At 38.3% G+C, this 72089-nt stretch overlaps 3 protein-coding genes across 6 annotated transcripts in view; all 3 read right to left on the bottom strand.

Moving 5' to 3' along the window:
* SPAG6 (sperm associated antigen 6) overlaps positions 1–15549 on the bottom strand; it is a 59140-nt gene extending 43591 nt beyond the window's left edge. Inside the window, exons 1-3 of the mRNA XM_015811565.1 lie at positions 15315–15549; positions 13038–13133; positions 59–225 (exon numbers count right to left, since the gene is read on the bottom strand). Of these exons, the coding sequence (XP_015667051.1) occupies positions 59–225; positions 13038–13133; positions 15315–15339 (288 nt within the window). The 5' untranslated portion in view covers positions 15340–15549. The remainder of the gene's footprint in view (positions 1–58; positions 226–13037; positions 13134–15314) is intronic.
* Positions 15550–38218: 22669 nt separating this feature from the next.
* On the bottom strand, positions 38219–49361 carry BMI1 (BMI1 proto-oncogene, polycomb ring finger). 4 transcript variants are annotated; one of them, XM_015811562.1, is made up of 10 exons: positions 49343–49361; positions 43023–43156; positions 42669–42765; positions 42012–42067; positions 41873–41923; positions 41508–41616; positions 41375–41420; positions 40842–40940; positions 40420–40500; positions 38219–40312 (listed from the first exon to the last, which is right to left on the bottom strand). In XM_015811562.1, the coding sequence occupies exons 2-10, from the start codon at positions 43132–43134 to the stop codon at positions 39980–39982; spliced, it is 984 nt and encodes a 327-aa protein (XP_015667048.1). In that variant the 5' UTR covers positions 43135–43156; positions 49343–49361; the 3' UTR covers positions 38219–39979. The 4 variants fall into 4 exon arrangements, with proteins under 4 accessions (XP_015667048.1, XP_015667046.1, XP_015667045.1 ...); XM_015811560.1 differs by lacking the exon at positions 49343–49361 and adding an exon at positions 48984–49045; XM_015811559.1 differs by lacking the exon at positions 49343–49361 and adding an exon at positions 48931–48973.
* Positions 49362–52934: 3573 nt separating this feature from the next.
* Positions 52935–57816, bottom strand: COMMD3 (COMM domain containing 3). Its single transcript, XM_015811563.1, has 8 exons — positions 56820–57816; positions 55128–55239; positions 54981–55044; positions 54848–54882; positions 54567–54627; positions 54422–54478; positions 54264–54323; positions 52935–53309 (listed from the first exon to the last, which is right to left on the bottom strand). Exons 1-8 carry the CDS (start codon positions 56956–56958, stop codon positions 53250–53252), a joined length of 588 nt encoding a protein of 195 aa, XP_015667049.1. The 5' UTR covers positions 56959–57816; the 3' UTR covers positions 52935–53249.
* Positions 57817–72089: the final 14273 nt, after the last annotated feature.

Here is a 72089-nt window from a genome sequence, read left to right as displayed (position 1 = left end):
ACAGAAGATTTAATTCTGACAGAGAAAGAAAATACTTAACACTGTGTTTATGCCTTACATTTTGTTCAGCCAGTGAATACACAAGCTGGGGAAGAATATCGCCTTTAACTACAGCTTCTGCCAGATCATCGTTGTAATTGGCAAGTCTCCCAAGGGCCAAAGCAGCTGTCTGCTGAATATTTGGAACCACGTCCAATAGCAGTGGCCTCAGCAGAGCCATTACACCTGAATAATAAGGAAAAAACCCCACAGAATAATTAGAGGAAGAAGAAAAATGTTATTTTTGAAATACAAAACATAACAATCTTAAAATTAAGAAAATCTGAAAGTTATATATTATCCATAACACAATTTATGATTAGTGGATTTTACATCTCCAAGATAGTACTGGGACACTAAAATATCCCTAGGTCTATAAGATGCCAAATCTAAATATAAAAACAGCAATCAAGTAAAAAGAACAAAATCGTCCAAGGGTGCAAAGCAGGTTTGAATTCAAAGCTTTAGAAAAACAGAAGTCTCCACATACTTTTTAAAGCTGCCCTATTCCAAATTCCAGAAGATACTTCCTTGGAACAGGGACTCTCAGTGATGGATAAGCACGGATTTCTAGCCCCCATGGTTCTGAAAGACCTTTGGGGCATCAGTGCTATTTCTTGGAAACCAAAGAGAGAAGTGGCCCAACTTCCTGAAATTATGGATTTATTGCATTGTAAAATCATTTTACTGTCTTCTGGGTTATTAAAGATGTGGGAAGGAAAATGATAATAACAATGACAGACACAATTTTTATACTTTTAAAAGTATCAGTTAAACATACATGCATTGACTTTATGTTTAGCTTGTTGTCTGATCTTACAATAAAACGGCATCTTCCTATTACCCTATAACAAAACTTCATATTTTTATGTTTATTCATACAAAGAGCATAGGATCAAAAGGAAACAGTTTCAATAGAAACAGTCAATCCTATTCCAATATAGTTTTTCTTAATGGTTTTCACCCTAAATATTTTTGCCACTATTAATTATAAGCATCATTTTCTTTAAAATGGGGACAGTGGTTTATTAGTCCCAGAAAGATTATATCTAATTATAATTTATACCTGTAGACTACACCAATGTATACTATTATTGCTGCTTCCTTTCATTAAACCTGGTTTAAACACTCTAAGAAATATGGGGAAAACATACAAAAATATATATGCAACTGTATTTTGCCTGCATAAAGATCATATTTTTGGATTCTCTTGCACAAACTTAAAGTACTTTGACATATGATTTATTTTTTAGCACTGAATACACACAGCCCTGAACAAACAATTAAAAATAAACATAGCCTATGCCAAGTTCTTCCAAGCTGATGAAACTTTTAGCCATTTTAAGCCAATAAAAATGCTTTTTGAATGCAAACATACAGGGTATACTGCTTTCAATCTTTCAATGGTCAGTGATTCATTTCTAAAAAGAAATGAGCTAAATCTAATCACTTCCTATGAATCACATTCTGGGCAACAGTAACTAACTAGTCATTCTCCAGCCCCTTAGCTACTAACTCAAAATGGCTCTCTCATGTTATTAACTATTATTATGTTATTAGAGTAATATTACTCTACTGCCTATCATATACACATACTTTAGCAATATATAAAAATAGACTTGATAGATGCATCCATGAAACATATTCAATAACCATAATTAAAAGCAATCATAAATCACTAAATATCAAGAAAAAAAAACCTTTCCAATATGCAGCCCTGTTATAAAAGTCAGGCATATGTTTTATTTGGGAATGTTTTTCAGAAAGAAAATACCTTCTTTTGGGTTAATGTCAGAGGAAAACAACCAGTGCTTTTTTTGTCGTAGAACTCACCGGAGTTCTGGCACCTTTTTTTGACAGATTTTCCAAGTTTTAAAAGTAACTTTTGAAAATTTGATGTTTGGTCCACAAGGACTTGAATCACCTTGTTGAGTGTACATGTCAGCAGCAAAATCATTAAAATGGTGCATGCGGGCTGCTTGTGTGTCAAGTCCAATGCATGCGTACTTCGTCCAGCTGCTTGGCTTGGGGCACTGCTCGGCTTGTGATTGGTCATGTGGTCGCGCGCTGAGTGCTTACTGTGAGTGACGACCATTATGTTTTGTTACACAACTGACATGTGTGGGTGTGTGGACCGTGATTGACTATGTGCGAAAGGTAAATAAAAGATTAACAAGATGGGAGTTCCGGCACCTTTTTTCTTACAAAAAAAGCACTGAAAACAACTATGTTGATTTGCAGGAGATTCAGGAAAAAGAATATACTTCCATAACATATGTGAAATTCACTAGTTTGCTATTTCTTAAAGAATTAAACACTTGGAGGTGAGAGCTATCAAACTCAATAGCCATAAAAGCTAAGTAAGACTGTTTTATTTACCAAAGCAAATTCTTTTTTTAATACTAGATGCTGAGAACCATCACTCCTTTATCCGCAGTTTGTAAATATCTGATAGGTGTCTTACCTATCAGAAACAAAACAGTGATATGCTTCAATTTTGCATCCTACGCATCAAGTAACATGAGACTTTTGTATTGCAAGTACAGCCCTAGATCACTGAAATCCCCATTGTCTAATTAACTACACATAATTTATGGTCATGAATGCATTTTAAAACTATGATTATAATCATCTGATTAGTCATTTCGTATCCCTCCCACTGATGACTTCTGAAAACCCTCTTATAATATTCCATGCTCACTAGTGTGTCTCAGATGCTTTGTAAAAGTTGTTAGATTTCCACACGAAGGACATATCTGCTATTTGGGCTTGTCCAACTTCACATTCCTTAAATTATTGCTCATATGATACCCCATTTGACCCTGGTATTATTATAAATTGCAGCAACAAATTTGACTCATGTCACAGAAGGCAACATGATGTACAAGCATTGGAGATGGGATATGCATACACAATTCTAATATTTTTACAAGCATTGGAGATGGGATATGCATACACAGTTCTAATATTTTTACAAGCATTGGAGATGGGATATGCATATACAATTGAATTCTAATATTTTTTACTTCCTTTTATTAAGAATAAGTGCCAATTTGGTATAATGGTTAAAGTACTGGCTTAGAAACCAGGAGACTGTGAGTTCAAGTCCCACCTTAGGTATAAGCCTATGTTTATATGATACATCCACCCCTAATCAAATGTGTTTTTTATTCAATTAAACATTAGCATTTACTTTTCTTTTTTTATATTTAATTGTTTTTATGATTGTTTGCCACCCAGAATCACTGGTTTGAGATGGGCAGCTATACAAATTGAATGAATGAATGAATGAATCCTATTTTCTGTCATTCCATGATATTCCAAATTATACACACAGTACGATAAGTCACAAACAAAACAAGCATTGCTAAAAACTTAATACATTATGCAAACACATTCTTAGACTGCTAGTTGTAGATATTCTATACTTTAAAAATTAAAAACTCAAATCATAAAACTTCAATATAACTTATTTATTTAGTAACAGAAGCAGTATATAAACTGATTATTTCATATTCATATTCATTATTTTCAAGGAGTACTGCAAAGTACAAAAGTCTAAACACAAAGGACATATTGGGGCTCTTTTGTATTTATGATTACTGAAATGTCTATCACATAATATACAATTCTCAAAAGGATTGAAAACTTGTTCCAAATTTTCTATTGGTCTTATCTGCATATGCTTAATAACTTTAAAAACCTTCCTTAGGTGTATGTTTTAAAGAAATTTAAGAGGTAAAACTTCCTTGTTACTAAAATGATAAAACTCTATTTTATTCCTAAAGATTAGAGCTGCTACCTGTAGTGCTTTACCAATCCTTTTTAATTGCAATTATAGAAACTCTGAAGTTAGTGATTTTGATCCTTACATTTTTCTCTGAATCTTACGGAACAAAAAAAAAAAGAATGAAAAATTGCTTCTTCCTTCAGATCCCAATGATGCCCTTGATCGTCTAATTTTATTTTCTACCAAATAAGTAAGTCTACCATTTGTTTTTATAGCGGATAATACAATACTGCATTTGAGAACAATGTTATAGCAAGGACAAAACTTACCAAATTACTCTACATTTGATAGCTCAAAAACTAGGTTTAGGGCCATCTACAGTAGGAGGGGAAAAAAACTTCAATCTTGATTATAGATTACACTCAGTGTAATTTATGTAACCATAATATAAGACTATACTACAACTGCCTGGGCTCACACTCAGAACAAGCCATGAGAGTGACACAACAATCTGTCAAAAATAAATAAAATGACTAATAGCTTAGCTTCATGTGAAAAACCAATATTTGTCTTTTGGGGTTGTTTTTTTTTTTTGTCATAGCTCTGCTCCAGGGTTTGAGAAAGAACTAATCTTGGGCTTACAAGTCACAATTAGTTTGAGTTGAAATGAAGCAGCATAAAAGAGGGAGCAAAAGTAATATCTAGAGAGGGCATTAAAAAGAGAGTAAGCCTCTCCATCCCAACTACATCCATCAGACTCAATCTTCAGTAATCTTATACCATCACGGTTCTAATGTACAATCCCTCTGATACTGTGGTTTCTACAGTTGGAGAATTCTGAAATCTCTCAGCAACTAAAAGGCTATACAAAGCCTATTGTGTTAGGTTCTAAGACAAATTAATTATTGTTTTAATTAACAATTAATTAACAAATGCAAGCAAGAATATACCACCTGAATCATATTAGCAAAACAAAGGTGAGTAGTTCACAAGGAATTCTTAACCTGTTCCCAAAAGTATTTTATCCAAAGTCTGGCCACCAGCTGTCCATAATCATACATACTGAGAGCAAACCACCAGGGCTGAACTATCACAAAAAATACAGACATTCTTATGAGTCAAAGGTTAAAAAACAGTAAATGCAACAACAGACTTAATACATAAATCATAGCCAGGCAAAAATAAAAAATGTGATAGATAAATTCCCTGCTAAAATCTCAAAAATGCTTTCATCTATCGTATGAAAGAGCTTCCCCTGCCTGCCCACATCTTTCCTCCACCCATATATAGAGCTTAGGTATGAATTCAGAGCCCAGCAGCTACATCCTTAAGATGGAAGGAAAGCATATTAACATGGGGTGGAGGATGTTGTTTTTTATTGTTTGTATATTGGTTTTTTTTATTTTTATAAGCTTCCAAGAGTCACTGACAGTGACAGAGAGGCCATGTAAATTTTCTTAAATAAATATGGCTGTGAGGAAGAATTTTCTGCCTCACAGAAATGAGATGGCAGGTAAGCATACATCATTGAAAAAGGAAACCCGCAAACCTAAATTCACCTCAACAAGGAGACTGGCAGTGCTGTTCCCACACAAAAGGTAACCTGTGGTAATGTCAAGGTGGGAATTGGTGGCATAATTTATCCTCTCTCCTGGTTTGGAAAATCAAACACTAGTCTCCGTGCCATGAGCATGGGAGTGGGGCTGGGGAATTCCATGCATTTTCTGCCTCTGCATCCGCAAGCCCACATACGCTCCAGGTAGTCAGCTGGAACATGTTCTGAGTTTGTTTTATGACAGTTCAGAGGCAACATTTATTTACTTGCCACAAAGATATCAATCAATCAGTCTCCTGAAAGACTGATAGGTGAATATTCCTTTTACATAAATAGCCTGTATTTGAAAAAGCTGCAACACTGAAAGCCCACACAAAGTTGCCTTCAGTTCTTTCTTGTCTTTGCTTTGGTACTGAGTTGTTTTAACAGCTTTATGGCTGACTTGGCCTGGCTCATCCCTATACAGATAGTTCTCATTTAAAACTGCCTCATTTAATGACCATTTGCAGTTATATTGGTGATGAAAAACTTTACAACCAATCTGTACATTCATGACCTTCACAGGCCTGTAAAGCAAAGGAAAGTTGAAGTTAGATCATAAACATAGTCGCAATTTCACTTAGTGACCTCTCCCCTTGATGGCAAAGTTGCTAGTCCAATTGTGGTCACTAAACAAGAACTCTGTATACTTTAGCCATCCACCCTGCGCTCTCTGAATTCCTGCACCATGAGCCTGATGGTTTCTTAGAGGAGACTCCCCCCATAAGCTGATGCCAATCTACCCAGGCTTTTTGTACCATCTAGTCTGACCTTAATGGCACTGCAACAGAGGGCCACTCATGATCAGTCTTTATTTCCATTGCCCCAAAATTATGTTCTGCTCTCTTCTAGTCAGTTTTGGTGCTTTGCTCTGAGCCAATCTAGAACCTTTTATAACAAGTTATTTTGTGTGATGCTATGCATTGTCAGGCAGAAAGATTCAGAACCAAACATTAAACAACAACAACAACAACAACAACAACAACAACAATAATAATAATAATAATAATAATAATAATAATAATAATAATAATAATAATAATAATGAAGTTGGAAGGGTCATCTAGTCCAACCCCCTGCTCAGGCAGGAAATCCTATACTATTTCAGACAAATGGCTGTCCAGTCTCTTCTTAAAAACATCCAATGTTGGAACATTCACCGCTTCTGGAGACAGGTTGTTCCACTGGTTAATTGTTCTAACTATCAGGAAGTTTCTCCTTAGTTCTAGGTTGCTTCTCTCCTTGATTAGTTTCCATCAGTTGCTTCTTGTCCTGCCTCCAGGCGCTTTGGAGAATAGCTTGATCCCTCTTCTTTGTGGCAGCCCCTGAGATATTGGAACACTGCTATCATGTCCCCCCTTGTCCTTCTCTTCATTAAACTAGACATGCCCAATTCCAGCAACCTTTCCTCTTTTAGCCTTCAGTCCTCTAATCATCTTTGTTTCTCTTTTCTGTACTCAACATCTTTTTTACATCGTGGTGACCAAAACTAGATGCAGTATTCCAAGTGTGGCCTTACCAAGGCACTGTAAAGTGGTATTGATACTTTACGTGATCTTGATTCTATCCCTCTGTTAATACAGCCTAGCACTGTGTTGGCCTTTTTGGCAGCTGCAACACACTGCTGGCTCATATTTAAGTGATTGTCCACTAGGACTCTGAGATCCCTCTCACAGTTACTGCTATTGAGCAAGGTATCACCTATACTATACCTGTACATTTGGTTTTTCTTGCCTAAATGTAGAACCTTTCTTTTTCACCATTGAATTTCATTTTGTTAGATAGTGCCCAGTGTTCAAGTCTGTCCAGATCTTCCTGTATCTTAAGCTTATGAAGTGTTGGCTATTGCTGCCAGCTTGGTGTCGTCTGCAAATTTGATGAGTTCCCCATCTATCCCCTCGTCCAAATCGTTGATGAAGATGTTGAAGAGCACAGGGCCTAGAACAGAGCCCTGGGGCACCCTACTACACACTTCCCTCCATGTAGATGCGGTTCCATTGAGGACCACACGCTGAGTACGGCCGGTCAGCCAGCTACAAATCCATCTGGTGGTGATGCTGTCTAACCCACATTTTTCTATCTTATCAAGTAGTAGATTGTGATCTACTTTATCAAATGCCTTACTGAAGTCCAAGTAAATTATATCCACAGCATTCCTCTGGTCCACTAATTTTGTCACCTGGTCAAAGAATGCAATAAGATTTATCTGGCATGATCTGTTTTTGATAAACTCATGATGGCTTTTAGTAATAACTTTGTTTGCCTCTAGGTGTTCACTGATTCGTTCCTTGATTATCTTTTCCAGAATCTTCCCAGGTATTGAGGTCAGGCTGATATGTCTGTAATTTCCTGGATCCATTTTTTTTTCCATTTTTGAAGATAAGAACTACATCAGCTCTTTTCCAGTCCTCTGGTAGTTCCCCAGTGCTCCAGGATCTTTGAAAAATGTAGTTCAGTGGTTCTGAGATCACATCTGCCAATTCCTTGAGAACCTTGGGGTGTAATCCATCTGGTCCTGGTGATTTGAAGTCATCTAGGCTGGACAGGTGCTCACTTACCATTGTCTTGCCTATCTTATCTTGTGTTTTCTATTCTGTTTTTTATGGCACTATTTTTGATATGTTGGGCTGTTTTTTCCCATTACAAATTTTTCCAATTACGAAGATTTATTGCATAAGCCTAAACTAGAAATCTAGTTAACTATCAGTCAGCACTAAATTGGCGCTAGATAAGAGTCAATGGAATTCAAAGGAGGCTGGCTTTGGCGCATTTGTACACACATAACTATTCTGGTCAGAAGCCTCTTTAGACTCCTATTCCAGAATCTGCATTTTCTTCACCTACAGGTACTCAAGCATCCAAAATTGCAATTCTTCAATCTTGAATCAGGGGCTGAAAGTCATTATTGCAATGGTTTTTAAACTCTCCAGCCATAAGTATGAGAAGTTTAAAAAATTATGTGATTTCCAGCCCCAGAAGAAGATAACTGCCACAATGGAAGTTATCACTTATACATAATGAAAGAGGGCCATCATCTCAATACTATAGAGCATTTTTTTTAGTACCAGAGTGTGGAAGACTTCAATTCCATAGTTAATAGCCAGTGTCCAAAAATACAGGTAGTCTTCGACTTTCAACGACAACTAAGCCCCAAATTTCCATTACTAAGCAAGAGAGTTATTAAGAGAGTTGTGCTCAATTTTGCAACTTTTTTTTACCACAGTTGTTAAGCAAATCATTATAGTTGTTCAGTGAATCATGTGGTCATTAAGTGAATATGGCTTTTCCCACTTACTTTGCTTGTTGGGAGCCAGCTGGGATGATTACAAATGGTGATTACATGACCCTAGAACACTGCAACTGTCATAAATACATGCCAGTTGCCAAGCATCAGTATTTTGATCACATGACCATGGGAATGATGCAACATAAGTGTAAAATGGTCATAAGTCACTTTTTTCAGTTCTGTTATAACTTTGAATGATCATTAAATGAGTAGTTATAAGTTGAGGACTACCTGTAGACTGTACCATTGAGATCTGTAATCTATCTGGGAAGAATTGTACAAATGGCCATAGAGACATAGGGCCTAGCAGCCAGATGAAAAGCAGAAGTCTGCAACAGATGTGCTTTACCAAGTCTACCCAGCAGATCAGTCACTTTCAAGGCTTGTCCTCCTAGAATAGATGGGAGGGTTATACGCTGAAATACTACAGAAAATGCTATTCATGCTGTAATAATTTAGACTGATTTCAGACAGCCTCAATAGCAAACTGGCACCAAGAGGAGGCTATATTGTAATTTTATGTTCTCCATAGCCAATGGGGCATCTTCTTTCAAAGCAGATCACACGGATGAACCAGAGAAAGAATAAATGTGAAGGCATTTTGATGAGTTTTTAAACTAAATTATTTCTCTGCTTTTGGATGTGGTCATTCTCCCATAACAAGACCTTTTGCTCTGCAGTTTGCATGTCTATCTTTATCAGCTGTATTGCATTAAGGAGTTTAGCAAGCCTGATTTCCTTTACTCCAGTAGTTTACTTTACTCCACAGTTGAAACCATACTGCTTAATTTTTTCTAGTGCTCCAAATGAAAGAAACTGAAATACATTTTATTTCATTTTCTTCATTTTGCTACAGGAAAGAAACGAAGGCATCGTAATGTCTTAAAGACTAACCAATTTATTATAGCTTCAGATTCCTTACACTACATTAAATACATGAAGCATTAACATAAAACAGGAAACTTATCTACTGTACTGTATACATATGGAATATTTGTGTGAGAATACAGTAAAGACAATAGTAAAAGTAAAAATCATAAGAAAGTGAACTTTAGGAGGGAAAACAAAGATAAATATCTATAGATAGTGGCCATTCACAAAGTAAACTTGCCAAAAATAGTTTATTATTGTTACTTATCTATCAGCTATAGCAAGAAGACTGGACTAAAAAAGAGGGGTGGAAAATAATAATCTGGAAAATGGAAGCTTAATCCTAAATGAGAGATCTTTGCATTAGTTGTTATTAACTGCAAAATTGCAGTGTTCTTCATATGTGCAATGATAGCGAATAACTTGTGATTGTATCTCCAAAAATGATTTTAGTACTATATCGGTTGGAATAATATGAATGCAGTGATACATCCAGATATGGAAATGGAATGATATGCTAAACTCATCACAAACATATTTTATGCTCTTGTACTGGTTATTAATCCTCAGCACACTGTTCCTAGAACGTTTAACATTTGGAATTTAGTATGAATTGTTACATAAGTTAAATGGCCACAACCCCATCTGTAAAGACCAAAACAAGTGTAACATTTCTCCATTTATAAAATACAAATACATACAGTATACACAGGGGGGAAAATACCCAAACTCAAACACTGCAGTGAGGACTACATATATTCAATAGATATGGAAATCTAGCTAATGGACTGTTAGGGAGGGACAACAGAAAGTCAGATGGGAAGGTATTAAAGAAAAGACTGTACAGGAGGCCATGGCTGGCAGAATAGAAGCCAAAATAAGAGTATTTCATATTATAATATTTTGTTTGAGTTCTAAAACATGTCCTGGAAAATATGTAGTTTAGATTAACAGTAGGAATTATGTTGCCATGCAAACACTCTTATTATGATGCATAGAGCCATAAAACATCAAAGTTTTTATGCAACTTTTTCTGCTTACAAGTCTGGCTCCTGATTTTTAAAATGAATCTAGATTATATGAAGTATAAACATAGGCATCTGCAGCTCATCACAATGATGCAGAATGCATTGTGACATTGCATTTAAATCTGAAAGGAGTAGAGCTTTCATCTCAGTACCTCTCATGGAGATCTTTGAATATACAGTAAGTGCTTGTAGCATTTAATGATTAAATTATCGAGATCAACAATGATAACTTTTGCAATTTATTGAAGCTTGTTACTGAAGCTTGTTTCATGACAAAAAAATTCTACCTATAGCATTGAAAGGATTTATTGAATTCTTCACATACTTTCAACATACAGGACCTACGTGACTTCATCCAAAACAATGAAAAATCTGTATATACAATGGATCATTGGAATTCTTTATTCCAGTTCAGTATAAATTTCAAAAAAAAAAAAAGTATAAAATTCCTGATCAGTTACTATGGTTTGTGGAGCGATGGGAACTATCTAGATAACAGATTTGTGGTGATTCAACTCATATATTGGATATTAGATAACAGATTTGTGGTGATTCAACTCATATATTGGATATTAGATAACAGATTTGTGGTGATTCAACTATATATGATGTCAATGAAAATTGATACTTTTTAATAGAAGCAGTAAAAGGATTAATATTCCTAAGTAAATGTCTATACCAATACCACTGTATCACAAGAACACAAGAATATACAGTACTAAATTTTATAAATAAAGTTTATAGTGCTCTGGGTTGTATCCAGAATGATTGAAATCCTTCACCATTTACCTAAGAGTTTATTACATTGAAATCAGAAGGCTTCACATTTGTATAAATATGAAGAGTATTAGAACTTGATCAAACAGAAATCAACATGAAAGTGTACCTATAAAGATCCAATTGCTTTTAATGCAAGTCATATGCAATTTAGTCTGGATCTAATTTTAAGGCAAATTCTGTTAATATGAACAAGTATTTTTCCCCACTCCATGATACTTTCTGATAAAAGAGAAATGTTGCTGCTTTAGTTATTTTACATTCTTCTTATATTGTTTATAAAAGTAAGTTGTCCATGCCTTGTTTCTGTAACTGTAATATTTTAGCCGTTACATCTTGCTGCTAGGCCTATATTTCTGGCTAAACATTAAATGCATAGGAGCTACTTCAGGATAAGCTTGAAATGAAATTCCATATTAAAGAACCTTTGTAATTAGTGTAAGTGATTTCTTTCTAAAAATAAATAAAATAGTGATAGTGTACAACACTACCAAAAATACTGAAGAACAAATCATTAGGCCAATCTTGTATGCAATCTTATTAAAATTAACTCGGGGTTTTTTTTTAAGAACATCCTGCTATACTATTCTCCTTCTCCTTAACATTTCCATATTCAGACTCTTTTTTTATTCTCTTAAGGAACAGGGCTTGATAAAATGAAATTATTCTTCAATAGTTCTTTAGCAGAGTTGATATGTGGTACAAGACTTCAGTTTCTAGGTCTGATCACTAAGTCTGATCTACTAGAAGGGATACAAAAATAATAAGAAAAGAAAATCAAAGTCCAAGTTTGTTTTCTCAATATCACAATGTATCTATTTGTTAATTATAACAAAACATGTTGTTCCTGAATTCAATGAGAATTATTTTTTCATGTGTCAATACTTACAGGATTACCACCTAATCTTGCATATCCTCACTAGTACTTACCCCTTTAATACCTTCATGACTGAAATTGAGAATAGCAATATTAAAATAAATCATCCATAGATTTTTCATAAATTTTAAAAACAGAGTATAGGACTTACATCTAACATGTATAATTAAATATAGTAACTTAATAATATTTTCTTTTAATCTTCACAACTTTGAAGATTATTTTTTTAATAATTATATTGTGCTCTTGATAGAATCCCTAAACAAATATGGTGTTAGGTGTTTCAAGTTGATGCATCATTTCTGGGGCTAATAATTTTGCTACAGTTTTAATATTTTTTTATATTTAAATATTTCATTGATAAAATATACCAACTAGAAATTATGTAAAGTACAACCAAAAATATAACATTGCTAATCTAATAAAAATATACAAAATAGCAATAAAGTAATTGTCATTTAAAGAAACTAGAGATATGCCCAAAATACTAATATAGAATTAGCTTAACCTTTAACATATTAAATCTAACCAGATTATATTTCTGCACTTTCCAATGTCGGTTAGAAATCTGAGCACTGGACAGTGAATTGCTGCTCACTTCTATTCTGTCTTTCATTGTCTAAATTGAACCATACTATATTTAACAATTTACAGTATTTGCATAGTTTTAGAAAGCAAATAAACAAAAGAACTTTAATATATAAATATATTTTTTTATTTTTAGCATTTTGCTATCATATAAATATATATAAGATACAGGATTCAAAAGTACTAAGCAGCTTGTAATGGAATTAAAGAAAAACCCCATTTTGATAGTCTTGTTTCTGTTTGTTTACCTGCATTCTGGAGAGTCTCTATATTTTGGGGCCTAGTAGCAAGTTCTGCAACTGTCTGGACAAATTGTGTTCGAGCTCTTTGATATTGCTCAAAGACTGCAAAGAAGAAAGTAAATAGAGTAAGTACATTTCAGTAACACTGTTCCATACAAACAACTTTGGAACAAAAAAGACATATTATGTGTCTCCCTTTATTATGATATATGCATGAAAAAGAATAACAAATTCCAGAATAACAAATTCCAGAATATTAAATGTTGCCTAAAAAGGGGAGTAACACCTTAAAACTGAAAAATAAATGATAGCATGGGGTGGGCAATAAGAAACAAGATATAGTATTTACTTTATAAAATTAAGTATTTCTTCTTTAAAATAATAAGCTCCAGTAATGGAAGTCAAGGAGCACAGTAAAAATGGGACTGAGATTAAATATAATGAAGATCACATTAGTGGCAACACGAACAACAGCCACTTAGAACTAGATAAGTTAAGATAACCTTTATTGTCATGTTTTTATTGTGGGCACAATGGCACACATCAAAAATGAAATTTAGTTGCCCGCTCTCAAAGTGAAACACATACATGACATACACTTAAACATACTATGAACAACATATGTATAGGCCCATACCCCTACATATACATAGCAAATAAATATTAAATACTGTCCATCTTGAATATATAACAGAAGGAGGAAGCTTGAGAGTTCACAAGGTTAATGCTGTATGGAATGAAACTATGGCTGAATAGTTGACAATGAATTATTGAATAGCTTCTACCTTTTAGGACCTGTCAACAGTAAAGAAATCAGCAAACAAGAAATAACACTGCAGACTTGATAAAATTGCTTTGGAACTCTTGGAAAAGATATTCAGCTGCCGGAATATGTCAAAACCTACAAAGAACAAAACCATGCAGGCAATAGTTTTCCTTGAAATTCTGAACCAGAATTTTTATTAAGTTTTCATTAAGGCCCATATGACCATATTCCAATCATATCCCGGACCCATAATGCTAAGAAAGATGGAAGGAAAGAGAACAACCAGCAGCAAAGTGGACAGACTCAATTACAATAAGTGTGTGCACTATTGGAAGATCTATACTATCAGGTTTGAATGCAGAATGCAGAATAATAGAGTTGGAAGGAACCTTGGAGGTCTTTTGTCCAACCCCCTGCTCAAGCAAGAGACCCTATACCATTTTGGTCTAGTCTTTTCTTAAAAGCCTCCAATGATGAAGAGCCTACAACTTCTAAAGGCAAGCTGTTTCACTGGTTAATTGTTCTCATTGATAGGAAGTTTCTCCTTTGTTCTAGGCTGTTTCTCTCCTTGCTTAGTTTCCATCCATTGTTTCTTGTCTTGCCTTCCATAGTTTTGAAAAATAGGTTGAACCCCTCTTCTTTGTGGCAGTCCCTCAAATATTGGAACACTGCTTATCAGAGATAATCCTGGAGAAGGCCTAAGTATACAGTGGCTAGGAATCAATGATGGCATATAATAAATATATGTAAACATGTTGGGCTGCTGATTTGATCTCTGAGCTTGGCGATTTGGCTGCAAACGTTTCATCTCCATTCCGGAGGGGGGGGACCTTGAATTGTGCTCATCTGTCAGAGCACTAGCCTATAAATAGCTTTTTGTGTGATGTAACTGCTAACAATTTTTGTGTGATGTAACAATTAAAAGTGCACTGAAGATACACACCCCCCCAAAATGGAGATGAAATGTTTGCAGGCAAATCCCAAGCTCGGAGATCAAACCAACAGCCCAACTACCAAACCAAATTACTAATAGTCAAACACATCTCAATGTAAACATGTGTCCATACATATATAAATAAATATTATATCATATATCATGTCATATATCATATTCTATTTAAAACCTTTGGGTGATGACCATATCATCTAGAAAAAGGGGCCTTAGAGGCCTTTATCATTTGAGAGCAAATTATGATTTTTAATGTGCTAGGAGTGGAAGGCTGGACCCAAAGAATCAATCCATCAACAGTGTAAGATGATTGGAAGATTATAATATTGAGTGTAGTTTAATAAAATCAAATTTAGCTTTTTGTCTTCCTGATCTCTTTGAGGACAACCATCCAGGACACAATCTGGCATGGAAACAAATGGTGCACCTCCGAAGTATCTTGCTCGCATACGCGCGCAAACACACACACACAAACACACCACAAACTTTTCAGGGTACTATAACTCACTCGCTTTAAAAAAAACCGAAATAAGGGAGTCCAGCCCACAAACGCTCCGTATTTAAATACCTTGCAGGACCTGCCTCTGACTCATCCTTCTTGCTGAGAGTTCCCTCAAGTACGGTTTGGGGTGCCGACTTTCGCTGTGGTTTCAAGACCTTTCGCCGCGCTGTTTCTCTACGCCTCTTCCCTCCTGAGATGTGGGCAGCGCCCCCAGGCCAAACTTCAAGAAGGCTCCTGCAGTTAGCAGCACTCTCCTTGTCCTCGGGAGCCTTTTCAGTTTGGGTTGCGGTGTGTATCCTTCTCCTTGGTAACCAAACGGAAGCAGGCGCCATCAAAGGGGCGGGAGAGAGGCTGCGGCCTGCGCCTCATTGTGACATCGCGCCATCGCGCAGGGGTTCTGTCCGTCGGCTGCGCCTGGGGACCGGCCCCGTCCGAGAGATGCGCGCGGATGACGGAGACTTGATGCAACGGCAGTGGCCGCCCCGAATCCTCCGGGGCTGGTTGGAGGCGCCGCGCGCACGCCTTGCTTGCCGCGCTCCCTTCTTAAGACAAAGCTCAAGTAATTCTGCTCCTTCAACGTTAATCCAGCTTCTTTCGGGGTAAGCTTTATGCTGCTTAAGTAACCAACTGGAAAGTCTCCATTCCACTCAAAAGTGCGTCAAGCAATCCTCTGGTTGTGGACTCGACAATGAAGTACCTCTGAGTTCCAAGTGACTCCACTTCTTGCAAAGCAGACGTTTTAAAGGAGCAATATCTTGCTGAGTCTTAGGCCAAATAATTCTTCCACGTTTGATGAAAAATAGCGGTTTGCATAATCTGACCGATGTCTTCGCTTACATTAAAACGACTACGGTTCCCAAGTCCAAGAGCAACTGTGCTTGACCTGCGTTACTTCTAATAGAAACGGCTTGCACTCTATAATTGCTTTCAGTTCCGCTGATATTTAACTTTCCTTAAATTTTTAATTGTCAAGTTTCATGCAGTAGAAATGTGCTTTTGTTCCTTAGGCTTATACCTTCCCTTTCTTCCAGCAGCTGAAAGAGTTAACATGCTACTCCTAAAAGGTCACTTGGGCTGAGAGTGACTGGCCCCAAATCACCCACTCCTATTCAACATTTCTGCCACTATACTATGCTAGCTTAGCATGACCCACTCTCCTTGCACTTAGCTTTGATAAGCTATTATTCTACAAAGTAGCAGGAAAATAAAGTGATTCTCTATCCCCCTCCTTCTTCCTCCCAATAAGAAATCCTTAATTCTCAGCAGCCCTTCTAGTGCTTAGTGAATAATAATCAAGAGTTGAATAGCATCTTTTGATCAGATTTTGGTTACCACAAGCTAACACATCTCTCTTCCTACAATCTTAGTAAAGGAAGGTCAGACATCTCCCCCTATTTGTAGCATATATGGATATAATACAAATATATTTTGAATAGACGTAAATAGGCACTTGGATTCTTTTTCCAGTGCCAGACTCTAGAAAGGGAGATTTCTCAAACTCTCACTTTCTCACCAGGTTGCCTTTGAAGCCAATAAACCCTAATAATGAAATTTCCTTTTTGCTTTTAGCCAGTAACTGAAATCCCATAGGTTAGTTTTTCTTCTGGTTTAGTCTAAACAAAAACAAAAGTTTCTTTTTACATTGTGCACTAACAACAGTGTGTATATTTTGCAAATTCTCTTGGGTCCTTACCATACCAAATCAGGAATCAACCAAGAACCTCATTGCAGGTTTCAGAATTCCTGGTGTTGAGACAACATGCTCAGTGGCCATAACCTTCCCATGTAATGTGAACTTATTTCCAGCAATCAAGTGAGCTGTTCTCTAACTGGATTGGATCTGTGGGGTTCTTAACTCAAGACTCACAAGGCTGGGAAAATTGGTTAAGCAGGATTAGAATCCAACTCTTCAGGAAAGAATAGAAGAGGGTAGTCTAAAATTTAAATTCCCCTCATTCTAAATTCCTCATCCTGAAGCTAATGAAAGTCTTCAGGTTTTATCTGCAGCTCTGGGGGTTTTAATTCACATTCCTAGCATATGCCAGTTATAGGAAAGGAAAGCAAGACACCAGGTCAGAATACTCAGACAAATTAATATTTTTAAAACATCTGATCAAAAACTGCTTTTCCCCCATCCGTCTATTATCTCCCAGTTACTTGCAATACTGGTAAGGGTATTTTTCTTAGGGAAAAATCTAAAATTGTGACTGAATTTAGTTGGTGAACAGCAACCATAGAAAAAGAGTCCCACTGAGGGTGATTTGTCATGTTTGGGACTTAATTTCTGTAACAAGATTACCATAAGTCATGCCATGCATTTTTTTTATCACAAGCAGAGGTCACATCATGTACATGATGCCACTTCCAAAAGGATTTGGCCAAGCAGCTGAAAAAAAAGGTCTCACAGGCAGGTTAAACAGGAAGCAATTCAAGGCTAGAACAAGCCTGTCTAAACTAAGAATCAATCATTAAATTTATGAATACTTGTTATCTGCTTCATAGACATCATTCCATTCAAACTAATAGATGCCTCTCAGAATGTTCAAATGATGCTAACATACTCCATCTGAAGATGGATTAACTATGGAGATAGTTGCACCTCCTCCACTTTGTTATTTGCTTATTCAAATTGTTCATTATAATTGTGTGTCATACTTGCATTGTGGATGTAATGTACATAAGGATCCCACTCCTTTTTTAATCCTTTATACCACCAGTCTCTGAACACTCTGGTGAGAACCATTGGGAGAAAATGGACTTGATCCTCAGTGTCTCTGGAAAAAGTCCAACATTTTAACCATTTCACTATGTCAGTTCTTCCTTCTAATTATAAAAATAATATAGGGATGAATTGAATAAGACTCTCTTATCTAGCTCATCTGGATTGTGGATTTATAATCCAATGTATCTGGAAGTTTGGAAGGTATTCTAATCTGACATCAGACACTTTATAGGACTTCAGAGCTGGGGATTTTTATCAGTCCCAGCTGAAGGAAACAATAAATCCAGAGCTGTCTCTTGCCAGGTAAATCACCAGCATATTTCACTCTTAAGTAGTCCATGGGCTAATAGGTTTTCACTAAATTAAAATCCAATTGTGGGAGATCCTATGGTTGGAAGTAAGACCCATTTTGCCCACAGGAAAAGAAAAAAAACCCTGGGTTCTTCTTTTTCCTTATGACAGGCACACAAAAATCTAGTTAGCATTTCACATGTACATTAACCCTTCTTCAATGTATTGAAATTAAAATAATGGGCCAACCTATATTTTCATCCCCACTGAATGTACAAAAATGAAAGGGATACTGATTGGGTTCACATGGCCAGCCCCAGAGCATCTTGGTTTCCTCAACATTACAAAAACCACGCTGACTGAATGCACAAGCTAAGTAAAATCAACTATCTTATGGCTCAGTGCAATTTGCAAACCCAGCCCAGAACAACTACTACACATCCTATTTTCCATCCTTCTATATGGAACACCAAGGAGTCCCTTTTCTCCTCCATCTCCTGGTACTGGTACCAACTTCTTTTGCTCCTTAAAAATATATATATATTGTGTTGCGTCTTTGCTACAGAATTGTAATTCGCCAGACTAATACTTTCCTGGAAATATTTCCAGGAAAAGGAGGACAAAGTGGAAAGTTCTTTCCTCATTAAGGATGCCAATCCTATACCGATTTAACCAGATATAAGGCCTGCAACCCACCGGTACCCGGAGGGTCAGGCAAGGCTTTGTATGTGCGTAAAACTCAAGTTTGCGCAGTAACACAACTGCAGCTCTAAATCAACACACTTGACTTTCCCCGGCTTTGAACCTGCGGCCGTGGAATTGCCTGTTCCAAGTCGGCCACCAGACTTTACAAGCCACGATATCCGAGCACCTGTAATTTTCTGCCAAGCGGCCGATAAAAGTCAAAACCGCCCACTTAACATCGGGACGGCCTATAGCACGGCAAGCAAAGTTTTCAGGAGGCTGGGGCTTTATGGGGAAGCAGCGAAAAAAAGCGGTGGGCGACGTAGCCGCAGCTTCTGGTGTCGCGTGGAGGATCCGGCCTCCATGCGATCGCTGAGGCTCAGGGCCTGAGAAAGAAGGAAAGAACCTCCAAAGACCAAAGCATCATCCGACCACCGTGCAGCCTGCTCGTGTGCACATCTACTTGGCAGAAATTCCAGTTCGGGGTTCCCTGGATAAGTCTGCCTAGGATTTCAGGGGTAGCAATAAAAGTACCCAATTTGGTGCATGGTGCTGAGTTCCAGCCATGCGCCGCGGACGCTCTCTGCTACTTAAGAGGCCAGAGAAAAGCGCCGTTCCCCGCCGCCCTCGACTCGAAACAGCCTTAGAAAGAAGAACTTGAGGCAAACAGAACAAAATAACTTTTGCAGCTGTCTCCTCCAAGCCTTTTTCTTTCTGTGGCTAAGCGAATCAACAATGACGCAGGGTAGTAACAAATTTAAAGGCCCGCAGCCGCAAGACTAGTGTACAACGTCACGCCGCATTCTCTGTGACGGAGATTGCGCATGCGCAGCTTTGTGGTTGACTTCTCTTCCCTCAGAATACGGCGCTTCGCGGCTAGGTCCCGAGCGCCTGCGAACTTAAAATGTTTTTAGTTATTTTTAAGCTATGCCAAAGGACGAAGTGTCTCCGATTTCTTTTTGTGTGTGTTGCTCTTTTTTCGGTTGCAGTTGAAAAGGCGTGTCCATTTGCGCCCACAACCGCTTAGACTGGGTTAAGATACTGGACTATGTTGTAGTTTGCTTAATAAACTACCAGCGACTGATTTCACTTTTCGCATGCATGCACCCACCCACATCTCCATTACGCCACTTTGCACGTTACTGTATTTCTTTTCTGAGAGAGCAGCTTTATGCAGAACACTAAAACAGAATAAGAAATCATAAGCTGAAGAAATTAAAGGCATAAAAAAGAAAATTAAATATCTCACTATTGCAATAAATTGTAAAACACAGATTGTGAATCAAATATTCATACAATAGGCTTGACCAAAACATAATAAGCTGCTTAGGGGAATGTTTGAACTCCACTATGTAATCAAATACTATAGAATATTTTTTCTTCTGCACAGAAAGGCATTTCTCGACATAACAAGTACCAAAGTATTGATAGAAAACTGTTTTTCAGTTAATCTGGTTGGAAATATTCTTACGTCTGAGTAATATCTCTGATTTCTAAGTAATAGCTCCAGCTGAGAACAGTCTATGCCCAATTTAGCATCAGTTACAAGTAGAAAGATTCCATAAAGACATATTTACAGCATGCTCCCCAGTGATCAATTATTCCAATAAGGTCACATGCTATTGTTTGAGAACTACTGTAAAGTGGAGGTGTCTTGTCTGCATGGCCCCAATGGATGTAGCCAAGTTAATCTCCAAGTTAATGTGTTCTGAGCTGTGAGAAGTTCATTAATCTTAAATCCAAGATCTTCTCAAGTGCTCTAGCAGGTGCAATCTTAACTTGTTGGCCATGCCTTATTTTTCCCAGAGGACTATTCAAAACTACACTTAAATCTATGCTAAGATTGTTCATTGGAGATAACTATGTGTGGAACCCAACCTCCTAGTAATCACCATGAAGCCCCTTCCTCACTTTCACTTTGCATCACCACCCAACCTCCCTCAAAACTCTGGTGCTCCCCTGCAATTATACAATTGGTCTTGTCTTATCCTAAGGCCAGAATTTGAATAATCTAATGCAGATCCTCTCTGTTTTGGCAAATAGGTCATTTTTTTCCTGCTTAAGCCACTTGTTTCTAGGTGTCTAACTAGATGCAGGGAGTGAGTAGAAGTCTGGCAAGCCCTTGGCTGACTAGGCATTCTTGCCCTCATGAGAGGAAGGAAAATATTTCTAGGCCTTGGGGTGACATTCTTAAAGAGAAGTTGTTGTTTGGGTAGCAAAATACTATGGAAGTTAGATACAAATAATTCTTATCTTCATTATTTCCATAAATTGAAGGTAAGCCCCTTTACATATGTAGAAAAAGTTGGATATTGCATTAAACAACTGGCAACAAAAGGCTGTTAATTCTGATGTATTTGGAAAAAAATACTATTTATTGATAGAATGAAACATTTTCCTAGCATAGATATGCTGAAAGCAAGATATCTATGCAACTGTCTTGAGAGACTTTGAAAATATTCTCTTTAAAATAAGTTGCAGTGTACTTTTTCAGATAATGTCCACACTGAAAATAATTAAATTCACAAGTGCAGACATACAGATAATCATCCTTATGCACATTACAATTATCCTGATCACAAATGGAAGTAAAATAACTGTAATCAATTGGAGATCCTTCAAAGTAATGAAAATTGTTTCAATGGTGAGTTCAAATTTGTAATTCAAATTTGACTAAATTTAATAATTCACTTCTCAGTCTTGTCTAGAAGAAATATAGTTTTGTCCTTATTTGTTCTGGAACATTAGAACTCTCTGGTAGATTCACAATAGATTACATTCTATGATTATTTTGCATTCACATGTCTTCTAACATCAAAACTGTAAGCTCTGATTTTTTTAAAAAAACAAAAGTTTATACCTGCTTGAGTATAAATTATGGAAGAAATTTTATTTTTACTTTTTAAACATTTCTAACATCAGTATAAAAAAGATGTAATTTCTGCATCCAGGCCATGATCTGTTAGTTGCAAATAAAATGTTCTACGTTTTCAATTATACTTGTAAAGAGTACTTAGGAAGAGAGTTGTGCATTAGCATGCTTGGTCACTCTCATGAGATTCTTGTGGAGCCAAAGAGGGCAGTGATCCCTGGCAAATGTTTCACTTTCAAACAGAGAGGCACTCCTCCCTTCCCCCCCCCTCCCAAAAGAAAGGAAATGGCCAGAATGAGTCTCACAAGGGAAAAAATGGCCACTGCTGCAGAAAAAATATTCACTATGCTTTTCATTTGGCAACTAATACTATCCTGAAAATGAATGGAATTTGATGTGAGTGGACAAGAAAGCAATGGCAGTAAGTTCACCTGTTATTCTTTCTCTGAACTCTGAAATTATATACATTGATGTAATAGCAAAAAGTATTATTACATAAAGAATTTTTTTTCATATGTAAAACTAGATTGTCAGATATAAGGCTGAATCATAGCTTTCTCTTGGACATACTGTGTTTCTATTTGCAGGGAAGTTTTTACATACACACAGAACACGAAACACAATTGAACCTCATTCTCACACAGGTGAGTTGACTCATCCCAGGAAAAAAGCTATGCCACTTGCTAGCCTAATTGCATTCTTTGTTCTAAAAATATAGTACTAAAACTATGACTGGGGAGCAGGCTTACTTTTTTCATTTAAAGTTTATTTTTCAGATTTAATCATAACTGGGTTCCTTAGAAGTAATTTGCTTGCCTAAATACATAAAAAGAAGACAGATTTAATTTATAGAATGAAATGTTTCAAGATTTGGATACCTGTTAGGTAAACAAAATGAACAGTGTTTGGAAGTTCATGGTTGTTAGGTATGAAGAAAGACAATTTCTCAACATTCACTCTGTATTTTCTTAATAGCTACAATGATGGTAGTACTTCATTTTCTATTTATTTACTCAGAAATTTGGCTAAGATATCAGGCTGGAAACCAAGAAACCATGAGTTCTAACCCCACCTTAGGCACAAGGCCAGCTGGACCAGTAACTTTCTCTCAGAAGGAGCCAATAACAAACCACTTCTGAAATCTTGTCAAAAAAAACCTGAAGGAATTTGTCCAGATAACCAATGGAAGTCAAAGGGGGCACAAAAAGAGTCCATTTAACATCAGTATGCTATTTACATCTACTGTAGAGAGATAAAATATGAAGCTCCCTATTAACTAAGGTTTTATTTGGTGAATTAAAATTTAATCTAATGAGGAACAGCCATTAACTATAATGGGAATATAATATGCTTTGATTTGACCTGGTTTGCAGACCAGAAGCCTGTCTCCTCAGTTGAACTCTAGCAGCTTAGGATCTGATTTTGAAACAGAAGTTGGACTGTTTGGTAATGGCAAAGATAAAAATAAAACTGAAAAATATTCTTCCACCTGAAGGACATTAATTCCAGATATTCTCTTTGTGGAAAAGATCAGGATTAAAAAGTGTGACCAGCACAACCATGACTAATAATCCTATCTGGAATCCATAATTTAAAATGTCAGAAGGAAATCAGGAGTTTAAGTAAGATTTTTTTTCCCAAATGGATAAAAAAAAAATCCAAGAGAAGTCATGTAGTAGGAGGATTCCAAAATCTATATTAAGGAAAAATTTATTGGGCCTACAGAAGTTTATAAAGTTAGTGCAAGTTTTCCAGTTCTTAAGAACTCTTCATGAGGCAAGAATGTAAAATTTGGGGGTCGGAAAGGGAGACAAGAAAATTATGGTTCTTGTTGAGGATATATCGATGTCCTATTTTAGCCTAATGGCAAGTGATTAACCCCAGTACTATCAGGATTAGCACTCCCGGAATAAAGGCATAAAGAGATGTGAAGCTGGATCAGGAACTTCTTTCCTAGGCTTTGAGTTTATTCAATCTCCCTGAACTTTCCTTCCAAATCCGTAGTCTTAATTGGGTTTTCGCCTCGCTGTTTTAAGAAATACGCCGACGGTCAATTGGTTTTCGAACCTGGCGGGAAGCCATCACTTTCGGCAGGGCGGATGAACAGGCAGAGGCTCCCCCTCTGTTTAGGTCAGTGGCTGAATCTGGTTTCAATCTGGGATACCGCTTCGGTTCGGCAGTTGTTGAGTTGCAGGGGAAGGATTAAGCACCACAATCTTGGCCCGGGAGCCGCCTTCCTGCCGGCTACTTTCGGTTTCTGGCTTGATCAACCGCTTCTCCTCGGTTTTGACGAAAGCAATGCGATCGCTGCCAGATGCACGAATCCAATCGCTACCACTAATTGAAAATCAAAATACTGAATCAAAACCACATTTAAATACGAAATTCTGTTTCCTGGCGCAGGTGATGAGTGGGGAGAAGCCGGTGAATTAGAGTGAATTATTTAAGTTTCCTTCTCTCCCGCTCCATTTAAAAGGTGAGCGGAGCAGTTTTGTAGCTTACCGTGTTGCGTGAACCCGGTTGTTTCGGTTGGTAATCCGTAGTTTGAAGTTTATTCTCTTGAGCGGACTGAACCAATGACGGCTAATTCAATAAAAACAAGATTAGGTAAGGATGCCTTAATGTGTTATATGCTCAGAGCCGCTTATTTACATCAAACTTATCTGTGGGTGTCAAGCTTCCTGTATTTGTAGCTATAACATGTTAAATTTATAAATCCAGAGAGACTCCCAGACATGGTCCATCTTGGTATGGTATCTGAATTCTAGCCAAGACTCTGTACAAACCTTTGGGAAACACAGGAATCCTTTGGGTGGACTAAAGCATTTCAGCGTCTGCCAAGGGTTAGACGGTTCTCTTTGTCACAGGCTAGAGCAGGGGTAGGCAACCTCGGCTCTTTTATGACTCATGGACTTCAACTCCCAGAATTCCTGAGTCAGCATAGCTGACTCAGGAATTCTGGGAGTTGAAGTCCATGAGTCATAAAAGAGCCGAGGTTGCCTACCCCTGCGCTAGAGAGATGCGGCTATGGTGTCCCTACATCGTACCGAAAGGCAGTGGGTAGAATCGGATCCGGAGAGTTCAGCTTCTAGTTTGCGCCCTCCTGGGCCAGTCTTAAGCCTGTTTTTCTCCGAAAGAAGTCCCACGCGTTTGGCGTGGCAGCATGGGGAGAAGAACCATGTGCCAAGGGTTGTCCCCAGACCTCTCCGAAAGAAAGGAAGGGCCCCTTTCTTCTTTGCTTCAGCTGCAGTTTTGAAACAGCCAAAAAACCTCAAGTTTGGAAGTTCGCATAACTTTTCCGCAAGCAGTCTCAGTCAGGAGCAGCTGTCCGGTGAGATGAGGCAGACATACGTTTTCTCCACTACCACCTTTTTTTTTTTATTATTATTATTATTTTAATTTGTATACCGCCCTTCTCCCATAGGACTCAGGGCGGTTCACAGCATATTAAAAACAAATAATATACACAAAATACAAAAAATACAAAATACAAAAATACAAAAATACAAAAAATAAACCCCGATAAAAGCCGAATTAAAACCAAATATTACCAGCTGTGTTTCCGATTAAAATACNATCTCGGGGGGTAGTTCATTCCAGAGGGTGGGGGCACCCACAGAGAAGGCCCTCCCCCTGGGGGTCGCCAGCCTACATTGCTTGGCCGACGGCACCCTGAGGAGGCCCGCTCTGTGGGAGCGTACCGGTCTATGGGAGGGAATCTGTGGCAGAAGGCGGTCTCGGAGGTAGCCAGGTCCGATGCCATGGATCGCTTTAATTGGAACTTGAACTTGTTTTTCTGCTGCCCATCCTTCCTTCCTTACATAAACTGTTGAAGCGCTACACTCCCAGATCTGTCCCATGTCCTAAAATGAAGTGGGAGAGAAAGTGAATTAGCTAGAATCTAGACCATCTGAAGCAGATCCATCTAGTTTGGATCCACCTCACTTGGATTGCTTGATAAACCCAAATCTCTCAACTAGTTGAACCAGCATCTTTACGTTTCAGTGCATTGGCATCCAAATCTCATTCCAATGCTAGGAAAAATAGGCTTTGAGAAAAATATGTCTGCCTATCTCACACCAAGTCCGATTCAAAGCAAACACCTGCTTACCAAATAAAGTTTAAATGTTAGGCGGGGAGGGGGTGTTTAGGGACATAGCCACAACCCCAGTCCCTGGCAATAAAAGTTAAGGAGACAAAAATCACTTAGATGGAGGAAATAAATATTGGCTTCAAGCCTATTGTATTTTAATTTAAGTTTAGCACTTAAAAGAATGAGCTCCCATTTTATTTCCAGCCTTACCTCTTCCACAAGAGGCATAGAAGTCTTGGAAGGAAGTGAGATAAGGGTGAATATATATGAGAATCCAGCATTACCTCCAAGCAAGCTAGGTTCCAGGAGCAGATATCTGGCTGCTGTCCAATAGGGAGATCTGACCAAGGAATCAACCCTACCAGAATGCTAAAACTATCCTTATTGAAAGTGAATATAATCTTGCAAGGCTAATTGGGCTGTTTCTTCTCTTTCTTTTTATAGCTTTTTTAATTATCTAAACTAATAAACAAAAATACACAAAATTATTAAAGGTGAAAAAGGGAAGAAGCAAAAACATACACAAGAAATATTTAGATATATATCAATAAACTGAAGCATACTTTATTACAGTTCTCCTCCATTTTATACTCCTGGAAATCAGGATGTTATCTCCTTGAAATGCTTCCAAATGTCACTTTGTTCCTCTGGGCTTAAAAAAAAAATAAATCTATTCCTTTTGTCTAGGTAAAGTCCTCGCATTTTTCTATCAAGCTCATCTTCCTTACTCTGACCAGTGGTTGAAGTATTTCCATTTCCTTGTGTTTGAAAGCTAAAAAGAATTGGCAGGACCTGGAAAGAATAGAGCTGATCTTGCTGAACATTTCTGCATCATTATGTCTTTGATATCCCACTCATTTTTACCATATATCCTTGGAGATGATTTTGACTGCAGAATTTATTCATCCATTTTATATTTCTTTAAATCCATCAGACAAATAATATTATGTTTTTTTCTCCAAGAGCATGAGACAGCCCATTGCACTTTTTTCCTATTTTTCCTATCATCACCGCAATTCTGTGGACTAGATAGGACTGAGAAGAGAGAGCCACTGTCTCAAAGTCACCAAGGCAGCTTTTATGGCTAAGAGTGAATTGAACTTGCATGTCCCTCGCATAGTACAAACACCTTCATTAGTACAACACACTGGCTTCAGTTTAATTTGGGGAGTGACTTCTCCCCACTGTTTTTCCCATTTGCATCTTATTGTGTGAATCCAGCTAATTGGGTTTGTGATTGTACAAGTATCTCCTGACAACCTCTAGTTTAATGTCACTGTCTCCATGATATTCCCTTCATCTCTTCTCCAACCTATGAGGGAAGCAGCCTTAAGTCATACTTAGCCACTCTAGTACAAAAGCAGAGTTTTTTCTCCTTGGTCCAACACTATCCAAAGACAGAATATAAAATCTGTTAGGTTTAGCTACTATTGGAGATAAGACTGCAAATGCAATGGCTGGGAAGAGTATCAGGAAAAGGGTCCTCAGAAGAGAGCACCAGTTTCCTGCTAATGTATCTTGGAACTTACTCTGAAGACCTTTGTTGGGTGCCAAGCAGTCTACCTGGGAAATGAAAAAGGCCCATCATTTTTTTTTACAAACAAGAATAGGGTGTTCTCAGAGTATGGGTTGGTGAAAACAGTACTATTAACAATTAACAATTAACCAATGGAACAACCTGCTCCAACAGACTTTCAAAAATTCTTCTCTGACCTGTCGGTAAACAGACTTTACCACATCCCAAGGACGGACTCGTCCCCCAACCTGAGCTACTGGAGGTTCCAGGGAAGGTTGAAATAATAATAATAATAATAATAATAATAATAATAATAATAATAATAATAATAATAATAATAATAATAATAATAATAATAATAAATTATTATTAAACCATGGCTTGTATCTTAGTGCAACCTCTAAAACCATCCATTACAGCTGGTCAGGCAAGCAAGGTTTAGCAGGTATTCTCAACTCTGTTATATTCATGCAGTCCCATGAAGATGGGACTCCTGAAGATAATTAAATATTTGTTTCATATGGACTGCAACTTCAGAATTTCCAGGCTCCTGTATGCAAATCTAGTTGAACTAAGCTGCAGAGTAGATTCCTAAGGGATGTGACCACACTGGAATTAAAGCCTGTTCAAGACAAAACAAGGGTCTCCATTTCCCCTGAACTAAAATTTCCTTCCAGGCATATCATTTACCTGATCAGAGGTGGAGGGACTGAGAAAATTGCTGGATGCTAAAATCTTGTATTAGAATCCAGCCCAGATTAATTCCCCAATCAACTCTGCCAAATAAATACAAGGGAATCAAAGCTGTGAAAATGGATGGGGCCGGGCCATGAACTCTGCCACTTGAGGGAATAAGCAGGCTTGGCCCAGTTCACACTGTTCACACTGCCTAGACACCTAGGAAGGTGGAGCGCACCCGGACTTTCAAGCCTGCCTTTCAGCAAAGTAGGTAACACTTTCCCAGGAGCTTCCAAAGTTTAATCAATTCAAGAGGCAGAGAATCTAAGCAGTAAAATTCCGCGAAAACCAATCACTGCAGTTAAGGTGAAACTTTGGGGCCAAAGGGGCGCTCAGTCTATCCTGAGAGAGGTAAGTGAGGGACTGCAGGAGCAGTTACAGCCTGCCTCAATTCCTGGTCTGTATGGGCATAAGAGGGTTAATAGAAACTCATTAGCGCTCCAACCAGTCTCCCTTCCATTTCTTTCTGGAAATTAGAAAAAAAACAAGGTAGGATGTAGCTAGACTGAATGAGTTCTCAGTTATGGATTGCGCTGGATTACTCTCACTCTGAGTAATATGCATGCTCTCCTTTTCCAACACGTATAAATTCCCTGGTTGCAACTCTCTTCACATGTCCTTCAAAACAGACTGGGAGTCTATGTTCAGTGGAGTCTAGTAGAGATTATGAACATCAACCTGAATATAGTCCAATCTCAGCATCTTTATTCAAAAGTAAATATCACCATACCACCATTATCTCTGAGGGTTACTTCTTAGGGCTGACTCTTAGAATTTCAGTCTAATGTTTCAGGTCAGGGAATGGTGCAATAGACTTCAGGTTATCAATCGCAAGAGAAAACATTAATATTAAATAATGCGAAGAGTTTTTTTAAACCTGGAGACTCGCGGGTGATGGGGTGGAGAGGCGCCTTTATAAGTGTTACATAGATACCATCTTTAATTTCCTTTTCAGTGAGGCCATTGATTGAGTCGCTGTGGACTCTTCCAACCACATAGATAGCCCTTCTTGAATTTGTTCCTGAGCGGAAATTGATGCCAAAAGGCTGCGAGTTTTGAACACTGGAAGGAAGCCCCTGGGTCCCCTCTCCAAGTCCGTTTTCGGGCCGTGCTCTTGTTGGACACCAGGACTCTGCGCTCCCTCTAAAAGGGAGGGCTCTCCTGACCTGCGCACCTTCCTTATCAGTCGGACTTCACTTTGCATTTTGCAACGCAGTTGGAAGACATTCCCTAAAACTGAATTTTCTACAAATCTTACATTTCCCTGAGAGGCTCCTCGTGGCAGGGAAGCAGGAAAACCCTCCCCGACACACACATGTGTTTCCCTCCCCTGAGACCCCCTGCTTTCTTTGAAGTGAAGTACCTTCTTTCTCCTTTCTTTTTAAAAAAATCTAGCAAGAGATTTAAAGTTGGCATCCAGAAGTGCACTTAATCGTCCGGGGATCTATTTCTTCCACAGGGGCTGAAGGAGAAGCTGCCAATAGAAGCTGCTCGCTGGCCTTTTGGCATGGCGAGAGAGAGGGGAATCCTGGGGGCTGTCATCCACTGAGCGGAGAAATGGCAAATTGTCTGCAGAGTAGGTAGACAATCCTCATCGTAGACAGCTGGAGGTATCCTGCTCCTGATACTTGGAGAGCGGGCGGTGGACTTCGACCCACAAACCCAGCCACAAGTGAGCCCGCACTTGGTCAAACACCTCCTCGTCCTCCTGTCGATTAACCAAAGTCAGGCTCGCTCGCCCTTCCTTAGCTGGGGGGGGGGGGGAAAGGGGAGGTGTGTATCCATTGCGTTACCTCACACACCTGCTTTCCCCTCCTCGAAAAATTCGCTTTCTGGCTTGCGGGAGATGGGGGGGAGAGAGAAAAGCCTTGGTACCGGAGGGAAGGAATCCAGGACCTGCATGCCGCCGCTCAGCCTCTGTTGATCCTGGCAACCGAATAGTCAGCACCCACGCCGGCGAGAGCCCGAGAGGGCGGAGCTCTCGGCGTGGTCTGGTATCCCTCTCGGGCCTGGCGGGGAGCCAAGCGGTGGCTCTCCTGCATCAGAAGCGCTCGGCGGAGAGACAATGGCAGCCAAGATGGCAGAAAGTCGAAGGAGGGAAGAAGCGCCGGGCGCCGTGGCTTCTTTAGCCTCTGCAGCTTCGCTATGGGAGCAAATTGGCCGCCACAAAAGAGCCCGTACTGGCTGACTGTAATAGGGAATTAGAATTCGTATCTGAATCGGGGACGGTGGAGGTTGGCTTGGATCGCATCGTGGATCTGCCCTCCCTTCTGTTTTCTGTTTACCAACAGCTGCGGCAGAAGCTGCGAGAAGGCGATATTGAACTGTTAGTTTGATAGGCACTCTTTAAGACGACCCACCCTTTGGGCACTTATCGAGACATACCAGATATACTACTGATATGTTGTTTGTTGTTACTGATGATGTTTAAATCTCATTTACAATGTCTTTTTTTTTGACACCCATCTTCTTTCTCTCTTGCACACATCAGCAGGCGTGGAATCCGACTGTATTAACGCTTTGTGATAATTTTGCCCGTACTTATAATATTTTGTAGATCATAAGCAATTGGTCATTTTAAGAATTACATTTTTAACAGGCGATTTTTGCATTTACTTTTTTCCTCTTCCCTACCCGTCTCCTTTTCCTTGTGTGTCAGGAGTTTTGGAACGTAAAGTGAAGGGTTTACAGCTCCCTAAGAGCCTGGTGGATCCAAGTAGGCTTTAAGTAGATATAAGAATCAGCAGAACAACACTCTAGTCAACATTGAGAATCTGGAAATAGAACCTGAAATTTCGGTTTCGTTTACATTGTATTTTACATGCTTGAAGTCAGCCTCCCATACTTAGCCTTATCCACCAACCCACAGTATGAATATATGGATCATAAGGGGCCTATAAATGTGCTGAGTTACTTCAATTTTTGTACAACATTTTTCTTTAAGTGTACTTAAGTTGGTGTGGATTTATACCATCAAACTAGTGCTAGACTAGAGGATTACTGCTAAAATATAACAAAGGGATTTATAAATAAGATGGATTTATTCTAGATGTTATGAATAATCAATGCATGAAGATAAAAATCGTAGAAAAAGAAAGGGAGAGATGCTATTTTTGACCATTTCTAAATTCAGAAGTAAGACCTGCTGGGTCCAATGGAATTACTCTTCAAAAATTCTGCAGAGGATTGCATGCCCCAATCCTTATTTCAGCCTGACCAAGGAATTTATCCTGGGAAATTCTCTAGTACCTGGGCCTGGCTGCAGCTTCAAAGCAAAACCATCCCAGCAGAATTAAAAAGGTCTTCTCTTAGCGAAAGTCTGAAACTTGACAGAAAAGGGAAAAAAAGTCCTCCCTGTATTCTGAGATTAGGAACTGTATCTAAAGCTGGTTGCAGTCCTTTATACCCCAATCTGCCTTTTCCCCAGCATATGCTTTTCTCTCCCACCCAACACATTTTATCCTCAAAGCAGTTCTATAAGGTAATGAAAAACTATGCAAAGGCATTAGTTGAACCTCAATTTATTAATAAAACATAACTGGGTTCCTGAAATAGATAAATTATAAATCATTATGAACAAATCATAGTAGCTTAGATCACAATCTTGATTTCACCAAACTGGCTAAGCCAAACTCTACAAGTCCAGATTATGTTTGAATCAATACCCAGTGAATAGACCTCATCATTATCTGTGAATAATTTGAATTGAAATTGTTTATTCATCGTTCCTGTCAGGATCATCCTCACACTAGTTTATGAGGTAGTTTAAGCCTCTCAGTCTGCGGTCTGCGTGGTTCCACATCAATCCTTTAAAATGTCCTCCTAAGCAGGACTTGAGTCAACATCCCTGTCTTCTATTCACCAGAAAGTCCTGGATCCATGTACCACAAAGATGGATTTAGCTGAATATTCATAGGACTCGGGAACACTGTGACACAGTCCTCAACTTTTTTTTTAATCCCTTGCAAGTTCATTCAAGGCTTGCTCCTAAGATCCCTGTGCCCCCAAGTACTGCAGAAATGCAAAAGAAATGCAACAGGATTTTCCATCTGCCTGAAGAATTAGCCACATAAATCTCTGCCTGCTTTTCTATCCAAGCTTAGGGGGATACTTTCTACAGGTCTTGAGCCCCAGAATCGGCAGCCAACACCATCACTTTGAAGGCTTGGTGTCAAGGAAATTAGAATGGCTTATATACAAATATGTGGGGAAGAGAATCCAGCATTTGGCTGGATTGTAAACCTCTAAGTAGGAGTCGGTCCATAAAGCCACAGAAATGTTCACTCACACTCCTCCCCTTCCCTTCCAAGGAGGGAGCGAGTTTCCTCTCCTAGACTTCTAAACATCAATAGTTGGAAAAAGAAACCACGTTTCATATACTAACCAGTATTCCAGAATTCTATCTTGAAAACAAGTCTTTAAGGGATTTCGAATACGGTTAGTTGCTGGAGAAAAAGAGGGGTACCCTTTCTCTTCCCTATAGAAAAGAATATTTGTAGCTCCTTGAAATGAGAGGTCACAGACAATCAAGGATCCCTCATTTATCTTCTCTTTCCTTAGCGAATATATAAACTTCATGTTTTGCTTCAGAGCTGCGTCCTTGAGTTTTATTCTGTAGATAAGAGTGCAAATGAAAAAAGCCTCGCTTCTATGATGTGGTAGAATTTATTATTTTAATTCCATTGCATTTAAAAGTCATTAACTCGAGAGACAAAGGGTGGGAATTATAATTGAAAGTAGTGATCCATCGAACACATGGAGAACAAAACCCTCCCAATTTCATTTAAGTTTGTTGTAATTGAAGTGTAATTGAAGAATTGCGCATCCAAATTTTCACCCAGCTCTAAAATTTAGCGATGTAAGATAAGGATTCTCATTTTCAAATTTACTGAGTCAATGGGGGATTAAAAAAAAACATTAAGTTATACGGCCTGCAATCAGCATCCTTTAGAAAGGGGACGCGGGGAAACAATAATCAATGCGGTGCAAAAGGGCACTTCTAATTGCCGGATTAAAGGCATAAAGGACTAAAGTCAACTTCCAGGGTAAGAAAAACCACATTTCTCTTAGTTTCGAAAGGCGCCTCCTTTGGTCCCCAAACATAAATGGCGTTCCCCAACCTGAGGAGCTTCAGTGAGGGAGGGAGGGACCCAGCTCCCCGAAGGCTCAGCCCCCAGGATCACAAGGGCCCGCAGCTTTGAATGCAGTGCGGCGAGATGTGCCCCGTTGCACAGCAAATTGGCTGGACTTATGGCCGGAAGGGCAAGCAGTACCGCCCGCCGAAATAGTTTCCAAGGGAGATTTAGGGCACTATGCCACCAAGTATTCAGATGCAACCCATTCAGGTCGAAGAGACTAATTTCGACAATCGTGAATTTTTATCTTTTGCGGTTCCTTCCTGGGAATTGCCAGCCTATAACTAATGGAACTTTTGTTTCTCTTTGTGGATTTTGATATCTTTTGCGATGCTTTTTGTCGGAGCCGTAGAATCCGGGTTCACTTTATAATTTAAAATTCCTCCTCCTGGATTAAAGAGAAACAAGAATGAACAATTTCGGGAAGGCAAAAAAATGCCTTCGGTCAAACAGCGACCAAAAAACTAGAAAAAACATGACGGCTACTGCTATCTGGTCGCCGCCTCCGCCGCCCCCCCTGCATCGGCCACTTTTCTCTTCTGCCGACCCCGGCCCTTCCCACATCGGCTCCCAATCCTTACGACCACGTTCTAATTTGACGGCTGGAGGACTCCGATAGGGACCGATCAGGCGGGCGGCGGTGATACATTGCGCAGGCGCAAGATGGCTCCTCGGACGCTCTGTGGCAGACCAGGCAAAGCAAATCGAGGGGGCGGCTGCTGAAGAGGAATCCCGCCGACAAGGAAGCGTTGCCTTTTCTGCGAAAAGAAGGAAAGGCCGGCCGGGGGCCAGCGATCGGCCACAGCCTTGGTGCTCCCGATCCAGCTGAAGGCTAGGCTTGGCAGCTCCTCCTCAGCCCAAGGAGTTCTTGTCCAATCTCCCGGGTCTTTGCTCCTTCCTTCCCCGACCTTCCAAGCCATCAGAGAGGCTGAGGGTTGCAGGACATGCCTTTCCGGCATGAATTGAATCAAAACCTAACCCAGTAGGGCGGCTTTCCAGGACAGGAAAGTTTGGTAGGCGAACTGAGTTCACCCAGTTTCTGTCCACTGCTAATTGAAGCACAATTCCTGAATCAGGAGCAAACAAATCAACCGCGCGAAGCTTGAAGGCGATGGCTTGCTTCAGCGACTCGGCCAAGCCAATTCCCAGAACATGCTAAACGCTGAGCTCTCACAGGTTAGCTAATTGTGCAAATTCGAATAACGATCTATACGTCTACTGTGTGAGCTGAGTTCATATAAACATAAGAGAATGGTGTGGGTCGCTGCAAAACTAAATAATGTGCTCTCTGTTCAGAAGAGCGTTTATGCCCGCGATGGTTTCTGTCTGCAAAAAAGAGCGGGGAGGGGGACCTCAGACTTCTGCTGCTCACGGGGCAGAGATTGTCTTCTCTGCGGGGGGCTTGCTGTAGATTCATAGGAGAACAATTCTCATCCAATTCAGAGGCTGTCTTATAACTGAAACAGTGTTTAGCTAATTAACCCAGTTTCTGGTTTGGCAGGGCACTCAGAACATAGTCACATTTAGTTTGAGGTTTATTGGGTGTTTGTGAGGGATATTCTATGAGTCCCGCAATCAAATTATTTTCTTTTTTTACCATTCCCATTGTTCTCCCTTGTTCTTCTTTTGGTTTTCCTTTATGTGTCCTCTTGCTTTATTGTTCCTAGTTCCTTTCCTTTCCTTTCCTTTCCTTTCCTTTCCTTTCCTTTCCTTTCCTTTCCTTTCCTTTCCTTTCCTTTCCTTTCCTTTCCTTTCCTTGTGTCTCTTGTCTATTCTTTTCTCCACTCCCTTTCACTTCTCTCTCTCTCTCTCTCTCTCTCTCTCTCTCTCTCTCTCTCTCTCTCTCTCTCTCTCTCTCTCTCTCTCTCTCTCTCTCTCTCTCTTTCTCCCTTTTTTTGCAATTTATTCAGCCGTATGTGACCGCACAGATCTTTGTTAAACAGCGTTGGACAGCGGAGATCAGAGACAAAGGGTCTACTCTCGTGATGCTTGAGAGTACCTGGGACAATTAGGTTTTAATTCTGACCTAAAATAATCGGCTTCTAATTGAAAAACCAGATAAAAGAAAATCAAGCGACAGAATGGGGCGGAATAAATGCAAACTTCCAAGAAAAAAATATTTCGATTTACCAACCAAAAGCCTTTGCAAGAAGAAAACGGCTCCAACCTTCCGCACATGTGACAATGTCAAGATTATAACATAACCTTCCCAGAGTAATGGATAGCTGAATAGACTCAGGTGGAGGCTGGGGAGAAGGGGGGGGACATGTCTTCAAACATACAATTGTTTTCGTTTTGAGAAAAGAGAGTTAAGTCCATCTGGAATTGAGAGTTTATTTAGATAAGCATGCAGGTTGAAGAGAAGGGCTGCTCATTTAGGGTACTAAGCCATAGGGAGCGGGAATGTCTAGGGTACCTATTCCCATTAGCCTGTCTCAAAATGACCTGGAGGACAAAGGGGGATCCCATCACCACCACCACCACCACCACCACGGCCATGTAGTCTCAGTGTCTTCTCTCCCCCTCCTCCAGTCTATTTGATCTTAGAAATGCAAGAGGATTCCAATCCAGCTGCTGAGATCTCAACAGATAGGATTTAATTAAAATGATGGATTCCCTACCAAGGAATACTAATCCTAAGAATTTCAAAATATCCTTCATTTACCAGTGAAATTTGAAATATATCAACTTCTTCTTCTTCTTCTTCTTCTTCTTCTTCTTCTTCTTCTTCTTCTTCTTCTTCTTCTTCTTCTTCTTCTTCTTCTTCTTCTTCTTCTTCTTCTTCTTCTTCTTCTTTCTTCTTTCTTCTTTCTTCTTTCTTCCTTCTTCTTCTTCTCTCTCATACACACACACACACACACACACACACAGAGTTGTAGTAGTTACAATGTAAATATGTTGTTTTACAGCTTTCTCTACAATCTGCACTGTTTCCATTTTACAGACTGGAAACTAAGAGGAAAGAATACTTGGGAAAACTGTTGACAAGATCTCCTGCTGGTTTTGAGGCCTGTAACATTCTATTACAGATTTTTATTTTATCTCAAACTTTGGCAGTTGTTTGGGTATGATAAGGGAAAAGCATTTTACATGTGTACATAAGCACCTATTTTCTTCTTTGGAACACTGATTGATGCTTTTAACTGAAAACCAGGTATTGTGAGAGTATTTTGACTTTAAGTGACACATAACTAGTGCAAAGATTTCTATAATGTAAGAACCTAAGTGGCTTGAACTATAGTGGTGAGCAAGTCAGGTTCCAATGGGAGAGGATGGAAAATGCAACTGCATTTTATTTCCCCTCACCCGGTATCTAGTCTGTGCTGTTGGTTTTTCATAATAGTTCAGTATACTGAATTCATGACATCTTCTTTTAACAGCTTGCTGAGACTATACACCTCTAATCTTACTTTCTGCCAAGTGTACATACATGGGATTAGGGTAGTTTTTTTAAGGTTGGTTACCTGAGGATAAATCTGCATTGCAGGTTTTACTGGAAATACAGCTTTGTGTAAATGTGTATGTAGGCATGCATCTTCAAATTCTTGAAAAACTTTGGTAAAACTGAGGTTAGAATTAACATTATGATTCTGTTTCTTTGCAGAAAAAAATAAACTTCAAGGTTAATAACAATTATATTCTTGAGATCAATCTAATTTATATGAAGCTACATTATTAGAATCATTAATCATTGCAACAATCTGGGAATAGGAATTTGCACACCTGAAGGCTTGAAATGGATTGTCTTTCCTTGTTTCCAAGTCTGGACTCTTACATCTCCTAAGGAATAATGTGGTTTATCTGATTCTACCTTAATGTGATCTGTCAGCTAGAGCATTGTGGTTTGTAAAATCAAGGTTTATGTTTTGACTTTTTGAACAAACCCTGCCAATTGTAACTTATTCCACAGATCAGGATTAAACCATGGTGTCTTGCAATTTACATTCAAATTAGTGTAAATTACATCAACACAATTAGCAGCTTTAACTTGTCAGTACACATTCAAGTTGTAATACTAAATGAATGTGACAAAAACACATTTAGCTCAAATAAATGGGATCCAATTTCAAAAATATTTGTAATATGAATACAATTTGCAGTATTTATATTTTACAAAGACATTTTAAATATTATCACCACTGGGTTTTTATGGCTTTTGACTTTTACTTGATCCATTCTTTGTTTCATAAAAAAGGAAGATTGATTTATATGCATTATCCGTACAGTTTGAGATTCAGTATTTGGTTCTGTGTGCTATACTCACTTTAAAAGCAAGGAGACTGTAAAAAGCCATAGTTTAATCTCACTTATGTAATCTTTTCATCATTTTATCATCAGTTATTTATCAATAACTGAGAATTTTCCAACAGTAATACATAATTGTAGAAAAAGACTTACTTGCAATGACAAATCAAATTCTTTTCACTAATAATGGTACAGTAAGGAATATTGTCAAAAACTAGAAAGATACATATTTAGTTGGATTGTTTCAGTAATTTACTACATAAGGCTGTATGTAGAAATCATTTGGTTATATGGGAAAGACTTAAGAGCATTTTATTTTCCTTATTCAATCCATTTCTCTCTCTCTCTCTCTCTGTCTCTCTCTCTCTCTCTCTCTCCTCTCCTCTCCTCTCCCTCTCCCTTTGTGTGTGTGTGTGTGTGCTCAATCACCAATTATTATTTCTTTGCATGGAAGAGAATACAGTACATGTATCACCCTCTTCTCATGGGCTACTTTCATTTGGTCTTTGCTGAAAATAAATATGATCTTTAATTAAGACTAAACTGAGTTTAATTAAGCAGAGCCATCCTCTGAAATTCTAAGTCATACCTACTGTATCTACATAAGTTCTTGATTTCTTTTAGCAGATGAAAAGAGAGCAATCTGAACATTTACATCACAAGAAATCAGCAGGTATATGTAAAAGTAATGATTTAATGAGTGTAAGCAAGACAAAGCATAGAATTGTGCTTTTTTCCCCTTTTTTTGCAGACTGGAGACAACAAAATACATAGCTACAATATCCCTGTACAAACATGAAACAATAGGCATATAGGATAAACACCCTCACAAATGTGTAACTGATGAGTGAAAAACGGGCACATGAACACACATAGCACACATACATTTTAACCAAAGCAAAGCACAAATTGAAAGATATTGGAGATTCAAAAGACTTATAATTTCAAGCCTTCCTTTCCCACCCCCCTCAAAATATCTGATACCTTCAGAAAACTATTTTGCTTACAGGCAACTCGTTTGTACCTGTTAATCCTTAACCAAGTTAGTACTGTACCATACACATACATATATATATATATTAAAACAAATTTAGTTAAAAAGCCTTCATTTGAATGTACTGATTTCTTTAGAAAGAATGAATGAAAAAGATTCCTGCATACTTTATGGCTTCTTATATGCATTCCTGTGCTTTTTGTTTCTGGGGGGGGGGAAATAACCACACATTCCATTACTTTCCCCTGTAAAAGGAATAAAATCTAGAATAATATCAAGAATAAAATCAAGTCGTTTCCATGTTCCTCCACTTTGTCCAATGCCCCCTTGCCCACTCCTCCTCAGCATTGGAGACAATTAATTAATTACATTGGCTAAATGTAAAAATCCTGGGAACCAGACAAGGCCCAAGAAATCCTTTTGATATTGTCAATTGCTTCAAAGTTAACGGAGATGGGAAACTCCCTCTCCTGCTTTCATAGGAAAAGGCTGGTGGCTGCTTTAGTAGGACTACTCCTACGCCTGTCCCACAAAGCATCTGTCAGGGCTGATCCAATGGAGACTTAGCCACCTTAATCGATACTGCATGAAACACAATTATTTTCTTTATAAATATATCATACAATACTGCTTCCTATTTTGTTACACACTAATATGGCGTTCTTCCACAAATTCAAAATGCCATTAAAACCTTGTTTTCTTTCAATTTTTTTTCTTTAAACCAGCCAGTAAAATAAAAGGCAATACCCGCTTTTAGGTATACAAATGTAAATCTGAACATAGAATGTCCTTCTCTTCTATACCACTTGTTGCTTTCTGATTTCTCAATGGCTTCGGTGTTGCGCAGATGTTGTGGATGAAAATTATAAATCAAAATGGCTAATAAAGCAAATACATTGTTATTCACAGTGGTGTGGCTACATATACGCATCTTTTTATGCATATTCGGTCCTGCATTTATCATTCCAAGTTGGAGAAGGAAAAAAAATCACTTGTTTTCAATGAGATTCCCCAAAACAGCAGAACCATAATTCATAATCCAAAAGATATATAGGAAATTAATCTGGATTTACAAAATTTTCGTTTGTGGTAGGCATCAGTTTTCAGACTCCAAATTAAGAAACAGAATAATGATGGGAAGTCCCAAAAAATCCTCTTGAAATATTTGGATTGTTATCCTTTGTTTTTCCATGTTGCTAATCCTTAAGAAACAGTTTGCTGTGGTGGTTGTTTAATATAAAAAAGATCCATCTTTTGACCTCTCATTTAATTCCCAATCATTATTCCTCTCTTATTATTAACCACCAGGCATAGACACACGTGGAATTCGCAACTATAAAGCTTAATTGTGTGATATGATAGAGACATAGAGACTGGAGCAGAAAAAAAGCCATAATCTTGGCACCCAGTCTTCAGAGTCAGAAAGTAGAGTTTATGCCAGTCAGCCAGAAGAAGTTGTAGAGCAACCATTGATGGATGCTTTCCGGGTTCTGTTGGTAAAGGAGGCATGGTGGTTACCACTTGAGCTACCGCTGGTTCCGTTCATAGTGCTAGAAATGTGGGGAAACTGGGGATGGGGAGATTGCACCAGAGTGCCGGGGCTGAGCATGCAGGATGATGTGGAAGGAACACCTCCCATGGGGCTGCCAGCTTTTTCACTGCCAGAGTCACTTTCCAGGTCCCCACTGTTGTGCAAACCATCTCGCTGTTGGCCACCTATTTTCATTCTCTTGCAGGTTTGTTGCACACGGTACTTTAAAGGGAGGGGGCCATTCTGCCAAAGAAAGTCAGAAAGGAAATCCTTGTTAGAGAGTTTATTTTTATTTCCCATCCCTCTGGCCCAACTTGACCAAGACTTGGAAAGCCTCTCAATATATTTACCCTTCTCCAAGTGTAAATATAGGCTATATCCATTAGTGTGTAGTAGTCCTTCAAAGGCTCTTCTTCGTACATGACATCAATCTAATAAAAGATATGAAATTACACTTCATTTAACATGGCATGGAAGTGTGAAAGACTACACAACTGCAATGTGGCACCTACTATATTATCCTAATCAAACATCACACATTTTATCTGAAATTCAGAAATACATTGACTCAGTTGAGAACATGTCTGCCTTCATGTCAAAGGGTTTAGAATATAATGATTCAGAGAGACCCTCTGAAATCCATTTCTGTAGTTCTTTTATCTAAAGATGCTGCTGTTTAATTCCAAAAGCAAACACACCAATTTTTTTCAGCAGAATTAAAGTTTAAATAATGACCTTAGCTAAAACTGTTTTATGAAAGTTCTTCCCCTACCTGAAAAGTATTGGGTATGTCCATTTTGCTCCGGAGAAACTTCCTTAAGTGCATTACAGTCATTGCTGCAGGACAGCGTAAATATCTTTTGTTGTTGGCCTGGGAGGGGCATTTGGTTGAGACAACATTCAAAATCTAATACTAACGGTTCATTCCAATATAGTAGATAGAAAGAGATGGAAACATGGTTAAAACTGGCAGCATGAAAACTAAATGCTCACTGGCGATCCAAATTCAATGAAGAAAAAACAAAATATATGCTCATCAGATTTTTCTTTTAGAATTTAATTCATACAAATTTTATTCTTAAAAAATGCATACACTAACTAAGGGGGAGGGGGAAATAGGAGGATGTTTTCTAATACAAAACTTATTTTTTATCAGCCTTTTAAATGCCCTCGAATTGTAATTACTAAGAAGGCATGCTCACTGCTTGCAGAATAACTGACTCTAGTACTTTAGGAAATAAAAATGAATATGTTTTTATTTTCTAAAAAAAAATGAAAGTGTCAAGGAACCAACTATCTACTTACTTCCTCTTTGGCTTTCTCCTTCTCTTTGCTTCCTTTCCGTTCAACTCTAGAAAAAAGACATACACTATAGTAGTAAAGAAAAACAAATCTATGAATGTACTGCCAAATACAAGATACTGCTTTTATAACTTACCTATTTTGGTCAAAGAACTCAATGGATAAGCTTATTATTTCATCATCTGTTATAATCCTTTTGTCTTCATCTGCAACTTCTCCCCTATCTTCATTAGAGCCATTGGCAACTGTACAGAAACACGTTCACAGTAGGTTACATTTTGACATTCAAATCAGAAAGAGTAAAGAAAACATCAGTCATAGGATAAATATGTTACCTTTAAAATTATTTCTGTGAATGAATTTAAACAATTTTGAATGTATAAAATATTTACTTGCTGTGCATGAGCACCGAAATGGCACATAAAGTATTTTTACAACTTCAGCTTCTGCTTAAAAGGTAATTCTTTATCAAAATCATAATCTCAGAATCTTTTTTTTTACCATCAGCAGATGGATGAGCAGCATAAAAATCTCTTCTTCTTTTCATTTCATCTGAGAGAAAACATATTTTTGTTACTCATCTCTTCCAGTTTACACATTCTGTTACTGCATTGGTTGTTCAATCTAATTGCTTACTTACTTTTGAAAAGACCTGGTACTAACTTGTATACAATGTCCTGGAGAGTTTTATCAGATCTAGAATATAAAGTCCAACGTTAATATTTATAACTTTCCAGAACCAAAAATAGCTTGGTTGAGAATTTTTAACCAAAACTTTAACCAGATTTAAATTGTTTTATATGTTTTTAGATCCATGCTATTAATCTACCTATATTATTTTGCTTTGGTAGAAAGATATCAGATTAGACTGACACCATTGTAAAAATGTAGGCATTTAATAAAAAGATGTAACCATAAAGAGAGCTAATAAAATGTAATTAAATAAAGATTTCTGAAAAGAATTTGACTTTTGCATTTCTTTATCAATATTTTACATTTATAAAGATCAATACTGAAAAAATACAGAAAATTAATATGCACACTGATGAGAACAAATTGCAATTTGGACAGGGTAAGTAAGAAAAGAAACATATAGAAAATAAAGATGGGATTTTAATATAGAAAAAGAAAAATGACTAATTGAAATGCAAGACTGATGCTTATGGAAATAGTACAGTAATGTGTCCTGAACTAACATTTTTTTTAGATTTGCATTGGCAAGGAACTTGCACCAAAGAAATATAAAATTTGAAAAGACACATTATGACATAAAGTATTTAGTTGTCTTTTTTCCTACCTTATGTTCAAAAGAGGCCTAGTTTTGTGAACCTGGACATCACATATGGGACAATACTTGCTGGTCTCCAAGTAATGTACAATACAAGTCTTACAGACTGCAAGAGGAAAAATATATAGATGTAAAATTGTGCAGAAATAAGACCACAAAGCAGAATCAATACATGGTTTTCTGCTGTTATTTCTAACCCAGACCCTAAACAAAATTAGCTGTTTCTCGCCAAGAAAGGGCCATATGGTCAATGAAAGAATTTGGTCTTGCAGAGCCAACCTTGCTCCACCAGGACCAAGAGACAGGAGGCCTGTCTGGTAGCAGGCCGCTTTGCATGATGAGAAGCAACCAAGCAGGACTTACAGGAATGCAGGCACTCGATGATTGTGGTAGCATCAATGAAATATCCTCCACAAATCACACACATGAGATGGGGGTTGAGCTCCGTAATTTTGATGCGGGTGGTGCGATGCATTTTGGTTCAATCTGTGGAGACTCTAAAAGATGTACAAACAAAGAGGACCCTTTTAAACACCGTGGGGAAACCTCGGAGGCGCGGCCCTACACGATTCCCTCACTTCCCCGCGGCTAAAAGTGGCCTCCTCTGGGGAAGACGCTCGGGTTCAGGCGAGAAAAAGGAGGTGCCAAGCCGCCGAGCCAAGAGCCTTAGCGCAAAGGAGCGGCAGTGGAGGGGGGCTCCTTCCAGAGTGCTCTGCCCAGGGCCCACCTGCCCCGAGCCCTGCGCGGCGATATTCACAAGAGGAGTTGCCTGGGACGGGCGAAGGCGGCTCCTGGGGCACCTCCCACGAGCCTTTCCCCCCGCGGCGCTACCGGAAAACCGCAGATCGGGACTGCAGAGGGGAGAACGGGACAAGCGGGGGGGGGGGAGCAATCCTAAGTGCAGGCGGGGGGCGGTTGCTCTGGGCATTTCCGGCGAGAAGAGAGGGGTGGCGGCCGCGGTTGAAGCGGCGGCGGCGGCGGCGGAGGGGAAGGAAGAAGCAAGCAAAGGAGGGGTGGCTGATTGGCTGCTGGCGCGGTTGGGGCCCGCACCTCGGAACAACAAGGGCTGGCAGGCGGGTAGTAAGTAGCAGGCGGGATAAGATCAGGCAGGCCCCAGGAACTGGCGCGGCTGCTAGCGCGTCGCCGCCACCAACCCAAGAGGCTCGGGACCGAGCCGCCTTCGGAACCGTTCTAGCGAGGGGGTTGCTATAGCAACTTACACTTATTCTTGGCATCCTGCCACTACCCGGAGCGCGCCAGGGGGGAGGGGGCGGGGAGGGGCCAGGCTGAGAAGAGGTGGCTTGGAGAGGAAACGGGAGGGGGGAGCAGGGAACAGGAGGGCATGTTTGGAGGCTCGGCGAGGAAGAAAGCCTAGTCCCTTCTGGGGCAACAACTGGCGCCCCTGGGGTAGGGATCAAGCGGGGGGGGGGAAGAAAGGCGGGCTGGGGGTACCGCTATGGAAAGGAACCGGGAGTGTGGCCGGCCGGGGCGAGACCCGGGGTCTGGTCGGGTGTTGCTGGAGGGTCAACATTCCCTCTCCGAGCAGTCCAGTTGGGCGGGGGGACGCGTCGCAGGAAAGAAAGCGAGGACGCCAAAAGCGGGGCTGGCAGTAGGAGGCCTCGAGGACGGCCCGAGTCTGCTCTGGGGTCGATGCCAGGCCGAAAACTAGAGGCTCCTCCAGGGGCTTTCGGTTTCTCTCGGGCCCTCCACCTACGTCGGCCACGAGCAAGAAAGCAGTCACTGCTTCTTTCCCTTCTCCCTTTTTCGCCTACCTATATCGCAGCGCGATAGAACCTTCTCGTCTCTTGGATCGCCAAGGCACAGAGTTAAATGTTGGAGCGCCAGCCTTTGCCATAGACCCGGCCCGGATTCCTAACACACCCACCTCCGGGCACCCGTGTACATCCCGCTCTGGCAGTCCAAGGTTGCAAATGTACCGCGGCTCTCGGGCTGCAACCGGGAAGTGAAGAGAGCAAAGCATGTGTCTGAGGAAATCCTCACCCGGGGCACGTCGCTCCACCGCTCGGCAAGGAAAAAAAATTACGGTGGGAGGGAAGGAGGTGTGGAAGTTATGCTCAGCCGAAAGAACAAGGTCCATTCCCGCAACCACGGAGCTACCTATTTTACTCTGAACACACCGCAATCGAGACAAAATGTCCTGACGCTTCCGAAAGAACCCCGAATTCTTGTCCAATGTTCCAAAACTGAGGGGGTGGGTGGGAGAGGGATGGAGAGTACTGCTAGGATCGTTCATCACAAAACTACCACCACTTCACTTGTTCTATGTTCCCGGGTGGAAAAAAAGGGAAGGAAAGAAAAACAGAGAAGGAACGATGCCATTGCTGCATGGAGGAAATTGCTATTTTTATCTTTCGGGGGAGAGGGGAGCAAAAGGCATACAAGCTTGAAGTAGAAGGGAAAGGAGGGGTTCCATAACCTGGGCCTGAAAGCTGGATGTTGGCAAGGAAAACAGGAGCCTCCACTCCTGACCTCTCCCTCTGGTTCCAGAGCATTCTTCAGGATATGAATAAAGAATATTCACCCCAAACCTTTAATAGATAATTGGAGTCCTTCTCATCACTACCACCACCCCCATCATCACCACCACCATCATGATAAAACGCGTCTATTTGTTCAAATTAAGATGCAGTAAATCCAGGACACTATCCAAAAAGTATATTAGAAAGGGTCCAGCAATTCAGTGGACTTAAATTCTTTCCCAAGCAGTCAGGCATAGAAGGAGACAACTCAGTTGTCAGAAAATACAAACACATGTTTCATTTCAGGGAAACAGAGCCTCTGCCTAAGCAGGAGAAAACTCAAATCAAGCGTGAAGCTTAGTTGCTCAAAGCTTATTATTTATTACCTAGGTTAGCCCCCTTCTCCGGGATCTCCTTGGAGGTATCAACTGAATTCTTAAACCAACAATCCTGAATCAAAGCTATGCATCAGTGAAAAATACCAGCAACTCCCAGGCACTCATTTATATACACTCACAAACAAAACAGGCATCTTGTTATCCAAAGTACTAACTTTGGGATAGAGTTGGTGCTGTTATTCTCTCGTGTTCTCTCCCTCAAGTCCCCCATCTCCTTACAATAATGCTATACCTTTCTGTAGCCAAGACACAGTGACCTTTAACACAAGATATTGTATTTTATTTTCAGCCCCTTCCCCTTCCAAGGCATGTATTCCACCAAGAAAACAGGGAGTGATAAAACTTGTTAACATTGCCAGCTGAAGCTTGGCGGCCTTACATGGGTTACCTCAACTTAGAAAACTATAGAGAGTTGGTGGATAGATGTTTTAGAAATTAATCAGCACTAGACACTTGATGTGTCAATTCACCAAGGCTACCTAAAATAACTAGGTTTGCAGGGGCAGATATGTAATCTGGTCCACTATGCCTTGAATTGTGATTAGGCTTAGTTTTAAAGGTGAGCCCTGAGCAAGAGTGGCCAACTCAAAAGTATGGATCCATTGAGTCCCAGCCAAGAAAGAAATTGGTATGTTTAGTATAATCCATATTCTCTCCAGCTAAACCCCTGCATTCAGTGAATGGACTTCTCCAGCTGGTCTCCTCAAAGGCAGGAGCCAGTTCCTTTCTGGCTAGGTAAATGCTGAATATATTGGGTCGGGAGGCTCAGCACTAACCAGCTCTATAGTATTAACAGATGAGTTCTGATTTACAGCGACCAGAGCAGAGAAATACATAGCTACCACAAAGTCTTTCCCTACGCTTCAAAGTTTTATTTTTGGAATGCCAAGAAGGACCATTTGAAACAAAGAAGTATTGAATAGAGGGAGGCTAACAAAAACTCAAGTAGAGGGTGGGCAAGAAGGCTGTGATCATGTGGTTAAATTTTCATTTGGGGAGAAAGGTTACTTGCAGGGAGAGAAGATTGGATTAGGTGCCCCTGAGTTATTTCCCACCAGGCATTAAAACAACAAAACAAGCTGAGCTGCAGCAGGGTATACTTTGTCAAGGCCGAGAGATTTTACACGAACCAAGTTTCCCACCTTAGAGCCAGGACCGAAGCCATTACATCTGGGCTAACAAGATGTTTCAGTTAACCTTCCCTTATTCAACTTGGAAGGATAAGATGTGTGAGGGAGAGGCGAAATCTTGGCTAAATAATAGAAAACTGCAATCGGAGTGCTTGCAAGTCCTATTGACTCGGGTCCCCCAATTCTCCCTCACGTTCAATCTGGATATAAGAACTCCGAGAATTAAACAAGCGGTAACTTCCCTCATCAAAGTTAGATTTCCAGCGTCAACCTTCTCTCCTCTCTTCCAAAGCCCGGAAGAAACTTCAGCATTTTAAGCACAAATGTGAAAGGACACGCTAAAAGAGAACCGCCATCTTAACAAGTTATCTCACGCCACATAAGTGTTGGCCGAACTTAAGTTAATAACATTTCTCCGGAGACCCCCAACGGCTCAGCGAACCCTCCAGCAAGATCGCAACCCCCCGTGGAACTCATCCCTATAAAATGGGAGCGCTAGGTGGCTTTTGAACCCCCCGCCGACCCATTTGTTTCGTAGGCGATCGCCATCCCGTGACCAAGGCAGCTCAAGATTTCATGAAGTGTCGCACTTCAATCGAAATCTGCCTATAAACCAAGAGGGCTGGACTTGAATGGCTAGTCGCAACCGAAAATACAAACATCCTCCTTCAGGGCCGCGCATCCAGGAGGGCTCTACGACCGAGCTCCGGTGGAAAGGGAACGAAAATTTGCAAGCGTTGGTTGCGGAATGAAACCAAGCGCCTGGGTTGCTACTGCCGCCGCTGCCGGTCTCCGGGCGCGCGCGCGAGGAGCGAACCGCGGTGCGTTGTGGCTGGAGCCGAGACTGTCAGCGCTTTTCCCATACGGAGAGCACGGGGACACCGAAGCTCCCCCTCGCAGCCTTTCCAACACCCCCCCCCCCCCCGTTGGAGAAAACCGCCGCGAAGTCCCCATCACCCTCCGGTCTCGGCTAGAAAGCGCGCCCCTGCATACCTACCCGCGGAAAGGCGCTGCCGGGGGACGGCCAAAGCTGCCGGGAAAAGACAATGAAAGTTAAAAGTCGTTCAGCAGAAAATGAATGTGAGCCAAGCGGCCATCTTGAAACGAACTGCAGGCGCTGTCAGTTGCAATCAGCGTATTGCTGCCGCCGTCGCTTTTGCCGCCGCCGCCGCCGCCGCGCCGAGCTCCTTTTAGTTCCCCAAACAGCCGGGTGGTTCCCCTTCGGGTTCACTCCGTGTCCGCTTGCCTTTCCCTTCCTCTTCCTTTCCGCGTCTCCTTTACTCTCTCTCCTCTTTTCCCTACCTCGATCGCTCGCTCACCCTCCCAATTCCTGGCTGGCTGTTCTCTTCTTTAAAATGCGTAGCTCCAATGCAGGGCTCTTAAAATCTCCCCGGCCCGTCTGGACTGCCACTCTTCCTCCACCACCACCACCAGCCCATTGTCTCTCCGGCTTCCAAGCCCTCCTCCCGGCTCCGTCTATCGGTCGCCTCCCCCACCCCCCGCGCCCCGGTCTTGTGTTTTCCCTCTCTTCTCTTCCAGAGAGCTCTTTCTCTCTCTCCACTTTCCTCTTTGTAAAAATAATAATAATAATCTGCAAATATTTGAATTATATCAGAGTTGTTGCTGTGGAAGGAACAGGCGGGGAGGTAGAATAGTGGAGAAGCGAGTGGTGGTGGAAGGAACGCAGCACTGAAGGCGCACAGTGGAAACTGACACCGTAACCAAAATGGCTCAGAGTTCGCCCGCCCCGCCAGCGTCACGTGGGACTCCTCATTCCTTAAGGGTGGCCTGGGAATTAGTGTCGGTGTAGTCGGAGCCGTCAGCCTCCCTGTGACCCAATCCCGCGACTCGGATGCCTCCTCCCCCCTCGTGCGCCGCCCTCCCCTCCCCCTCTCCCTGCCCTCCGCCTGCTCTTCCGCCTCCCCCCTCCAGACACGCGCGCGCGCACATACTTCGCTAGTCCTCCTTTTTCCGCGGCACTCACGCGGCTGCCTGTTCCACTGCCTCCCGCTCTTCCTCACCCCCGCCCCGCGCACTCACTCACGCGCGTACAATGCCTTATTCCTTTCCTTCCCCCTTCCAGCTTGCACACCTACCCCGCGCTACACACACTCGGTGCTCATTCCTCTCTCCCGATTTTACACGCCCTGTCACCTCGCGCGAGCAATCCCTTTCTCGCTTAACAAGGGCACACAGAGATCTCTGTTTCTCCCTTTTCCTCTCTTGTTCTTGGCCAAATCTACCCTTTCATACAAAAACCTACCTCCACCCCCTTCTTTTCAAGGCGTAATAAAGTGACGGCAACCACAGACAGACCTTTGGCTTCAGTCTCTCCACCCCGAGCCTCTGGTACTGAGGCTGCTCTGATCCTTTCTCCTACAGCCTGCCTCCCTTTCAGGGCGCGCGCGCTCGGGCGCGCGCGCACATACACACACATACACACACACACACACACAGAGAGAGAGAGAGAGAGAGAGAGAGAGAGAGAGAGAGAGAGAGAGAGAGAGAGAGAGAGACTGGCTCGCGCGCCACATTCACATACATAGACACACACATTGAAAAAGGTTGCCCACCATTTTAACAACCAGTATTGTGTGGCACGCCAGTTTCCACCTCAGCGCCTTTCCCCAGAGCCTCTCCTTTGCCCCCAGACTACAGTTTGTTCTCACCCTCACCTAGACTCTGGAATTCTTCTCCCACAACAACGATCTAGGTCGAGCTTTCTTCCTCCACCTCCTACGCCTTCCTGGGCACCTCAGTGTTAGGGCACCTCAGAAATCTTAGAAAGACGGTCCAAATGATATTATGAAAGTTGGGCTGGAAACTGGCTGCTGAAACCATCAACCCCGAGCGTCATCTCGGCCCTTCCACCTTCACTCCTTTCCGTTAGAACGGATTTTCCCGCTTTGGCATCCGGCCGCGTTTTCCCAGGTGCGCGCGACTTCTCCAGCCCCGGCGCAGATCCCACTCCCTTCTGGCGCAGCTCAGCACTACGCCTCCTTTCCACAAGTTCTTTACCTGGGCCAAGATCTCCGAGTCCTTTCTTTTCCTATTGAATCACAACCTTTTCATCTGAGACGGATTCAAGACAGAATCAAACTCTCCCTTCTCCATACATCTGTCTTCTTCTGAAGATAGAAGATACATCTGTCTTATTCTACCCCTGCCCCCGCAAAGTCCAAGCCCAGTATCGTTTCTCCCCAGGTGTCTATTTTCTTTTCCCTTCTCTCGCATACTACTTCATCCCTCTTCCCTCCTCCGTTTTTTGCCCCTTCTCAAAGTGCCACGAACGAGTATTCCGGATTTTTTCGGTCAATAAGGTCTAGCGTTTTATTTCACCGCCTCAAAAAACCTCACTCTTTTTATTCCCCCCTCCCCTTTGCTTATTGTTTTGAAGTCCCTCGCACGGATCACCTCATCCCCGTATCTACTCCCACACATCCACCTTCGCAAGCCCCATCCAACCCCTGAAATTGCCCAGGCACACATTTTCTCGGTAATTTTTTTTTTTCCTGCCTTTGGACACGCCTTCTCACTTCCCGCCTGCCTTCAGTGTATAAATTTAGTTCACCAGAGAACTCTGGCACCCCGCGTCTCGAATAGCTGATTCTAAAAGACTTAGGTGAGGGCGGTTTTCCAAATTTCTCACACCTCCCTACACACCTTCGCAACTTCATCTCACACAATTACCCCATTTCACAAAGCCCAACTCCGGCGTCCCTCGCTGTCTGACATGCATTCTTTGTCACAATATTTTCGTGTTCTTACATTTCCTTTTCTCTTTTTGCACAATAGCAGAATCCCAAGTAGAGACATCAGTTTTGAGGGTAGTTGGTGGCAGCATAGTCTAGCTGGTCTATTTGTCCTTTTGTGTCCATAAGAACCAACTTGAAATTCTCGAGCTCCTCAAGATCTTTCAGCTTCTTCTGCCCAGGATTGAAAGACTAAGTTGTTAAAGCTATTGACCACTTATTGAGAAGCAAGCAATCCTATGGTAGGCATTCCATTTACTATGAAGATAGTCTTTGCTTCATTTTGGGCAACCTTTTGCCTTGACAATTCTAAGGTGCCACCATTGGAAATTGTTGGGGCTCCTAACTGACTTATCATTTTCTTCCATCTTGGCAGGTCTTCATGGGATGCATAGTGTAGATCCCTGGGTGGATGAAGAGTGGAATGTTATTGTAGGAAGGAAGCCGGCATCAGAAAATGACCAAATGACAAAGAACTGCATTGGGGAGCCCTGGGATTAATCCACTTTTCTGAAAGATTTGCTATCAAACTCACTTTGAAGTTAATAACCTGTCTTGTTCGTCTGTGCATTGCAAGCACCCTGGCAAACACTATAATTCTGCTGTCAACCATTTATTGATATTAAAAGTATAATCTCCAACCAACCATCCAAAAGAGACTCTAATGAAAGAGGGCTTTTTCACTGTCCCCTGACAGTTTGATTCACATGAATGATAGTTTTGATACAATATTGTCACTCTCAGATCCTGCAGAGATCGTGAAACTGAAGACAATGGTTAAAAAATATCCTTATATTCATCTCCAGGAAAATGATGAAAGGGGAAAAGAAATATTCCTGGAAAGCATCATTTCACAATAGTTTCAAACCTCCACCAGAGAAGGAAATCCACACCAGTATCTTGCTGTAGATTTCACTGTACAATTTTGTTCAATCCAAGATTTGATTAACTTTCAACTTCAGAGCAACACATTCAAATGCAGTGGTTAGTGGAATAGGTTTCACTACTTTTATATAATTTCCCTATCTTGTATTTAGGTTGGGAAGGGAAATGTCTTAAGTAGTAATGGCTAAGCACTCTGAATGGAATCTACGTGCAACCACTATAAGCTCCCTTGATCAAGATCGACCAGAAAAAGTCTTTCCTTAATAGTCTTTCCTGACTTGTCACTCTCCCTCAGATGTGTTGGAATCTCAATCTTCATCATTCCTGCAAACATACAGAAGGCTAGATATAAAATACAGTTGGAAGGCAACAGTTTATGAAAAGCTATCTAGCAACATATGAACCAGAAAAGGGAGTGATGGTAGTGAGCAAGATATTTAAGGAAAGAAAATCCATTATTCCCAGACTATCTTATACTTTCAAATGACCAACGTTGTTTTTTTAAAAAAATCCACTCTGTTCTTCTCATCTATTAAAAAAAATCCTGTTAGGGAATACAAAATATGAAGTAAAGAACTTCTTCCTGCTTTATTGCAGATGTAGTTCTCTCCAGATATTCTGGACTTTAAAATTTTTCAGGGTGGCTAATGCCCTGAGCTGGAAAGTTTAGGCTAAGGCATTCCATTGTTTGCACACTCTCAAGGCTATGAAGATGAGGATGATTATACTTTTCTCACTGTGTATGATGAATTAGTGGGACCACTGCCATGAATGACAGGTTATTCAACATCCTTAAGCAAGCAACCTTTATGTGGCAGATTTCTGTTGTTGTTAAAAAGTAACAGAATCAGAGCTAGGTTGCTGAGTTTCCTTCTACCTCCTAGCAAGCCATTTTTGTGCCTCAGAGCATATTTTCTACTACACCACAGAGTGAAGACCAATATATATATAGCAAGCTTTTTCTAGCTTGGTGGCACCATAAGACAAGATTAAATTCCTTTGCTTCTGCATCCTTATAGAAGACACTGGCTCATCTCACAACTGGCTCATCTAGATTTCCCATCCTCTCCACATAGCAAAGACCACTTACAAGATGGAAGGAAAATGAGAACTCAAGTCTTTGTGCATCCCACTCTCCAAATATTCCAGATTGACATTGCTGGCTCTCTAGATTAGGGGTATAATTAATAAGTTTAGCCCACACTGCAACTTGGGGATAAGATTTTTTGTTTTGTTTTTTGAGCCATGGAGACAAGACTGATCATATTCTATTTATAATCATTCAACTGCTGCAATTCAGGACACTCCAACTATTTTCTATTTGCAGAAATGATTGAATATTAATAAGTAAACCAAGCTAAGGCAGATGAATGATAGAATCTTCTCAACTTTTCACATAAATAACTCCAACATTAAAAGGGGGGGAGGGGAATAGCAGGAATTGGCCTTCACCAAATGAGGTGCAAGCAAGGTGATAACTTTATTACAGTAGAATGACTTTAAACCCAGAACTCTACATCTCTTTAACATGGTTTTTATTGAGTGGGTTTTCTTGGAATAATATAACTGCTAGGAATCCAATCCCTCCAACCCATTATTATAGTCAGATAAGACACACAAATTAGATTTATATTTTGTTTATTAGATGATAAAAGTAAAAATGGTGAAATCAAAGATTTATTTTAGAAAAGGGCAAAACTGAGACACAAGCAGATATTTAAAAAGTGTATTACTATCTAAACAGATATGTTACAGTTAAACAACAAGCTCAATAGTTTTTATTGCACACAAACTTATAATGTTATGTAGAAAGTAAAAAGTCCATTTCTGTTTGCTCAAACATATATCACAGTTCCATTAAATAAAACCAGGAAAAAAAGATCATCATATAGTCAAAGAAGCATTTTCTTTTCTTCTTCAATCCAGTTGATTGTCAAGTCTGTAATTATAGTTGAGTTGTTCTTTCTAGACTTTTAGCTGCATCTTTTAACTTTCCCACTAAATCCTAAAATATAGAATAAGAGCTTAAGAAAATAAATATTTTTCTGTAAATAACCTATTCTATGCAATATTAGAAGTTTTCTTTATACCAAAATTTCCAGTGATTTAAAAATGCATTTTTTGCCATTCATAATTTTAAGAAATACTGAAACTTCTTCATTAGAGGAGTTTGAACTGATAAATAAGTAATATAAATTGTATTTTTCTTATTTGTCAAGTAACACAGAGAACAATATAAATTCCTAGTTTAATAGAATATAAAGAAATAAACTCAATAATTTTCTGATTTTTAGATGTTATATATATATAACACATATATATACACATATATATACACACATACATATACATATACATATATAATTTTAAAACAATATGAAATTGTAGACAGTTGCTTATTTCTTAATTTCTCTGGTTTGGGCAAGTTTATTCCTTTTTTTCTTATTAGTAAGTTTATTAGATAAACTTTGGGCAAGCTTATTCCTTTTTTTCTTATTAGTAAGTTTATTAGATAATGAAGCTTACTCCTAATGCAAGGGATTGCAACTTTATATTATTATTCTCAGATCAGTTGTTTTCATTTTAGTGTAAATTAGCTGTAGATAATGGGGACTCAGGTATCAATATAGAGTAATTTAAATAAAACTAAATAAGCCAAATTCCATGTTCATATTATATTATATTATATTACACATTCAAGTATATAATACAGGAAATGGTTCATCTAATTTAGCACATTTGAAAGAGGTTCCATCCATTCTGCCAAAAATAATATTTTTGTGTAGTGCACTTAATATGAATCAACTTGAACTCTTATATTGAAAAAGTAAAAAAGCTAATATTTCTGTAGTATTTTATATTTTAAAAGATGAGACACAGTGAAGCATTTAATATTTTTTAGACTTTTATAAAGTCTGGTACTATTCAATATCAGTACAGAAAAAGTGAGGAAAAATACCTGCAATTGCTCCATAGAACAACTAAAATTAATGTCCTGATGAGATCTTGAATCATTGTTCTAAAATAACAAAATCCCAAACATTAGTTGTTAATAAGTAACAAAAATTAAAACAATCATAATCTACTAATATTTGAATTTCTGGATAGATGTAATACCTCTACTTTTAAGGTCATCAAATAGGCAGGGCAATAATTTTTATGAAGTTGATTAGTCTAAAGTGAAAAGACAGAAAGAAAAAAGTAAATTTTGCAAATCAAAGAGAAAAATAAAGAAATTAATACACATTTTATTTAAAATTACCTTGATTTGATATTCCAAACGCCAACAAACATCAGTTATATGTAGTGGACATCTGCCTATACTGAAAAGATAATATCTATTAGGCTAAGATATATTGAACTGTATATATATTGAATCTCACAAAACTGTTGTGAGATTTTACAAAGAACAGTAACAGCAATTTATTAATTATGGTTTCATGGAGTAAGTAAGTTACCCCAATTAAATAAGTTGTGAAGACATTTATTATTTTTAAGATGCATTTGAAAGTTGGACGATCACTGTAACTTCCTTGGACATACCTTCCCAATATGATTTCCAAGGTATCCTTATGTTTCTACAAAAAGGAAAAGGATAAAAATAGAGCATGTAAACTACTACAGATTACACAAAACTTAATGGAATGTATTAAAAAAGATAAAATATGTTTGAAACCTGATATTCAGTGCAAAATTTTTCAATTCTTTCTCTGTCAAGTTTACAGTCTTCCAGATAGGTACTAAAAGGAAAAGTAAGATGTGTTCATCAATAAATCTAATATAAGTCAAATAATTTTTTTAAAGTTGAAGAGTTTTAGGATACCTTATTATAGATTTGTCAGCTTTTTGTTTTCCAGCTTCTATTATACAAGTGGTAGCTGCTGCGTGGCAGTATTTTAATATTGCTGGATCAATATGTTCCAAATCTGGGTAATCTAAAAATAAATGAATGGTTGATGACATGTTTTAGGAGGGTATACATATGAGAACTAAGTCCCATGCAATTATAGCAGCTGAGCAAACAGAAAGCTATTATATTGGCAAGATTTACAGTTACCATTCTAATCACAATATTGGGAGAAGGATTTGTTTTCATAGATCTCCCTTTATAATGAATTAAAATAATGTTGGAATTTCAGGTTCCTTTCATTTCAAATGTGAATAATTTCCCCAAGATCTGAAACATGATATTAGTTATTTCCAGCAACAACTAGATTTCGATTTATCCCAAAAGCCAGAAAACACCGAAGAAAGGAAAGGGGCTCAGTCATTACTCCAGCACAGTCTCCTGTATGTTCCCATTCTCTGCCATCCATTCCTTGAATTACTAGCAAACAGAATTTGGGAAATAATCAGATTGATGAACGTCAGTGAACATTTATATTTTTAGAAAATTGCGATCTTCGCGCTCGGGAGGAGAGGAAGAAGAGTAAATAGTCTTTTGCCAACTAAGGAGGAGACTTTCTCAAAGTCCAGATAACCATGTGAAATGATTTTTTTGAATGCTAGAGGGAGTTAGCTTTTCTAACAATAGTGCTAGAAATACCGGGTCTCTATCCCCCCCCCCCCCGTTCACAGCTCAACTTTTCTGATTTTTCCTTTCTTTTTTTCCGCCGCGTCCCATTTAAAAAATCCGAACTGTTTTCCAAAGTTGCAGTTCAAACGAGCACCTATCGGAGGCCGCGCGTATTCAGCCCCAGCTCACGCAGGGCTCTTCTCCAGGCAAGCGGCAATCTCGGTTTTTCTCCGGCCTACTCTCAACAAACCGCGCAGTTTGGCAAACAGCTGACAAAGTCCAATTGTCGGAGAATTTCAATTTGAAGAATATATACAGAAAAAAAACCATCAACACAAATGAGCGGCGTTTACTGGCACTGAGCAATTCGAATGAATAATATCACAGTATCACATGATCACAACAAAGCCTGCGGGATCCAGATCCCAAACGCAATTCGGTGCTTTCCTCAAGCATATTCACCCGCTTGCTGCTTTGACTTTTGCAAAAATTATTTCCGATTATCAGTATACCGGGAATGCCTCGCCGGAGCAGGAAAATTAAAAACAAAACGATGAAAACCAACCGACCACGATCATCAGAGAGGCGGAGGAAAGCGTCTCCAAATGGCATCTCTCTTTCTCGGTCTTTCTCACTTTTTAGGCCATAAATAACCGAGAGGCACCCTTGCATTTTGCAAGGAAGTGACAACCGCGGGGAAATGGAGGAAATCAGCAAGGAGAGCAAAACCCCGAAAGAAACAAAGGGAGGGAGAGGGCGCATCGCACCATCTGAGCGCGGCTCAGCGCGGGGGAGACTTCCTGCACTTGACGGGAAACGGCTGTGGCCGCCGCAACTAAGCAGCCAGGCGTCAGGACTGGCTATAGAGCAGCGCCGAAGCAAGAGCGACCTTCTGTGCCGCCGCCACGCTTCCCTTAACCAGAGCCCAAGTCCCCTTTCAGCGCGCAGCTTTCTTCCTTGCCGGAGGGCGGAAGATCGAGCCCGGGATCTAGCACTCACCGAAAACGGCCTCCTCGGCCTGGCCACTGAGCAAGCTCTGGAAGGCACCCTGGAGCAGAGCCTGGAAAGCTCGGAGCGAGAAGCTACCCGGATCAGCCAGGATCTGTAAGCCGCTTTGCACAGGCTCCGAAAGCTCCATTGTGAGCCGAGCTGTGACCTTCGACACGCCGCCCACGTGATAGCCGCGCTCAGCTGATCCTGCAGCCGAAGGAAAGCTCTGGCGGCGGCTGTTTGTTGCAGATCCGGATGGGTGACTGCGGCTCTGCTTCCTTGCTGTGGGCTACATATACTAAACCTTAAACCTTTTCCCTGTGATCCAATGTATCCGTTTCCATTAAGCTCTTCAGTAGTGTTGTATTTCCTATCTCAAATGCAAGGTCAGCCATCTTCCTTTTCTTCTTGGTGCAAAAGACTTGTCCGGCTGCATATCTTACATTTTAACCTTTTAAAGGATCGTGATCGCGATGCAATAGATGAGGAGGATCGAAACTTTAGTTTCAATTCTGTTATGGAATCGGCCTGGAAAACGATTCAAACAGCGTAGCTCAGAGTGGCTAGCTCAATAGGCTCCTCCAAGCACGCAACAGGCCTTTTGTTTTTCGTTCTGCAACTTTGGAGCTGAATTTACGGACAAATAATTTTATACGTTCAGAATGGTAAAATATATCCTACACCTCAAAAGACATTGTAAATTAAAAATGATAACTATGGTTAAGTACCTCCCTTCATTTCCTTGCGTCTAGCTGTTATTTACATAATATTTCTTATTCTCTTTTATATGCTGGCAGAATGTCATAATCTACTAATACCTTATAAATGACCATATTTCCTTGTTTTCTCTAAATAATACAAATATTTTGCTATCATTTATCATTGTCTAATAGATTGTAGCATTTGAAATTTAGATTTATGTAGAGCAGTTCATAAAGGTAAAGGGCAAGGCATTTTTGCATATGGTACATACAGTTTTCTTGAGTTTACTCATAGTCCATTATGAATATGAAATATTGCTAATTTTTAATAAAGATTTTATTCTATGATTATGTCCTGTTGCATATTTACATTTAGGTTTACAGATAAAGTCAATTCATATAGTGAACTTAATTGGGTAAGAAGTATGCTTGAGAGCCTAGGAGAGTAAGATTTATGTTCAAATCAAATTATCTATCTGTTTGTCTGTCTATCTAATTGAACTGTACTTCTAATTATTATGACCAATTTAATTGAGTTGAACATATAATTCTGAAAAAAGACAGTTACATGTTTGATTATTTTTTATGAACTGTCTTGAGTACTTGCAAAGATGGTTAGTTCTTGCAAAGATGGTAAAATATTGTAATTAGAAAAATAACAATGTTACAAGATAATAAAAATCAAACTTGAGGCACATTCAAGAGAGAATGTTTCTTGCTAGAGTTTGAGTGGATGTAGACTTCTAATGCAATTCCCCTTAAGTCGTTTCTATAATATCAAAGTGGATTATATGTGATTTATATTTTTTTATTTGTAGGACTCTACTCAGTTTGTTGGTTTTTCAGTATTTAGCCAATCATGAAAAGCAGAGTGTCCTGATAGATATTTGGAGGGGTGGCCAAAGAAATTCCTTGACTGTAGGCTTTCAAAGAAGGTGAAAGAAAGATGGCAGTGGCAAAATATCTCCAAGAAAACAACACCAACATATCCATGATGGAACTTGAGCTAAAGATAAAGAAGACATTTTTGGTTGTGGTTGTTCTAAATAACTAAACTAACTTGGTAGAAACCCACTGGTGAATAAATACACTGAGTTATTAATAGCAGTATCTGCTATTTTCTTGTAGATTTCTGAATTCATCATTTTTTTTATCTTAGACAAAACTCAGGTATCATTTGATCTTTGTTGTTTATTTGTTTGTTTCTTCATATTTATATTAGCCCTTTATAAACAGATGGCAATGGCACTGAATAAATGTTACTATACAAAATAATTCAGGCTGCTTTGGGGAGTCAGTCCTGTTTAATTTAGTGGAACTTCTACCTAGTTAATTTAGTGATAAGTGTTTCATTAGTTTTGAAGGGATCATGGATTCCACCATGATTAGGGTGTTACTATGACAACAGGTAATTCATTTTGCATTCCATATCCTAATGCAGCTGTGGTTAATGTACCATTCCAATTTATAGTGATGCATGAATCTATCTATCTATCTACCTACCTACCCACCTACCCACCTACCTATCAAAATTTCATAGGTATACCTGCCAATTCCATCATTGGCAGGTATACCTATGAGGGGTTTTTAATCATATTTTAATCAGACAATTTAAATATTTCATTTTAATTAATTTTAATTTTGTGATGTTATTGGTGTTTTTAATTGATTGTCAGCCGCCCTGAGTCCGCAAGGAGAAGGGCGGGATATAAATTCGAATAATAAATAATAAATAAATAAATAAATAAATAAATAAATAAATAAATCACAAATTCCGTGTTTTCCTCAAACAAAATTTCCTTTAGATGTGTTTACGTTTCCTGGATTCAAAGACCTTTTGTTGTATTTGCATTACCCTATTTTAGCAATATTGTGACTAGTCTCTACAATGCATACTGTCTCTTTTGTTTCACAGTATTGCTCTGCCTATTAAAGGAAAACCACAAGCCCTTCTTACATTATGACTACCGCATGGAAATCCCCCGTAACAAAATATTTAATGCTACTTTGAAAACTTAATAAGACTGTTATACATCCTAACATTCAGACAAACCTAAGGGAGAAAAAATAGATAATGGCTGCATTTATTATTATTTAAAATTAACTATCAGCTTGCAGCCTGTTTTCCTCAGGGTAATTATAAAAGAGAATCCATGAGTTTCTATTGAAAATATTGCATGCATGAGCTGATTAAACAGTATGGCATACTACATATCTGGAGTTTTTTAAATGACTGTTTTAATTCTTTGGTAGTTAATAGGAAATTAATATTTGAGTAAATATGGCCTGACTTTCTAAGCTAAATAATGGCAGGGATTTTTTGTATTCAATTTTAGATTATTTCAATTCTTTTGATCTTCAGGGGAGATTTGTATTTAAGTTTTTGTACTGTAATTGATACTATTTAATTGGGACTAATAGCTTAAAAGAGAAGTTATCAGTCAGCAGCAATTCTTGATACTCATTTTAGATAATGATACTGATTTGGGCTTTGGGTTCTTATTCATTCATTCAGAGAAAAAGAGGATCTATATAACTTAATTCTCAAACATTGGTGAGTCAGTGATGAGTCAGTGATTCTATTAAACTGTTAGTCTGCTGACTTAGTGATTTTATTTATATGTACATAGCATTGCTTTAATATTTAAAAATGAGCAACTTTTTAAGTGTTCTCTTTCTCTACAATTGAATGTTGAAGTTATAAGGAAAATAAAATCCTCCTTATAGACCACTTTTATAGTACCGTTTATTGGGAAGAACACTGCAATTTTTAATGTACACACATTCATAATTATTATTGTAGGATGTATAATTATCATTCTTTGTTATTAGGCAAACAGTGTGAACTCTTTCACTATCTTTAGTTATTCATAATGATATTTTCTCCTAATTAGCATAACAAAAGTATTGAAAATTATCCTTAACTTAGGAAATGATCTTTGTCTTTCAAACTGTAGTGCAGTTTAAATTCTAAAATGCTTACATTAAGTTGATATAATTGCAACACAAGCAATTACTAATTTATTTGCCCAGAATTTTAGTTTTTAATCTGAACTTATTTTTTTTTAATTTAATTGCTAATTGATGCCTTTGTTTGTCTTAAATTTGGGGTTTTGATAAGTGGCCTAGAAATACAGAGACCATAATAAAGATATTTGTAAACATAAAAGTTTTAACAATTTTTCATTTTTGAAAGGGTATCTTTGATTCTTAAAGAACAGAAGTATTGTTAATTAAGCAAAAGTGACTAGGTGAGAAAAAGAAATTTCAAGAGCAGGGTACATAGGCTCAGATCTCAAGTATGGATTCAGTAGAATAAGATCATACTAATCTTAACTCTTTTGAGATCATGGACCATAAACACACTTGTTTCATTTTCTATCTTTCCATATATAGAATGAAGAATAGCCATGATTATTTAAAGAAACAAGGGGCAATTGGAAATAAATATTGATGGAAAGAAATACAGCATCATTTATAATACCACTTTCTTACTTTTTCTTACATTTAATGCTTAACAATAGAATGTATAAGATTACATAGGATGACATTTTTACTCATTGTTTGGACTGGATTTGGTTAAAGAGAATCCTAGAGCTGGTGCAACATTCAGTTTCTTTACTATAGTGAATTCTAAAAATCCATTTTGTAAAGATATCGTGAAGGAAATAGTGGCATGAGCAGAACCAATTCATAGAACCTTCTCAGGTTATTCTAGGGCAAGAGGACCATGAAATACTGTTTAAGAAATGCTATACCAGATCATTCTTAACAAGACATCTTAAAGTAGTTTTGAAGCTCAGAGCTCTTGGAAGGAAATCAGTAATAAAATAAATGCAATTCAATGGATTTTTTTTACATTATCAGAGATGCTGATAGTTCAACAATTCTGTTTAGATTTATACTTTTTGATATAAAGTTCCTTATGATGTAGTTTATTCTACATGCAAATCAATCAGACTTTAGTTCATGTGGATTATATATTAGATTGCTATCATATGTACATTTACCTTGAAATTGGGTTTATAAAACGTATAAGGGTGCTTTGTAACTTATCTTGGAGACAATGCAAAGTATTTTTAAAAGATGAAATGGTTTGAATAAAAGATATACATTCATTGTTTAAAAATTCATCTTTTAGAATAATTTTTATCTCACCAAGCAGGCAAGCAAGCTGACATATCTGATTTGTTGTGTTAACAAAATATCATTTTTATTATATTATCTTAAATTTAATACGATTAAAACTATCGGAGAAAAATATTTTAATGTGATTAAAGCTATTAAAGAAAAAATGTTAAGTATTTTTTTAAATAAAAATATTCATTGTTTGTTTAGCTAGACCTTGATGCCCATCTGTTCTGCCCAAGATGTTTATTTCTAAGTACATGTAGTTCAGCCACATTATATTTATGTCTCTCAAAAATAGATCCATTATGGGATTTTTGGGTTAACTTTTTATTTTTTCCCCACTTGACATTCTTTGACCCATAGGACATACTAAGAAGGACTTTAATCTTGCAAACGTATGAGCATCATTATTTTTATAATTACAATAGGAAAATACTTCTGAAAGAAAAATACAACTTCCTAGGCACCATTGGAAGTCTGACTGTTCAAAGGTAGAAGTGACCACAGATTGCCAGAAAAATTACATGTTCAAAGAATGTTCACAACTAAGAAATGCATGAAAGTTTCATATTCCACGTAGGACACAATTATTAAAATCAATAATTAGCAAATCAGTGGCAGCTGCTATTTTGCTAGTAAGTTGACCTGTTTTTATAGTATTTGCTGCCATCATTTTTTCACTTGCCAATGACTGTTGACAGGTTATTAGGGTTTTCTTTCAACAGATTAGTCTCCTTGCTGTGCAGCCTCTGAAATTTATCATTTTCGTAAAGATTCTTAAAAGAACTAGTCATAAATATAAAGGAGACCATAACTGTTCAATTAGTAAATGGAAATTGCATTTTAGATGTTTAATGGGTTAGGTGTGGGAACTATTTCATAGAGAAGTCTAAGAATTACAGTATATCTTATCTTTTGAGTAAAACCACAATATTATTGTGACCTATTTAAATACAACATTAATTGCAGTTGGAAAATATCACTTTGTTCAGCACAGGCACTAATGTGAAGGAGCATAAGATAAATACTAAACAATGTTTTGATTTGTTTGAAGAAGTGAGACCACACAGCAGCTACAATGTTTTCTAGCGAAGACCAAACCTATGTGCACTATGAAGACAGTCTAATAGTTATACATCAGCATGGAAAGACATACACCAAAAATTATTTTTCAATAACCCATGAAGAATTGGCAGATTTCAAGGGTTATAATTTTTTAGAAAAATTATGGACTCTCTACAGAACATGAATTTGCTTTTCTCTGCATCTTTTAATGGCTTACAGAAAGCTTAGATTCCCATCTGTTTTTGTTAATGATCTCTGCACCAAAGAGAAGGTGATAATCATGGAGAATGTCCTACCCATAATAGTTTATCCAAAAGGGAACAGCTCTCAACTCCAACATCTGGTGCTTTATCTCATGCGAATTAAACTTGGTGCATACAACATAATGTTTTGTTAATTATAATTTGATGAAGCAAAAATATCACTTATGCACACTGAGATAATATTTTTATTTTGATACTTTGTTGTCATCAAAGTGAAAGTTGAGTAGGGAAGGACTTTGGAACCACAAATCTATCGATGCTGCTGAGTTTTATTTTTTTCACATCAGAAAAAAATAGAAAAAAAGAATAGTCCAAATATTGCAAACCCTGTATTTTTGTACAAATGTGCCCATGTAGGGGAAAAAAGATAGGAAACTTGCAACTATATACAGTGAAACAAACATTATACAAAATTAATATAGTACATCATCTCAAATATTGTGAGGCCTAACATCTCAGTTTAAGTTTGTTGTTTAATAGAACTGATTCACCTTGTGCTAGTGTATGTGTGTATGAAAATCTAATATAGGGTAGCATGTGTGTGCACGCTTTCCTAGGTTACTTTTTTTTCCTAGAAAAAAAGTAAAACCAGTTGGGTGGGCCTGTTGCAGGATAAAACAAATGAAATATTGTATGATTTGTGCACAGATCAGCTAATCAAGTAGAGCAATTTCACAACCTGAGGAAACCATGTAGCTTAACTGAATATAGATATTAATAGAACAGATCTAAATTTGAAATAAAATTATCCAAAGTAATAGCAATAAAGCTTATAAATTAAATATCTCTGAAAGGCTTATTTCTTACATTTATTTCTATGGGAAAGAATTGGAGGAGGTAATTTGGACAATATAATTGCTATCTTAATAATATTTGAGAGAAAGATCCATTTTTAACTAAATATGATTTCTTTCTGAGGAGACTTAGAAAGATTCCACTATTAGTGATGTTTCTAAAAAGCTTGATTTGACTGATGGAATGCTCTGAAGTCTGTTCTTTTGGTTAGAAAATTCTTTCTCTCACTCTGTATTGTAAAAGGGAAAGGATGTCACTCTCTTAATTGCTTGAAGCACAGCTAAACAAAGACAGAAACACAATCCACAGCCTATGAACAAATAAAACGAGCCAGATTGCATTCTCTTTTTTTCTCTAGAACATATGCATAAGACATAAAACTTCTTCCTTTACCAAACCCAAAATAATTTGGCAGGAAATAAATAGCAACACCCCCCCCCCCCCAATATAAAATGTAAGACATGAGCCAAAAATCTTCATTCTGTTTTTTTACTTTGTATAAATGGACAATGAATCACTACAACTAGTCATTATTTAGAACCATAATATAGTTTGTCGAGTTTAATTCTTTGTGTCCTTTTACTACTCACTTAAACATTTCATAATATTTTCATAATAATTCACTCCTTTATTGCACTTCATCTAATTTCTTACAATATAATAGTAGAGAAAAGACATGCAAGTGGTTTTCCTTATTTACAAGCAATGATCTCACACTTCATTTTCTCTTAGTTAAGGAAATTACATATAGATGTTTACTTTCTTGAATGGGAATAATAATACATTGGAAGAAATAGTATATATTCTTGAATTAGTTCTTTTCTAAAAACTTCTTTTTAGGTATTTTAGGTGTATTCTTTTTAACAAATTCTATTAACAAAACTCATTGGAACATTGTGAGTTTCAGAAATGTTAAAGATATTTTCAGAGCTTAATAATGTAATTACGTTATATTGCAAATAATGCATCTTTTTTGCTTAAAGAATTAATGCCAAACAGCAGAAAATAAAATAGTTGAGTTATTTTATTCATTTATAACTACAATTCAATTAAACTGTTAATAACATTTAGTATACCTGTAAATGTTTAGGCCTCATTTTGCAGTGGAGATATCAAAACACATAAAATAATTTTCACAATTGAAAGCTGGTATGAATACAGAAATAGCTTCAAGACTAAAAGAAAATTTGAATTGTCAAGAGATTTTCCTTACAGGAACAACAACAAAAAAATCCCTCTTTTGTCTTATCCTCATGGTAACAATTTGAAAATCCACAGAAATCAAAAACATATAAATATGCAGAATCATATTTATTGATAATGCTATAAAATTCATGGGAGAATTAATTTTACTGAACTTAAATGAAATATTTGCTTATGAAGTCACCAGAAGTTGGAAACTGCTAAATGGAACAAAATTAATCAATACTTTAAAAAAATCATAGTTTATTAAGTTGCATATCTGCCCCCTCAGTTTTATAATTTATTGGTAGCATTTCTTAAAAACAAAAATTCAGAGAATATCTGAATTTACAGAAAAGTCCCAGTGAGGCCTATAAGGCCCTCTAAACTTTGATTGACTGGAGAAAAAAATAAAGATGTGAAGACTTCTGTTTTATATAAATGTTAAATTTCATGAAAACACACATATCTAAATATATGCTTGTAAATTTTTCTCTTACATATTTAGTAGTATAATCTGAACATTGTATAATCTGAAACAGTATTGTGAATTTATATATCTTTGTAACTTAGATTGATATGTATAAAGTTATTCTGCCTTCTGCTGGTTAGAGTAAAAAGCTTCCAAATCTCTAAGTTTCTTGGAGATAAAAGGACAACTAAAAAAGGGGGGGAAAAGACAGAAGAACCTCAAAGGGAAGAAAGCATTACACTTAAAATCTAGGTTTGTCATGGTGTTACAGTGTGATTTAGAATAAGGCCAAGCTGGTAAAATAGTTTGTGTTTATATAATAAACAGAAACATTGTTTTCTTAACTCTGCTTCTAGTTAACTTTTGATCAAGTCACAGAATGAAGGATCTACAATGCAGTAAATGAAGCTATGTTTTCTTTAGTACAGTACTTTTATTGTGGCCGGTAAGCCAGAGTGTGTAATTAGTAAAAACTCCTTGTGAAAGATTTTTACTGAACTTCCTAATAATTTTATTTTACTTAACTTAATAACTATTTATTTATTTGTTTGTTTATTTTGCAGCCTGCCTTTCTGTGGTTGACAATATTTGACACTATCACATATTAAAATTTAAAAATGATCATATTTGAGTGTGTATAATGTCAAACTGTTTATATCAACAGCAAAACAATACTTCTAATCAAATATTTATGCCTGTGCAGTGACCTATAACCTAAATTATAAGTACGGTATAAAGATTGGGAATTCTCAAGAATTCTGATCCCAACATATCTGGAGGGTACTAGGTTGAGAAAGGCTGTAGCAAAAACTTTAATCTCAAAATCTCATATAGAATAACAACACAAATAGATAAGTTCAGTTTTAGGTATATTTCATCTATCAATAAACTACCTGAATTCTGATGGAAGAAGTTAAACTTGAATTGTTCTGGAAATAATACACACATATCTGCAAAATAAGTGCATGTATGCATTTTATAAAAACGTATGTATATGTTTTGCCTCTGTCTCATTTTGTTTCACAAAACTCAAAAATTAAAAGATGCAATCTGTGCACTAACTACTATATATTACAGTCCTGGAGAACCAACACTATATCTTGCACAATAATCACAGTGTTTTTTGCAAATACTGTAGTCTTCATATAAAAGTAAACTGCTGATTTGGAATCTAGTTTCCATGTTTTTGAAATGATTCACTTTAACAATTTCATGCCAATCACAAAATATAATTTTGTATGAATTAGTTATTATTAAATAAGTCCACAAGAAATATGAAGTGAACATATCATCATCATCATCATCATCATCATCATCATCTACATTTCATTTTATACCAAGCTTGCTTCACGGTGCATAGGTGTCTGCTAGGCATAGTCCCTAAAATACAAATCATTAATGGTGGTGGAAATATTAAGATACGACTTTGAGAATATTATTTGCATACATGCTTACATTTTCTGTAAGAAAGATGGACATTTACAACCAAGTGTAAAGCAGTAGGAACTCTCTGGTTACTTGTCAAAATGTATGCTAATTAATATATTGCAATTATCATAATATACTATAATTTTCAAACTCATTAAGATCAATAGTATGAAACAGTAATATAGCAAGTTCATGTTTAAAAAGTTTATTTTTTGGAATTAGCTTGGGATTTTTTAAAAAAATACTACCATATAATAGCACTGTGGAATTTTCATTTTTAAAAAATTGGTGTTGAGCAACAACTTTTAATTGGTGTAGTGCAGTATTTTCCAGAGTCTGCTTATTTAAAAAAAAAAAAGTATTCTGACATAAGTGAATAGTTCTCTGTGCTATGAAACAAAAAGTTTCCTGAAATAAAATCTTTAGGATTTTTAAAATGCATCTGTTTCTCTATTTCCATATGGAACTATGAAAAACTGACAAACTAGCAGCTTCCCTAATGTGCCCTTCCAAAATGAGTATGCTTGAATAGTTCTTTGAATAATTCAAATGATTACTTAAATATACTTGATTAGTTCTTTGGCTGATTTTGAAAAGAAGAAAATGATGACCATTTAAATATATTTCTTTATAATAACCTTTGCAATGCTTCATTGTAAACTATAAAAATGTATAAAATATATGATATATAAATATACATATACATATACGTATACATACAGTATACATACAGTATATATACAGTATATATATATATATATATATATATATATATATATATATATATATATCTTTTATCACAAAATTGCTATATTTATAGTAAAATATATTAAGTATGATCAGTATTAAACTATGGGCCAGCAGCATCAATTCGAAGTGGCCAGAAGACTTTATTTTTTAATATTTCCATGTCCAAAATAACTTTTTAAAAGAAAGTTACTTTTATGCCATTTCTTCTACAATATATCTTGGCAATTCTTCAAATATCAGAGAATCAGGCAAATCTATATTATTACAATGTAAAACTTTGTGCTGAGCATAAAATAGTCTTTCCTCATTTGAGTTAGTTGGCTTTTTTAACTATCCCAGCTTCATTAGTGGGGAAATCTGTCCAGGTGGGTTCTTTTTTTGGTAAAGATTTTCCATCTTTTGGTTTCTTTGGAAATCTGCAATAGAGGTTGGAAAAAGCGGAAAAAGGTGGCTGGATGAAGGAAAGGGCAGAAAAGGAGAAAAGATTTGCAAAATTTTTCTATTCTGTCCTTCTGCTAGTAGGCTCCTGTGCTAAATTTCAAGTTTTCTGGGAATAAAAGAAACTGTTTCATTTGCAAAGTTGAAGTTGAATTCAACTTACTAAATTCAAATTGTAAGATACTTTGGGTTTGGATTCAGGTTAAGAAAGGTTGTATATAAATTAGTAAATATATACAACATTTCATAAATAATAATTGCTAAAAGTAGTCCTAGGCAAAATATTAGCAATACAACTAGGCAGTTCAATGAAAAATAGTATGAGTAAAATAATTTATGACATTTCATTCTATTAACTTCAGTTTGGCTGTGGGCTCTAATTTCAGTATCTGCTGGGTCCCACTTAAAAGCCTTAATCAGGACCAGATGTAGAGCCAAACCTGATTAGAGCCAAACTTTATAAAGAGAACACCTATGCATGAAAAAAATGAACTCCTGATACACACGCACGTACACACACACACACACACACAATATGTCCTGAAAAATCAATTTTAATGAATTGAAAATCCATAATGGAGGAATTTATTATTATTTACTACTATTGTTATTCCGGATGCAATGCTCATATAATACACACAGAAAGAATAGAGAAAGGCTCATAGATTTTTTTTGTACAATGTTAGGCCTGATCAAAAGCCCTGATGTTCCCAAAGAAATGTTTAAATTTTCCTTAATGTCAAGCCATCCTTCCCCATCTTGCTATGTTAGAAATCATTGTTAAAACTGTGTAGATGTAGGTGCGTGATTCTTTGCATCTCTAATGAGGCTGCAGTCTAATGGACAATAATTTGAGAGCCTATTTTTGTTCAACTGATGTTACTGAAAAGCATATTATAAATTGCATTTAAAAATCAAAAAGTGACATGCAGTTCTGTTTGATCCTGTAGAATTTTAATTTCTTTTAGACTGCTTCTTTTTTTTCAAACTGGCTTCCAGTTTTAATTATTGTTCTCAAAATCTACTCTTGGATTGTTGTTATGGGCCACCACTGGAAACTGCATGTTAATCTGATGAAAAAGGGCTCTTCTTAGGTTAATTGCATATGGTCTGACATTAATTTTGTACAGTAGTTAATTTTAAATATAGTTTGGTAGATATGGTCACCTTGCACCTTCCTTTACTTGTCATACAAATACAGCCTGGCAAATAATTTAGTAAAATGAACAATTAGCTTTGGAAAAAAGGTTACATGGGAACTTCTGCAAGCTTAGATGGCACAAAGAGTGATTAGTTGTGGACGAAAGTAAGACATGGCAGGATTAAATAGTATGTGGCAGGTGACCTAGACTTTGCTTTGTCAGTCCTGGATCTTCAGTGTGATACTCTGAAGTTACCATGATCATCACCACGACCATTACCAGATTTTTTAATCTCAATTTTTATTTTGAATTTTATTGTTTTTTTAAAAGGAAGTTAGCATGCTTCAGACCAACATATCAGCCTCAGATATAACTTATATTTCCAAAAATATGAAAATACCCATCCCCAAAGATCTGAGAGGCATTCCCAGAAAACAAAGCTGGGTAATTACAATCCAGAAAAAGGCTAAAGTAAGCCAGATGGCAGTATCCTGGGAAATTTGAAAAAATGGTGGGGTATGACCTCAGTAGTTTGCTTTCTGGCAGAGGCACACGCAGCAAAGATCATGAAGATGATATGACTGATGGATGGAAATCCTGCCCCTTCTTATATGCATGCAGTACAAGTGAAGGGTACTAAAATGGGAAGGGGCCTTCAACATCATATTGATCATTTTGGAGCCAGTAACCTTTGCTGTGAATGCCCATTTGTAGTATTTATATGTGGTTACATACCATGGCAGCTATTTTATGGAAGTGCCCATAACTTTCAGATGTGAGAACCAGCAGAAAGATTTAGAGATTTGCTCCTTTCAGTTACACAGGTAGAAACTATCTCTCATGAACTCATAAAACAAGTGTCTACTGTCAGCTGAGATGGCTTCTATATGGATTTGTGGGATTGGCAATGTCTTTGATAAGTATCTCCAAGGGATCCAATACTGAGGCCCAGCATGTCAGCTCTATTGATTTCCTGTTATTTGTACTATTAGGAAATTTTAGACTTTGGATTTACAGAGGGGATGTTTTCGTATGCATAGCAATGTTTCTTTGATTTTTTCCTAGGCCAAAACAAATCAGGAGAAAAATGAGTTTTGAAATCTCCCTGCTTAGAGCTGTTCCTAAAGCTTAAGTCAGTTTTGCTGTAAAGCTGTACTCTTCAAACTTGGCAACTTTAAGATGTGTGGATTTCAACTCCCAGAATTCTCAGTCAACATAAGAGCTAAAGTCCATACGTTTTAAAGTTGTCAAGTTTGAAAATCACTATGCTAAAGGCATCCTATTTAGGCCCTGCTTTTGATGTAACTACATTTGAAAAGAGAGTTAGGGGTTAATTTTTCTAGCAGGGCCATTCTTTATTTAAATTTCTGCACATTCTACAGCATAATTTCTATAGTCTAATTAGTGCTGCCCCTCCCAAATGTTTTATTTCTCCTTCCATAGTATGAGATGTATGAGAAGTTTAGCAAGTATCCTTATTGATAAAAGATAGGTTGGGATTTTTTTTAAAAGTCAAATTAAGCTAGTGTGGAGCTGGAGGAATTGAAATGGTACTACCACTCCAATGCATAAGATAGAGGTATGGATCCTACCCAGCATATGGGACCCAGATTGTTAATTGGAACAACTGCACATAATGGACTGACTCATGGGGGTGAAATCCAGTATGTAGACTGACTTTGATCCAAATAACATCTGCATGTGGAGCTATTATTTTGTTGCACAAATATCTTGTACATAAAACATTTTTATTTATATAGTTTGAAACAACCTTTAGTATCTCTGCTACTTGCAATCATGAAAGTAAAGTATAAAGCAATTTTGTTGTGAAACATGAACCATAAATTCTGCATCTTATATGCATTTGCCAAATTTGTGTTATGTTTAGATAGGGCTGACTTTATTGTCTCACACATTTTCAGTTGTTATATACTGGTCACTCAAGAATGAAGTAAGCTATTCGAAAAATGGTTATTTGGTGCTAAAACAAACAAAAGTTATCTGCAATTTTCTCAAACTGTCCACTTGTTTAAAGCAGCCAGCCAATGCTCATTGCCATAAAGGATAGAGATTGGGGTTGTAACAATGCTGAATTCCGCTTTTTTCTGTCGTCTAAAAGTCCACCTTTTTTTTCCTGTCTTCTAAAAATCCACCTGTTCATTATTGCTTGTGGGAACTAGCTTCTGTATGTTTAGCTTCGCAGCTTCCAAAATAAGATACTATACTGCATTTGGCTACTAATGGGTCGATGGTGAATTGCCCTTAATCTAATCCAAGAAGTCGCCTTTTATCTGCTTAGATTCGGCCATATGGAAGCACAACTGCCGCAGGACTTCTCGTTTTCACGCGTTGGAAACCGCTGCACCCAAGAAAGAAACGTCTTGGGACTGAAGCTGAGATGGTTCCAAAGGAACAGAAACAATGCCACGCTAGATAGCAGAGATGCGCTGGCTAAAGCCATTTCTGAGGTCTGCTACGCGAACTCCGGATGTTTCCAAAAAGCCAGTTAGCAGCAGCGAAGGAGCGCGCATTATTCAAGGAGCTGCGCTCAGAATGGGGTTCTCTATTTCTGTTGGAAATGGGCGGAGGGAAATCTCAAGCCGAGCAAACTTGCAAAGGCGTCGAGCTCCCAAAGGTGGGAAAGGACCGATCGTTGGGAGCGAGGGTTAAAAGGCTCGGGTTTCCTTTAACTGAGCATAAGGGCAGGAGGAGGAAAAACAAGCCAAAGAACTGCGTAGACAGGCGAGAGTGTGCAAAGAACAAAGGCAAGAGAGACAAAGGGGACCCGGGAAATGCATCAGCACGGGGTGCAGGAGGCGGAGGCTTAGCTGGGGCGAGAAGAAAGGTGAGGCGAGCCAGGGCGCGCTGAATACTAACGGGACGGGCGGAATAAAGCCGTCTCTGCTCAATTT

The sequence above is a fragment of the Protobothrops mucrosquamatus genome, unplaced genomic scaffold (assembly GCF_001527695.2).
Source record: "Protobothrops mucrosquamatus isolate PMUCROS unplaced genomic scaffold, P.Mucros_1.0 scaffold45, whole genome shotgun sequence".
Taxonomy (NCBI): domain Eukaryota; kingdom Metazoa; phylum Chordata; class Lepidosauria; order Squamata; family Viperidae; genus Protobothrops; species Protobothrops mucrosquamatus.
The sequence above is the reverse complement of the archived record's forward strand: the minus strand, read 5'-3'. Positions and strand labels throughout refer to the sequence as shown.

What these genes read in the sequence shown, in the direction of transcription:
- BMI1 (XM_015811562.1), bottom strand. Translation starts at nt 43,134, where the DNA reads ATGCATCGCACCACCCGCATCAAAATTACGGAGCTCAACCCCCATCTC. An exon ending in CATCGAGTGCCTGCATTCCT is followed by an intron (nt 42,766 to 43,022) that starts GTAAGTCCTGCT and finishes TTCCTCTTGCAG; the next exon opens with TCTGTAAGACTTGTATTGTA. An exon ending in AGGAGAAAGCCAAAGAGGAA is followed by an intron (nt 40,941 to 41,374) that starts GTAAGTAGATAG and finishes TGCCCCTCCCAG; the next exon opens with GCCAACAACAAAAGATATTT.
- COMMD3 (XM_015811563.1), bottom strand. Translation starts at nt 56,958, where the DNA reads ATGGAGCTTTCGGAGCCTGTGCAAAGCGGCTTACAGATCCTGGCTGAT. An exon ending in GGCCGAGGAGGCCGTTTTCG is followed by an intron (nt 55,240 to 56,819) that starts GTGAGTGCTAGA and finishes ATTTATTTTTAG; the next exon opens with ATTACCCAGATTTGGAACAT. An exon ending in TGATGACCTTAAAAGTAGAG is followed by an intron (nt 54,324 to 54,421) that starts GTATTACATCTA and finishes TTGTTATTTTAG; the next exon opens with AACAATGATTCAAGATCTCA.